This window comes from Lolium rigidum, chromosome 4 (genome assembly GCF_022539505.1).
Source record: "Lolium rigidum isolate FL_2022 chromosome 4, APGP_CSIRO_Lrig_0.1, whole genome shotgun sequence".
NCBI classification, from domain to species: Eukaryota; Viridiplantae; Streptophyta; class Magnoliopsida; order Poales; family Poaceae; genus Lolium; species Lolium rigidum.
This window is the reverse complement of record NC_061511.1, coordinates 167,219,594-167,291,682: the sequence shown is the minus strand read 5'-3', so window position 1 is coordinate 167,291,682 and position 72,089 is coordinate 167,219,594.

Genomic DNA, 72,089 nt, shown 5'->3' with positions numbered 1-72,089 from the left:
GTCGCACAGGACCAGGCATAAGTAGAATCTGTCCAACGCTTACAAAGCCCACACGGCAACTGTAACCCACGGGCCTTAGCCCACTCACGTAATGTCCAGGACATGACAGCTCCTAGCGCATGGTGTGCAAAGATGTACATCTTAAAAGCTTGAGGTAGAAGAACATAGCTAGCATAGCCTCAAACTGAGAGTTTGTTGCTTGATAGAGTTCGATATGTGCATATGAATATTGAATTATTGATGCTACCTTTGTGAGTGACACCTGGAAAGTCATTACCGTCGTGCTGGAAGGAATCCATCTCAGCTCTTTATTTTGAGTACGAGTTCTGATGTGCATATTAAATCTGTGAAAATTTTAGTGATCAATGCCACTGCCTATTTTTCATGGGTTGCAAATGCTACCCACCCTTTGTTGTGAACATACATTTCAGATTCATGACTCTTTTTGGACCACATTCCCAACATTTTTTGAAACCTAGTGCAACCATCAGAAGAAACTGAACATTCGTGTTTTTGTTTGGAGGAGTGCTGCAGACAAGAATGGAGGGATGAAGCCTGCTACCCGCATTGATATATGGAATTGCATTTTGAATAAATAGGAGATAGTTACACAATGACAAATTTCATAGGATCTGGATATATACAAATCTTACAAGATGAATATCAAAAACAAATGATGGTAGTAATATAACACTAGTTTTTTTTTTATCGCAAGGCAACATTGAGACAGAATAAGAACAAGATAAGGAAATTAAAGAGGTCAGATGGTACCTTCACTAATGACGTAGCTGAGATGGAGGATATGGCCTCCACGTTTTTCCAAGACCTGTACACTCGCGATGATGTGGTTGAGCCAGAGATCGGATAAACACTGGTGATCAGGTGGGTACGTGAGCACGCGCTAAACATCTGACATGTGTCTAACGGCGTTGGTAAAACGTTAAGGTCAGGTACGTGAGCATGCAGTCACAGATGCATAGCAAGGCCCCACCTATGTCTTTTAAATTGATTCTTTTCTCTGTTTGATTGAAGCCACGGGTACGCGAGCGTACAGCTTAATATTCATTTTGGAATAAAAACAGGCATGACCCACCATGCGTGATAACCTGAGGCAAGACATGAGCGTCCATGCATGTTGCTGCTGCAGGCATAAAAAGCTGCTTGTGCATGTAGCCAAGATTTTTTTAAGACGCTAGCGAACAATTCATAGCACAGCTCTAGTTGCATTGTACCTGTTCGTTGTTAGCGGTTGAGGGCTAGTTGCATGGGAGTTGATCGATGTTTTCTGTTTAGCGCTAGTTGCATGGTATTCGATGTTTTCTGTTTAGCGCTGGTTGCATGGTACTTGTTGGCAATGCTTCCGAGCTTCTCGTCACGAGCACACACAATATACTTGCAGTATAAATACTGGGTCGAAGGGTGGCATGACGTGGCTCGATATGTGGCATCTCCAGTATAAATACATCAATTTTTTTGGCAGGAATGGAACACATTTACTTGCAGTATCATTATTCAGCCGGAATCTACGCTCGAACAAATCTTGCATGTGCAAAACTGCTATGGCTAGCTTGGCCTGAAAAGTGAGGCAGTGCAAGTAAAAAAAGTACCCATCGAGGTCAATGCAAGGTAGTTCTTTGCTATTCACCCATGACCCACAGGCTTTGTCCAGAGCCCAGACAACGCCAGGTCGTCGCGTTAGGAGCATGTAGAAGAGAGAATCAGGTTGAAAAAGCAGGTATCACGGCCGTTTGGTCTCCGTTTGTGAGGTGTGAATCTTAAAGCGAATCCAACATTGTAGAGTGGGTGCACACCTATACACGTGGTTACCAAATCCACTCGCAGCCAGAGATTATCCTAGAAACTATGCAGCCGTGTGTGGATGAGCACATGAATGAAAAATTGATTGCTCCATTCACAGAAAAAGAGATAAGCGGCGCGCTTTTTCAGATTGGGCCACTGAAAGCGCCCGGACCTGATGGTTTTCCGGTGAGATTCTTACAGAGAAACTGGGGTATTCTAAAAGAAGATGTGATTGCCGCAAATTATGCCCGATGAGGTGAATGATACATCTATAGTACTTATTCCGAAGAAGAATGAACCTGAGGAGTTAAAAGATTTTCGGCCTATAAGCCTCTGTAATGTGGTCTACAAGGTGGTATCGAAGTGTCTTGTAAATCGGCTGAGGCCTTTGCTGTAGGACATCATAGCACCTTTTCAGAGTGCTTTTATTCCAGGTCGGTTAATCACTGATAATGCACTCATGGCGTTTGAGTGTATACATGCAATACAAACGGGCTCGGCAGCCCGAGGTTTCTGTGCGTATAAGTTGGACATGACCAAGGCTTATGACCGTGTGGACTGGATATTTTTAGAAGGGGTATTGGTGAAACTGAGCTTTCAAAGTCAATGTATACAGTGGATTATGGCGTGTGTAACCACTGTACGGTACTCGGTTCGCTTCAATGGACACTTATTGGACTCCTTTACTCCATCCCGTGGACTGCGCCAAGGTGATCCTTTGTCGCCATATCTTTTTATTTTTGTTGCTGATGGTCTATCTAATCTGATCAAACAGCAAGTGGAAAGTGGTGGTTTACATGAATTAAAAATCTGTCGCCGAGCTCCAGGAATCTCACATTTATTGTTTGCGGATGATTGCCTTATGTTTTTCGAGGGAACGACACAACAAGCTACTGTCGTGAAGTCAATTCTTGATCAGTATGAAAGAGGCACTGGGAAACTCGTGAGCTTAGGAAAATGCTCGATTTTGTATGGAAATAGATGCCAATATAATGTGCAAGAGGAGATACAGGACATCCTACGGTACGAAACTGTGGCTTTTCAGGAAAAATACCTAGGATTACCTGTACCGGAAGGGCGCATGAAGAAGGGAAAGTTTCAACCTTTAAAATCAAAGTTCATAAAAAGAGCTAGCGATTGGGTGGAGAAATATATGATAGGGGCAGCAAAAGAAATCCTGGTAAAAGCGGTGTTGCAATCCTTGCCAACATACGCTATGGGTATTTTTAGATTTCTCGCGGGGCTTGTTGATGATCTTAGTCAAGTGATTCGTAACTTCTTGTGGGGCGATGAACATGATCGTCGGAGAATGCATTGGATGTCATGGGATAAAATGAGACGACCCAAATTGCAAGGGGTATAGGCTTTCGTGTTCTGAGGGTGTTCAATCAAGCTTTGTTGGCCCGCCAAGCGTGGAGGCTTATTCAGGAACCGGATAGTCTTTGTGCGCGACCGTTGAGGGCTAAATACTATCCAAATGGCAACTTGTTGAACACGGCTTTTGTGCAGAATACATCACAGTCATGGCAAGGCGTGATGTATGGGTTAGAATTGCTGAAGAAAGGAGTTATCTGGAGGATTGGTTCGGGCTCGCAAGTTCGTATATGCAGGGATAGTTGGGTTCCACGTTCTGATTCTCTGAAGATATCAGGCATGCGTGAGCACTCACGCCTCAGATGGGTGTCTGATCTGATTAATCCAGCTACTCGTACATGGGATGAGGTGACTGTAAGGAAAATCTTATTTCATCATGATGCTGAAGCGGTATTGGCTTTAAAGCTTCCAGCTAGGGCCACTGATGATTTTGTCGCATGGAATTGTGAGGACAATGGCATGTTCACGGTCTGTTCGGCTTATCGACTCGGCCTAGCACCATCTGTTGAGAGGTTGAGTACGGGTCAGTCGAGTTCATCCCCGTCAGGTGACCGGACTATCTGGGACATGGTATGGAAGGCACCTGTTCCCCCAAAGATCCGTGTGTTTGTGTGGAAAGCAGCGGCAAATACTTTGGCAGTCATGGAAAATGTTCATCGGCGATTAATAACCGTTCCCGCGACATGCACCGTGTGTGGTGCAGCTTCTGAAGATGCACATCATGCGTTAGTTCTTTGTACTCTAGCAAGAGCCTTACGTAATCAATTAAGGCAAGTTTGGGCACCGCCACCAGAGCGGGATTTTATTCGTACAGGGGAAGAGTGGTTTTTGCAGTTGCTCACAAACGTACCAGCTGAAACGAAACCATTGCTATTGTTCCTTTTTTGGCGGGTTTGGCATCACAGAAATAACATAGTTCATGGTGACGGAAAAGCCCCTATTTCAGCATCTGTGCAGTTTTTGCAAAATTATGCCGCGACTTTCAAGTTTGTGGCCTCAAAGCAGACTGATTCAAAAGGAAAGGAAAAACTGGTTCGAATGGATCCCGTCGTTTCGGACCTCTCTTCCACTAAGTCGGACTGGCGACCAACTAATGCTGGTTGCACTAAGGTAAATGTTGATGGTGGTTGGGACTGGGCAAGTAAAAATGCAGGCTGGGAGATTGCACAGGCAATGTTAAACTCTGTGCTTGGCACCATCTCACAGGATGTGCTAGTGCGGAGCAATCGGAAGCTATTGCATGTCTAGAAGGCTTGAAAAAGATTATTCACATGCGATGTTGGCCGGCTATTATCAAAACTGATTTGTATTAGGGTGGTGATGGCTATTGCGGCGGAATCAGTTGATAGATCATCACTTTGGTGTATCTACCGGGAGATCCAAGAAATTCTAAGGTTTCACCCAGATATTAGAATCCAGAAAGTAGACCGTGAGTCTAATAAGGTAGCGCATGTATTAGCGCAATTAGGCAAGTCTGGTTTTAGTGGTTCTTTACATGATTCAGCCCCAACATGTGCGTTGGAGTTAATCACAAATGATTGTAAGGGCTAGGGTGTGCCTTAGTTTGTACGAACACTTTGTAATCACTGGAAAACAGGTTTCTTACGCACTCTTTTCCTTACCAGGGTACCTGAGGGGACTGGAAGGTTTTTAATGAGGCAGCCTGCTGCTATTTTAATATATGTGTTCTTACCTAAAAAAATGTCGTCGTGGTGAACAAAAAGATGCCATAGGATGGCTTAGGTTGGGGCCGAATGGACGCAAGAGGATTCGGGGGAGGGTTTGTGATTAGATGGGATGAACTTCCGGATGGTTTCCTCAAGAACTTAGCCAAGGCTAGAGGTTAAAGAAGAAAGACATAAGGAAGAACTCGCTCTAGATCATTTTCTCTATTGATCTCAACAGGTTACAAGTTTCTTAGTACAAGTTCTTCTGTGTTCATGTGCCTGCTCGTAAGAAGGGCTGCCCCCTCTCCTTATATAGGGGAGAGGGTGGCTTACAGGGCAAGAAACCCTAATGGCATCTTTGACTAGACAAACTACTTTACAAAGCTACTTTAATCATAGAAGACACCGGAGTCCTCTTTAATCAGGGATGCTGACGTCCTCCGGCTTCTTTGACCGTCATCCTTCTCTTTATCGTCAGCCCTTCGTCTAAAGTTACTTTGCTTAGCTCATCTTTGTCTTCTAGCTCTGGAGAGAATCTTTGACCAGTCCTGCCGACCTGCTCTTCTTTCCGGTAACCCGGTGTCTTCTTATCCGGTTCCGGCATACCCCTCTTGGGGATACCGGCTTGGCTTCACTTAGCTAAGTTTTTATCTCTAAGTTCCGGTACGAACATTAAACCGGTATCTTGATGGCTCAAACCATCCGGTTTGGCATGCCTTTGGCATACCGGGGGTCATCCCCCCAACATTAGTCCCCGAAGCTGGTATAGTCTGGCGGATCCTATCCAACAGACCATGCCAGGTTCTTTTATTTTTTAGGATACCGGTTTAATCTATCCGGCCTTAGGCTTGGATCCGGCATCTTTGCCCAGATCATCGCTATCTCTTCTTCTCAAGACGTTATCCGGTGTCTTATCCTCCGGCATCTTAGTCATTAAACACTTCCTCGGCGACGTCGAGAATATCTCGGGCCCCGCGCCTGTCAGTGACATGCGCACTGTGACTGACGCGCCAGTGTCAGGGGTCACTTCCCTTCGGCTTCTGCGCGCGCATTAACTGCTCCACAGCGAATCCCAACCGCTTCACTGGATCCGTGGGCACCTCCCTGTGGCTTATTACTTTTTCGCGTGTATTACTGTGCCACGTGGTGGCCCGTGGAGCGAACCGTCGCGGCCCACGACCCAAACCGCCGAGGCCCAGCGGTTTTCGGCCCACATCTCCCTCTTGCTTTATAAGGGGGAACCGCTTCTCCTTCTTCCTCTTCTCGCATTCTCCAGTTCCTCGCGCACAAGTGCTTCTCGCCCTCTGCGCCTCCGCCGCTCCGCTTCGCCGCTCGAGCTCCGTCGCCCAGCGCACCTTCGATACTGCTTCGCCGGACGTCGCCGGACTTCGTCGTGCGAAGAACTTCTGCGGCGCTTCCGCCTCCGCTCGCGGCATTGGCGCTTCTTCGAGCTTCTTCTCACCTCACCGCCGACGGACTACCTCGCCGGTCTTTGGCTCGTTGCTCCTTCGGCGAACCTCTTCCTCAACTTCTCCGCCGCCTCAGGTTAGGCTTAATCTGGATTTACTCCTCTTCTGCTTGCTTTCTAGATCTCGACTCGGTAGTGTATTTACTTCTTCTTTTTTCTTGCTTTTTCTCTCTTTCGTAGATCTTCACGCGGGGGTATCTTGTGGGATTCTTGTTTCTCCTTGTCAAATTCCATGTCTAGCACGGAATCCTCCGCTACTTCTTCTTCTGCTTCTTCCTCTGCTAGCCGGCGTAGCAGATCTTCCGACGGGCTTACCGCCGATCTTGCCCGGATGGACGCCGAGTCCGGTAGCGATCGTGCATCCGGTAGCAATCATGCATCCGGTAGTTCTAGCGAGGGTTCCGGTATGGATTCCTCCGGTATCACCCGTGGGGCCTGGATGGGCTCCAACGTTACTGAGTATGAGATTGACTGGCTATACCGGTCCAGGAGGATTCCGGAAGGAGTGACCTGCCGGCTTCCTCGCGACGAAATCAAACCGGTGCCCGAACCCGGTGAACGAGTTGTTTTTCTTGCTCACTTTGAGCGCGGCTTCGGCCTTCCTGCGTCCGATTTCTTCCGGCGCTTCCTTGATTTTTATCAACTTCAACCTCACCATCTTCCTGGCAACGCCATTTTTTACCTCTCTTGCTATGCCACCTTCATGGAGGCCTACATCGGCATTCGTCCCACTCGTGAGACGTTCGCCCGCTTCTTCGCTCTTCGGATCAATTCCGTTCAGGGCAAGAACATTCCTAAACCCAAACCCCCCGTTCAATGCGGGTCTTGCATCATCGGCTCCCGTCAGGGGAGCCCCTTTTTTAAGTTCTCCGGTCTCGAGTCCTGCCGGCTATGACAAGGGACCTTTTTCTATGTGAAGAACATGGGCGCCCCGGACCTTATCAACCTGCCGCCCTTCAATCTGGCGCCGCCCACGAGGGCCAACTGGAGTTACAATCCGAAGGACTCTCATATTGAGACCAACCGGATTATACGCTTTATGAGGCAACTTATGAAGGACACCAACATCTGCTCCGACGATATCATCCGCGCCTTTATTTCGCGCCGGGTGCTTCCGCTCAAGTGCCGCATGCACAAGATGAGCGAGATGTATGGTCCCGGTGATCCTACAAAGATCACCGGAATTCCCCTTAGCAAGAAGGACGTTGTCCTCAAGGCCGGCCAGATTTGCCAGACCGCCATGCCGGAGGACTGGGAATGGGGCCTTCGGCCTCTCAGTTCCACTAACCCCCCGACCCAAGATGTAAGAAACTACGCAACTCGGGTCGGCATACCGGTAACTTTTGCATTGTGACTAACATTTTTCTATCTCTCTTGTTCTTTCAGGCCAAGGACCGTTTCCCCGGCATCTTATCCGACCGACAAGGCCCTGCCCAGAAGCGAGGTTTGGACAAGTTCGACCCCGACCCCGTCATTTTCTGGAAGGATCTGAAGATGGGCAAGACCGCAGCCTCGCGCCTCGGCAGGTCTCCGCCGGAGCCCGCTGGTTCGTCTGACGACCTGACCATGCTGGAGGTAGCTTCTCTATTTGACTTCTCATATTTTACCGTCGTTGCTCTTCTGTAGATCTTTCCTCAACCAACATCAACCCGCAGATCCATGAGCACGCCACCCCGATACAGGCCGAGGTTGGCCGGGAGTTCCTGGACAACCTCGTTGTCGGGGGCAAGAAAAACAAGACCCCGGCGTCGGATGCCGGGCCAAGCCAAGAGCCTCCGGCCAAACGCTTCCGGACCGAGCCTTTATCCGGGAAGCAAGTAGGCACGAGGCGCTACAAGAACAAACAGATGCCCACTTCCTCCGGGTAAGACTTGTTCCTTTGCTTTTCTTGTTTTTGCCAAGTGTTTCCCAGCTGCTTTTTTCCAATTCTTTGTCTTTCTCTTTTTCAGCCCCGCGCTCAAGCTTGGGCCTAGGACTGAGGGCTCTGCCGGCTCCGCTGGAACCCCAACTCCTCCTCCTAGTTCAAGCCCGACACCCTCTGGTGCCGGCAACATCTGTGCCTCCCCTCCGGGGGGCACTACAAGTTCGGGGCGCGCGGCCCCCAAATCTCCTGATCACCGCGCGGAGGAGGACCTTACCTCCCCTCCAGAGACCCAAGATACCGGCGCCAGCAACATCGGCGCCGATGAAGAAGCTGCCGGGCGGTCGGAACCTTTGGTTCCTTCCGTCCAGAAAGAAAAGAAGAAGAAAAAGAAGAGTTCGCGCTCTTCGCCCTCCAAGGCCGTGCCGGAAACTTCCGCGCCGGCATCCTCCACCTCGGCGCCAGAAGCTCCAGCGCCTGACGCCACGCCAACTCCTCCGCCGGAAACTCCTGTCCCTGAGGAGACGCCAACACCTCCGCCGAGCCAGGTGCCCCTTGCAACTACGCCGATGCCGCCGCCGGCAGCCCCCAAGACCACTAAGCGCCTCAAGCCGGGGGAGTCGCGCGGAAAGGCCGTGGAGGCTCTTAGCGGCTCGCGGTCGTTGGTGCTTCACGTCGGGCCCGCCGCCGCCGCGGTCTCGGAGAAACCTTCCGGCCTCTTCAGCCGGATCGTTGAGCTCAAGCGCGAGGGCAAGGAGCTGGGGCACCTTCTCCCCTACGCCGAGAAATGGAACGCGGCGGACATCTCCGCCGCCACGAAGGGCTTGGGGAAGGACCGCCTTCCGGCGCCGGATCCGGCTGGGCCGCGGTCTACTGAAGAACACTTCATGCGACTCAAGCGAGCCGTGAAGGAGTTCGACAGTGCGTGGTATGACGCCACCAGCAATGTTGTGGTAAGTTTCTCCAATCTCCTTGTAATTTTTGCTGATGCCGGTTTGTTTCTTTCCGAATCTTGTCTATCCTCCCAGTCCCCGAGTTTCGTGTTGAGAGCGCAGCTCTTAGCGCGAAACTTAACTAGAAAAACGCAAAACCGGCATAGCCAGTCCCCGAGTTTCGGGTTAAGATCTTTGCTCTTAGCGCGAAACTTAACTAGAAAAACGCAAAACCGGCATAGCCAGTCCCCGAGTTTCGGGTTAAGATCTTTATTTTTCCTTTCTCATAATTATCTTCCTTTGAACAGAGCACCGCTGATGCCCGGAAGCTGCTCTTTGAGGAGCTTCTGTGGGAGCACCGGGATCTCGCTGAGGCCCACAGCCACTGCCAAAGTTTGTTTTCTTCTTCCGGCATCTTTTCACCGAGAACTTTTCTTCTTTCCTTTGTTATTTACTAACTTTTCGCATAACAGCTATCCCGGAAGCCTCCCTTGAGGCCCTCAAGGTCCAGGTTGCCGCACTCCAAGGTACCCTGTTTGTTTTCCGGTTAACTTGCTTTCTCCGCATCGTATGGGTGCAATTGTGCTAACACTTGCTTTCCGATTTCTAGCTGAGAAGGACAAACTTGTCCAGAAGCACCAGGAGGAGCTAAGCGCCCAGCAGTCCCTCTACGGGGAGCTCAAGCGTCAGCATGTCCAGCTTGGTCTCGACCATGCTAAGGCACTGAAGGCCGCTGAAGCTGCTGCGGAGGCTAGGCTTAAGGAGGTGCTGGAAGATGCCGGCAACGCCACTGTGGTGCTGCAGACTGAGCTGGAGGAGGCCGCCAACGCGCTGAAAGCAGCCGAAGGCAAGGCCGCCAAGGTGCACCAGGCCGCTGCTGAGGAGGCCGCCAAGGCGCAGAAAGCAGCTGAGGACAAGGTGGCGCGGCTGGAGGCGGAGCAGAAGGAGTACGACCTTCTGGTCGCGCGAACTGACGCGCTTGCCCTTCGTATGGTTTCCTTTTCTCTTTTCCGGTTCCTGCTTATAGGTTTACTTGTTCCGGTAACATGCACTTAACTTCTTTTCGTCGTCTTGCAGGGCTCTTTCCGGACTCCCAGGCGCACGCTGCAAAGAAGGTTGAAGAGTACCGGGGTGCCCAAGGACGTACGGACTTGGCCGCTCCCTGGGATCCTTACGAACATCTGATTGCACTCAGCTCGCGGGTCGCCCACATGCGCTGCGTGGACCGGAACGTCTCTGACATTCCGGAGGTGGCCGCCCAGCTCTTCAGGACTCTCTGGCCTGGAGAAGTGGTGCCGGATACCTTCTCCCTCATCAGCGACCGCCTGAAAGGTGCCGGCAGAAGGATCCGGGAGTGGCAGTGCTCTGCTGCCCGCGCCGGAGCAGACTCAGTGCTTCGCGTTGCCTGCTCCTGGTACCCGGAGCTGGATCTGGACGCCCTCGTCGGTGTGCGCGAAGGAGCTCCTTCTGAGGTGGATCCGGTCCTTGCCGCCAAACGGCAGGATCGCGCGTACCACATCGCGGAGTACGCCGAGATGCGCACCTTCACCCCCCCTCCGGAAGACGTCAAGGACTACCTCAGCGATGAGGAAGAAGAAGACGGAGGCGAAGATGAAGATGCCGAGGACGCGCCACCGGAAGCTCCTGAGGCCGGCGCTGCTCCCCCTGAAGCCCCTGCTATCTGATTTACCCTTGAATGATGCCTGTGCTATGCTTGTCCTGCTGTTCTCAAACAATATCTGTTAAATTCTACCCCCGGTATGCCGGGGTTTATGATGTAAGCTAAAACTTAAGCTCCATTTTGGTTGTGGTACAACTTATGCCGGTGTCTTGCACACCGGTAACCTATTAAGTTATGTTGGTTTGCGACGTAGCATTTTGCTTATCGGTTTGATTTTGGTCTTGCACTCGCAATGATTCCGAAATTGTTTCGCATCCAATTCGATGCACACTTGGCTCTTTTGCTTTGGCTCTGCCTACCTTCTCCGGGCGTTTTTGGCGTATGAGCACAAAGTTCTTTTACCAAGCAAGCATTTTCTTGAACTTAGAAATAATTCGAATTTTTTGCAAAAACCGGTATAACCGGGGTTAGTTAAACTTTTCCGGATTGTTCTTTCCCGCTCCTCCTCTTCGCAGTTCATGTGCTTATCCCCTACCGGTTTATCTTGCTTGCCATGAAGCCAGGTTGCGGACAGCAGCAGAGTCGAAGACTCCGGTAGGGTTTAGCACACTACTAAACCGGAAAGAAAAAACGTTCAATAAGCAACCGGTAAACTGAAAAAATAGACAAGTTTCATGCAATTTTAGTGGGGTAGTCCCCGAGATTCATCTGAGGTTCTGACATCTTTTATTCATAGCAAATAAGGTACAAAAAGGAACTTCTTACACCACAACTTCAAGAGTAGAAAGGACGCAACAAAGCTACATTCCATGGACGCTTGGTCTCCTCTCCGGACCTGTCCGCCTTTCCTTTCTTCCATTCCTGTGCATCAATCGGGTAGTAGGCATCATTGTGGAGAGCCTTGCTCACAATGAAAGGCCCTTCCCATGGCGGGGAAAGCTTGTGCCTGCCTTCAGTGCGCTGCACTAGGCGTAGCACCAGGTCTCCTTCCCGGAAAACTCTCGGGTTAACCTTCCGGCTGTGATAGCGTCTGAGGTTCTGCTGGTAAATGGCTGTTCTTGCCAAGGCCAGCTCTCTTGCTTCTTCTAGCAAGTCCACATCGTTCTCTCGAGCTTCCTTTACCTCTTCTTTGTTATAGAGCTGCACCCTTGGTGAGTCATGGAGAATGTCGGTTGGTATGACCGCTTCTGCTCCATAAACCATGAAAAATGGAGTGTATCCGGTAGACCGGTTTGGAGTAGTCCTTAGACTCCACAGCACTGATGGTAGCTCATCGAGCCAACATCCCGGCGATTTTCCCACCGCATCGATGAGTCTTGGTTTGATACCGGAGAGCACCAAAGCGTTTGTTCTTTCCACTTGGCCATTGCCTTGTGGGTGTGCAACTGAGCACAAATCCAACCGGATATTGTTGTCCTCACAAAATCTTTTGAACTCACCTTGAGAAAAGTTTGTGCCATTGTCAGTGATGATGCTATGTGGGTATCCATACCGCAAAATGACATCTTTTAAGAATTTAACTGCTGTGCGCCCATCACACTTTGCGATGGGTTTGACTTCTAGCCACTTGGTGAATTTGTCCACCATAACCAAGATGTGGGTCATGTTTCCCCTTGCTGTTTTGAATGGCCCTACCATGTCTAGGCACCAAACTGCAAACGGCCAAGTCAATGGTATTGTTTTTAAGCCGGAGGCTGGGGTATGATTTTGCTTGGCGTACCTCTGGCACCCGTTGCACTTTCTTACCATATCCTCCGCGTTTTCCAAAGCTGTTGGCCAATAGAACCCATGCCGGAACACCTTTGCCACCAGCGCCCTTGAGGAAGCGTGATGTCCACACTCTCCTCGGTGAATCTCCTCGAGCATTTCCTTTCCTTCCTCCGGTTCCACACATCTTTGGAGGACACCGGTAACACTTCTCTTGTACATTTCGCCATTGATGATGGTGTAAGCCTTGGACCTCCTTTGGATCCTTCTTGACTCATTTTCGTCAACCGGCAAGGTGCCGTTGACCAGGAATTCCTTAATAGGTTTAACCCATGATGGTGTCTCTCGAACCAGGAACACCGGTACATCTATGTCCATGTTGTCCACCAGCATTGTTTCTTCCGGTACCGGCGCAGCAGCGGTCGATCTTACCGGAACAGCCCCCGAGTTTACCGGAACAGTCCCCGGGTTTCCTTCGTCAATATCCATTGGTACAATGTGTGACTCCGGTACAAAAATTGATTCCGAATCCGGACTTGGCTTGATTGATGGTACTCTCAGGTGTGCCAAGGCTATTCCGGGAGGAATTTCTTGTCTGGATGAGCCCAGCTTGGACAAAGCATCCGCAGCTTCATTTTCTGCACGCGGTACATGGTGAAACTCACAGCCTTCGAAGAAGCCGGCAATCTTTTGCACGTGAAACCGGTACGAGGCCATGTTGGCATCTTTTGCATCCCAATCTCCGGAACACTGCTGCACCACAAGATCTGAATCTCCATAGCAAATGATCCGGTGTGCACCGATTTCTTTTGCGACCTTAAGCCCGTGGATCAAGGCCTCATATTCAGCGACATTGTTTGATGCCCTGAAATGTACTTGTAAAACATACCGGAGATGATCTCCCTTTGGTGAGGTTAGCACCACACCGGCACCTAGACCCTCCTTGAGCTTGGATCCATCAAAGTGCATCTTCCAGTATTCCACTCTTTGATCCGGGGGCTTGTATTGCATTTCCGCCCAATCAACCAAAAAATCAGCTAAAGCTTGCGATTTGATGGCGTCCCTTCTTTCGTACACCGGTACGTATGGTGATATCTGTATTGCCCATTTCGCAATCCTGCCGCTAGCGTCCTTGTTGCACATGATATCGGAGATGGGTGCTTCACTCACTACCTTCATAGGATGTTCCTCAAAGTAGTGCTTGAGCTTCGTGGCGGCCATGAACACGCCATAGGTCATTTTTTGGAAGTGCGGGTAGTTTTGCTTTGAGAGGGAGAGCACCTCGCTCAGGTAGTATACCGGCCTCTGGACGGTTTTCCCTTCCTCTTCTCTTTCTACTACCACAACAACACTCACGACCCGGTTGGTTGCTGCTATGTATAGCAACATCGGCTCTCTTTCCAACGGTGAAGCCAATATTGGCGCGGTAGCTAACATTGTTTTCAGCTCCTTGAACGCTGCGTCCGCCTGAGGGGTCCAGACGAATTTATCGGATTTTCTCATTAAAGCATATAGCGGCAAGGCCTTTTCTCCTAACCTGCTTATGAACCGGCTTAGCGATGCTAAGCTTCCGGTAAACTTTTGTATGTCCTTCAGACCCTGCGGTATCGTCATCCTCTCAATTGCCCGGATCTTTACCGGATTGACCTCAATGCCTCGGCTTGAGACGAGGAAACCCAGCAGCTTGCCGGCAGGGACACCGAAAGTACATTTTGCCGGATTGAGTTTCATCCGGAACCTTCTTAAGTTATCAAACGTTTGCCGGATATCATCAATTAGGGTATCTTTTACCTTAGTTTTTATCACGATGCCATCCACATACACCTGCACATTCTTTCCGATTTGATCAAACAAGCATTTTTGCATACAGCGCTGGTACGTTGCACCAGCGTTGCGCAAACCAAAAGGCATAGTGATATAGCAGTAAGCCCCGTGCGGGGTAATGAACGCGGTCTTTATTTGATCTTCCTTTTTCAAGGGGATTTGGTGGAAACCGGAATACGCATCCAGGAAAGACAACAACTCACACCCAGCAGTGGAATCAATCACTTGATCGATCCGCGGTAAAGGAAAAGGATCTCTTGGGCAAGCCTTGTTGAGGTTGGTGTAGTCGATGCACATGCGCCACACCTTCGGAGCTTTTTCCTCCAGGTTCTCATCTTTCTTCTTTTCGACCATCACCGGATTGGCCAGCCACTCAGTATGCGTGACTTCCACAATGAAACCGGCAACTAACATCTTTGTCACCGCTTCTCCAATAATCTTCCTCCTGTCTTCAGCGAACCGGCGCAGTGGTTGTCGCACCGGCTTGGCATCCTTCCGAACGTTTAGAGAGTGCTCAGCCAGCTCCCTCGGAACACCTACCAAGTCATCAGTAGACCAGGCGAAGATATTCCGATTCTCACGGAGGAAGCTGACGAGCGCGCTTTCCTATGCCTCACTGAGACCGGCACCGATACGAACGGTACGCTCAGGGAAATCCGGGTCCAGCACGATGTCCTTTGTTTCCTTTGTCGGTTTGAACGCCGGAGCGCTCCAGACTTGCACTCATTGCCGCTAATCTCAACTGTGAAGACTGAGCCAGCGCAACTGCGGTTTGCATCCTCCTTTTTTCCTCCGCGATCACCAGCGATTCCGCTAGGTTTGATCCGGCAGATGCTGTTTCCAGTGACATTTTATAGCTTCCCACCACAGTCAAGGGTCCACGAGGTGCCGGCATCTTCATCTTGAGATACGCCGTGTGGGTCGAGGCCATGAAGGCCGCCAGCGCCGGTCTCCCCAGCAATGCATGGTATGGACTATCTAAGTCCACCACCTCAAACTCAAGGTTTTCAACCCGGCAATTGTCACGTCCTCCAAACGACACATCCACCCGGACTTTTCCAACCGGTGCGCAGGACGAACCCGGAACGATTCCATGGAACGTCGTGTGCGTTGGCTGAAGCATGTTTTCTGTTATGCCCAGCGTATGCATGGTGTGCTTGTACATTATGTTTATGCTGCTCCCATTGTCTATCGGCACCTTGCTGAACTTGACGCGAGTCGTTGGCCCTTTCATGATTGGGTCCACCACGAGAGCGTAGCCACCCGGGTTCGGCATGATTTTAGGGTGATCCCGGTATGACCATGAGAGTTCCTGCTCTGACCACGGCATGTATTTTGGCACTGCCGGCATCACCGCGTTCACCTCCATGGAACGACGGCGCAGGCTTTGCTTGTCTGTCGGCTCGGTAACGAACACGACACAGCACACATCTGGGTCCTTATAAACGTTCCGGCCCAAGGGTGTCGGTGGAGGTGGTTGGCCGTAGCCTTCTCCCACCTGATTGACTTGTTGATACTGTTGCCTATTTTGCTGAGGGTGTACCGGCAAGGCATTTGCCCCGGTAAGCGGTGGTGGTGGTGGTAGCTGCTGCTGACGCGGCATGTCCGGTGGTGGCATTATTGCATTGCCCCCTTGTCCTTGGGTGTCTTTTACCGCCCCCTTTTGCATCAAGTACTTGGTCCAGGTACAATCTTTTGTCAAGTGGTTCGACGGGTGAGCCGGATTCGGCGTGTGCCACCGGCAAGGTTGGTCCATGGCAGCCTCCATGGTGTACTTTGCGGGTTCCTGCCAGTTCTTTTTCTGGCCCCAAGGTTTCTTTTCGACCCATTGTTTCTTAGGACCTGCCCATGGCTGCGATCCGGTTCTTTGCCTCTGGCTGCCGCTGGCATCAGAGTTTTCTTGCACAGCAGCAACTTGCTGCGAGCCATACCTTCGATCCGGGAAATCTTCCCTCCTTTTGTTGTTCCGGTTATCCCGGTATTGCTGCTGAGGCGGGTTTGATTGTTTCGGCTCAGCTTGTACCGCCGGTTGCATTGGGTCTCCCAACGCATAGTTATCCGCCACACGCATCATCTCCGCCAACGTTGTTGGCATGTTCCTCTGTAGCCTTTGCCACAAAGGCGAACCTCGCCGGCATCCCTGGCTAAACCAAGCGATGGCTTGTGCCTCTATCACTCCTTCACAAGAGTTTCTGGTGGAGTTCCACCGAGTCAGGTAATCCCGGTCCGTTTCTTGCGGGCGCTGCACGCACAAAGCGAGCTGCTCGAGGCCTGTTTGGCCTTACGTAGGTGCTGCTTGAAGTTGCTTACAAAAGCTTCCTCAAAGTCCAACCAGCCATTTATGCTTCCTTCCGGCAAGTTGTTCAGCCAGATTCTTGCCGGTCCTACCAAGAACGTCGGCACGATTCTCACGGCCCAACGCCGGTTTTCTCCTCCAGCTATGACTCCTCCGCCACCAGCAACGTATACCGCGGTCACGTAATCCGCGAGCCAGTCTTCCGGCTTAGTGGTGCCATCGTATATTTTGGTGTCACGGGGCAACTGAAAGTTGCGAACTGGTGGTGGCTCTTTCATGATCCTTGGGCCAAAGCACTTTGGACCCGGAGGACCCTCTGCCTCAATCATTTCTGACAGGTATACTCTGTCCAGACGGTGCCTCGCATCCCGTTCCGGCAAGTTTCTTTCTCCCAACCGCTCTCCCAAAGGTTTCCGGTAAGCGGTGAGTCTTGTTGAATCAGCTTCATCGTAATGTTCTGGTGCCGCGGCCCTTGCCTGCCGGTACCTTGGTGGAGGCATTTCCTCCTCATCATACGCTGCTCTTGCAGCCGGATAGTTTTGTCCGGTTTCGTGTTTACCGGCGTGATTGTTTCCGGCATAGCCTCCCTTGGCGTAGCCTCGCTCTGCCCCTTGGCTTTTTCTACCGGCATCGTGTTGCCCAGCTTGTTGTTTACCGGCAAGGACCGGATCGTACACAGTCATCTGCCGTGCGTTCACTTCTTTTTCTCTTCTTCTGTCCGGATGGGGGACGAGGCCTGCCCATGGGACTTGCTTCCGGCATTCTTTGTTGAACGCGCGGATTTCGAGGCTATAGCCTTGTTCAGCTTAGCCAGCTGCTCAGCGTTCTGCTGCTCTACAGTATCTAGCAGCTCTCTGACACGCTCTTGCTGTTTTGCCAAAGCCTCTCCGGTAAGCGAGTGTGGTGACCCAGCGTACCACTGCATGGTGTAGTACACAAGTCGTTGACATAACACAAGTGAAACACCGTTCCACTCATATTACATCTCTCAGAGTGGTACAACAGAAACATATGCGAGTCCAAGGTATGTCTATAGAAGTACACACGAACTGTTTACATAAGATCAACACAACCTCCTACTTTACGGTGAGGTAAAACTTCAAATAAAGCTCCAGAAGAACGACTCGTAGTATATCTTATTGCTAACTCAAGTTCAAGAGCTACTTGGCTTGCTATAGAAATCTAGCTACTTAGGTGCTAGGATTAGGGAAAGATTCCCTTCTATTACTAGTCTAGGTTTCCATTATAACCGATGCGAAGTTGACTCCATTGACTTCTTTGATTGGATTCTTCATCTTGTTGCGAGTTGACTCCTTTGTCTTCGAGTTCCACGGTAGTTTCTCCTTCGGTGCATTGCTCTAAGAAGGGGTTCAAATGAGATAGAATGAGTACGAGCGTACTCGGCAAGTTCATATTAGGAAATATGTGTATCATGCACTAGCTACAGCCATAGACCGAGAAAGTCATAGGCCAATGCAAGTTTTCATAAACATTTCTTCAAAAGGTTTATTTTATTCTGAAAACTATGCCCGTCGGTCTTCACGGGTTGACCAGAACTTCGTGGAGTTCCTTTCTGCCGCGTTCGCAGTTCCCTTCCGGAACGAGGAGTGACAGCCACAATTCGATATCCTCTGCAGAGGTGCGTTACTTTTCCCATAAGAGACCTTATCCTTGTTGCCAACCAGGCACTTAAGTATCCGTCCACACTTCCTTTGGTGTGAGGCCAGGTGTAAGATCCAAGCCCACACCGCCTTCTCCGCGACCTGCAAACCCACCCTTTTGTCCACCCGCACACCTCCGGTAGACTTCCCCGATAATACGGCTTTACTCATGGTGTACTTTGGACAATCCTTCATAGATCGTAGAGCCATCATCACTAATGGATGGGGATTTAAAAGGCCATCCCAACCTACGGCGAGTGCCTCCAACACCCCGCCGGCTCTACCAATCCGTTGGCGTGCGAAGGGAAAAGATACGGCTGGCTTCCCAGAGCCATTATAGATCTCATGGTCAACGCGGTTTGTACGGCGCTAGAATCATCTGGACGGCATTGGTAATTTAATCCTAGGGTGATATAACCCATTGCAATGGAACCTCCACCATATCAACACATACCATGGTTCCATTGCCCACCACATAGTCATATTCATAATTGTAAAATAATACTTTGCTTTTCAATGCATGAGTGATAAGTATAGTACTTTGCATATAGTTTGATACAAATAATCAAATGACATGAGCAAGCGATGAACTTGCCTTTCTTGACTGCAAGATTATGCGGGCAAAAGCTTCGATACGTGATAACTCCAAATTCTGAAATACCATCATCGTCCGGTAAGGACAATGTTTAAAGAACTGGCAAAGATGCTATAATGCATAGTATGAGATGCAATCGTCCCGAGCGTAACCTAACCTCGATGATTTAGGATGTATGATTTGTAATGATTTCTTTAGGGTTGGTTGCACTTTTTAGAATGGTTCTCAAACAAGGTTCTTATTAGGGTTTGGTTATATTAGCATCATAATCAAATGATATAAGACATTATAACAATCATACACATAAAGAATAGTGGTGGAATAATATGTGAAGAACAATTGTCAATTTTTAGTTCTACAGGACATGGTTGATGATTACTTATACTATACTTCAAAAGAATAACTTTTGAAGAACATGTTGTTTAAGAAACATTTAGTATTTCAAAGAAGGATTAAGGCTTCTAAGGTTTGATTAACATTTGTACTTCAAAAGAATAACTTTTGAAGAACAGGTTAAATAAGAATATGAACTATACATATATAGGAGCTATGGCTTCCTAGGGTTTACTATTGAATTCATTTAGTTCCACTAATAGGAACTAGTTGGTTCTTAACTTGGAATGGTTTTCTATATAGCAAGTATTGGTAGTTTTATTGCTATGGTTTCTTCTAAGCATCATATCAAAGGATGGTTGTTTAAGATGGTTCTATAAATTAGCTATTAGGGTTTATTATGGTTTCACAACTACCTACAAAGTAATCTCTAATGGTTGCCCAACTAAGTGGTTTATCATTTCCTAAGTAGGGTTGAGTGGAATAGGAGCATGGGTTGTGAATTACTACACAAGGTTGATACTAGGGTTCATCATTATAGTTCTACTAGGTTTTGATGGTTAAGGTTTATCCTAATGGTGTGGTATAATGGAGTGGTAATTAATGGTACTAATCCAATTAACAAGCTAGGGTTTATATTTAGGTGGCACTAGTGGATCATATAGGTTTTAAATTGGAATTAGAGACATGAAATGATGACTCATGTGACTTGGTTTATGCTAATGGATCATGAGTAAGCATTAATTGGCTACTTATCAAGGTTCTACAATTAAAGTTGAAGTTCACATGATCGAGATGTGATAAGCAACTAGGGTTTTAGAGTTACTACTAAAGTGTAGTGATCACATGGGTTAAATCCTTAGGGTTTTAGGTTTGCAACTACTATGGATGAACACATGAAATAATGAGATCAATGTCTTACTTAAATTGAAACTAAGGTTTCTAAATTATGGCACAACTCCTAAAATGATAATTGGTAATAGAGTTGTGGTTACTAATTACTTTGAATCACAATTAGTAATGGTTTAACATTTTATTAAATTTTGACAAGATTTAATAATTAGAGTAACTCTTATTTAGGTTTAATTGAGAATTAGGGTTTAACAATTGTTATTAGGTTTAGAGTATTTAACTTGTTAACTTAAGAATGTTTAAGTAAATAAGTTTTGATTTACCAAAATAATATTGGCTTATAATATTTTCTTGAGTTATTACTATTTAAAGAAAATAGAAAATAGTAAGTTGCAATTAGGGTTTATGAATTACCACTAATAATTAAGTTAATGCAAATATGGTAAATAAAATTAATCTTAACATTTTACTTAGTTACTGAATAGTTAAATTTTAATTTTTACACTTAACAATTTATTGAATTCAAATTGTATTTTAAATAATTGAAATGGCATAATTAATAAGGTTAAAAATAAGTGAAATTTTATTTTGACACACATTTTTGTTTTATATTTTATTTGAATAGAGTTTATTTTTGTGAGCATTTTGATATATTATTCATATTTTTCTGAGTTGAAATGAATTTAATCTATTTCTGTAAAGTTTCAGCTATTTTCTAGAATTTAAATTAAAGTGAAAATACTAAACGTACCGGTTCGGTTCTAACCCGCAGAGACTGACTCGTGGGGCCAATGGACACGTAGGCTGCCAGCTGGGCTTGGACCAGTCAAAATGGACGGAGGTCGTTGACCTCACCGACGTTTAAACGCCGGCGGCCAGAGCATGGTGGCGCCGCCGTTACGGGGCACCCCGGATGCTGCAATAGGTTGCTATCAAATGACTCGAGCAGAACGAAACAAAGCTACTGGTGGTGATGGCTTGTGCGGAGGACTCACCGGAACTACGCTCGGAAACCATGTCTACCGCGGCCGTGCACTCCGGCGAGGTGGCTAATCGGAGCTACGGACGTCGATAGGATGCGTGAGTATGCTCTAAAGACGCGGAATCTCACCGTGAAGCTCAAGGTGTGGTCGGCGACGACGTTGGTGGTCGGAGACGACGGCGATTGGAGCATTTCCCGGCGATGTGCTGCAGAAGGGATCGGTGAAATTGATCCGTGACACGGCTCCCCTGGATGCTCGGGCTCCTCCCGAAGCTCCTTGAGTCCGGGCGCTCCTCCCGGACCACGCGCCGGAGGCTGGGGTGGCCTCCTCCGTCGGCTTCGTCTTCGACTCCGGCGACGGAGAGTGGATGAGCATGAGGAATAGAAGGTGTACGAGGAGAAATGGAGTGGAGGAGATGAACAAGACGTGCACGGCGATGCTCTCCACCTATTTATAGGCCAAGGAAGCCACTGTGGCCTCGACACGGCGACGGCCATGGTCGAAGAGGTGGCGTCTCCGGAAGCTTCTAGGCTGGCAAGGATCTTCTCGTCCGCGGATAAGCTCGGACGCGAGAGAGGTTGGGCGTGGTTCCGAGATGTCCGGCGATGTCCGGGGCAAGCTTATCGTCGACGAGGATCGTGGCCTACGGCTTGCACGTCGCTGTCGTGCTCGGAGACGACGACGACGAGCTGTTTTTCCTCACGCACGATTTTTGACGCACGTCGAAACGGTATTTGGACGTGGGCTGGACTGCTCTGGGCTTGCGTGGATGTGGGTTGGTTGATGGGCTCGGCTGCTGGGCTGCACGGCCGCGTAAGGTAAACTTTCCCTCTCATTTCTCTTTTCAAACTTTCTATTTTACGTTTTATTTTATTTTCTGTTTTGATATTTGAATTCAAACTTGAATTCTGTTTTGTTTTGCAGGTTCTAAAACTATTTGAATATCAATATAACTTGATAACAATGCCCACTCGTATAATCTTGTTGTTTAAACAAATATTTAGTATTAGGATTTAATTGATATCTTGTGAGGCTTAAGTTAAAAATAGAAATAGGTATTAGTTTAGGGTTCATTTCAATGCCTTTTAAATTTAGGAATCAATTCTGTTTTTAAAAGATCTGAAATTGAGAACATGTGAATGGTGAACATATTTTATTTTGCAAGTGCTTAACCATATTGATTATTCACATATAATTTAGGTATGACTAGGGTTTAACAAATGGTAAAGGAAATGGAATGGTATTATGATTTTATGTGGATAGTTATTTCTAAGGGTTTAGAGTTTTGGTAATGCTTCACTATTTGAAATTTAAATAGGCATGAGGCATGGCGGGGTTCTTCTTATATTTCAAAGTGATACTTGGATTGAAACTCAAATTGGGTTTAGGGTTTTAGTAGTGATCACCAATGTGATACACCACTAGGTTTAGGGTGTGAGCAATAAGTTAGGTTATGTTTAATTGGACTAGGATTATTCTCTACACAAGGCATGAGGATTGGCCTGGGATGAACTACTAGTGATATATTTATTATTTTATGTGATAGATGAGATCTATTAATAACATGGGTTTAACTGATCATCTATATCTACAAGGTATAATCATGCATTAGACAATATCCACTTATTCCTCACTAATCACTCTTTATCATTCCTCTCATCACACTCACTTAGATTCTTAGGGTTTCTAATTAATACCAAATTGTGATGATTATAGAATTGGTTTGCTAAGGTATTGTTATTGAAATAGGGTTCTCACTTCCAAGATTAAATATTGACTTGAACAACTAGGATTAGTACTTCTCTAATATTTTTGTAGGAACATGGCTATGGTTAGTATTATAACTTATCTCACTTCTCAATGTCTTGGAATATCCTAAGGTCCTACTCCAGAGATGATGATATGATCCTCTACATATATGGTTTCCCTAGGAATTCTACCTTGCAATCTTACGTAGCTTGTTCTTCAGGAAATCGATAAACCTGCATCTTGTGGTATGCCTCCACCTCCTAGTTTCTTCATCTTGATCCTAGCTAATTCACATGGAGTGGCTCTATGTGTTTTCTTCCTTGTATCATGCTACAAGGTGATGAAATGGATGAAGGGTGTGGCTCTATTTATAGGCTTGGGCAAGCTCTAGTATCATGACACATAGGTGGTGACTCTTGTATTGGTTTGATGAGTAAGGTGCTTGGTTGTCATGCCCTCATCCATAGCAATCCTTTGAGCATGAGGTGGCAAAGCTTGGAAAGCAAGTCATGTAGGTATTTTCATCCCACATGGCATAGATCATTATCCTCTCATATGATTTATTTTTGGATAGCCAAGTGGCATTTGCTACTAAATATCATGTGGATGGTTTTATTATTGTGGATGAGTCATCATACCATCTTTGATTGGATTTACATTATAATATTGGTCAAAAGGTTAATGTTGAGGGTTATTTCTCAAGTTTGGATAGTTGGGTTTGATTTCACCAAGGTATGATCATATGAGTTTCAAAGTACTCATAGTTAATTTTATTCAAATAGTTTGAACTATAATTCGTAATGTAAATGGATTTAGTTTTATGATATTCCATATACTTAATAAGTTATGATTTAAATAAGAATGTGTGGCTTTTATGCACTTTAGACCACTGTGGTTAACCTTATTTGGTAATAAGTTTAGAAGTGAATTACATTACACACAAAGGCGAGTTGCTAACTTTTAAGTGTTAATAAGTTAGGGTTTGATTCTTAAAGAATGTGTTGTTGCAAAGCTAATTCCATTTGATCTAATCCATAGATCAAATCATCTCTACCCAAAATAAGGTTTTAGCAAAGATCACGAGTGAAGTTTATAGCGCTTGACTTGATGAGCTACTTCAATTCCGACAAGTCAAGTGAAACTTCAGTTACTGTGGTAAGTTTTATTTGAAGCGCGAAAATTCCCCGGATTTTCTATGCATGAATGCAATGCACACTTTGGTGTTCTCTCATTTTATTGCCTCTAAACCTGGGATATTACAGCCTCTCCCCCTTAAACTGAACTTCGTCCCGAAGTTCGAACGCTCTCATGTTTCGGAATGTTGAAATGTCTTGAACAGGTCACCATCCTTCAACTCCATGGTGATCATACTAGATATAATTGGATATATCCCTTATCCAGATCCTTCCCGTAGTCTTCTGATGTACGGCATCGATACTTTCTTCAATTCTATGATTTCTTCCAACACTCTAAACTTATAGGCTTACTCTCCAAAGATTCTTGGATTAGGACATCTTATTGTGTTAATGGCCTTTACTAATGGTTGTGGTGACATCTTCCTATTTGGGTACTCAAAACTTGGTTCTACCAGCTGCGATAATCCAGCTGCGATGTAATATGGCACCATGGTGTACCAGCTACGATGTCCAATCCTCAAGTCTAAAGATTCATTTAAGGTAGGGTATTGTTTTCCCTTACTACCATAACGAAAGTAATGGTACTTCGTAAGGTATTTACAATAGGCATGGTCCTGGTGGTTTATTCCGACGTTAGACTCATTTAGTCCATCCAAGCATGGCTTCTAGTTTATACTAGTTATCTTACTTTTGGTTTCTTTAGGTTCCATGAAAGGAATCTTTCTAATAATCATTAGTTTTGGTATGGCCAAACTTCTTCGTATAGTATCTTCTTAAGCTTTGATTGTTCTCCGATATCTTCTTCCTCCAACTTCATTATCGAAGACTTACTTAAGTTCTCTTGGTTTCGAGTAGTTACAATTACCCACTCAAGTTAAGGTCCAACCCTTACTTCCTCGAGATATGAACCTTGGCTTCTGGTCTGACATCCTCCTGAGAGTACTTTTATATGGGTACCTCCCAATAACCTTATGAAAATAAGATTGTACTTCCTCCCAGATCAGACCTTTTTCTTCGTCTATCATACTCCAAAACATATTTAAATACTTCTCCTTCAGCCTTCCTCTCCCCCTTGGAGTTTACTAATGATCTTCAACTTCCTTTCTTCTATTCATTAAACTCCAAGGTTAGGTAGTTGGTTTAAGTCTGGTTTATATTTTGTACCTTTCTAAATTCTCACGAAGAATTCTTTGCGGTGTATCCACACAATTGTGGATATCCATTATGAATCCTCTGACTAAATATTTACCAACCACGAGATACCAGCTGTGAAATACTAGCTGCGGAATCCCCCTTTCTTTTAGGGTAAAGAAAAATATGTTCAGGCTGTGGGCTATCTGGTACCAGCTGCAGACTACCCAGTACCAGATGTGGTTTATTGGATACCAGCTGCGGCTATGTTATGGTTCTAGTTAATATCTACTTACCAGCTGGGCTACTTACCTAGTTTTAGTTAAGATATACCTCACTTCACATACTTTCTCTTCATGATTATCCTATATCAGTTGCGGTCTTATTATGCCAGCTACGACTTCACTTGTCTATTTTGCTTCTTCCAGGGTTTGTTTTGCAAGAGAACCACTTGTTGACACTATGAAAATAGTATTTTAAGTGACTTCACTTGCATTCCCTTCTTCCATAAGGAATATGGCTCTACTTCTTCTGCTCCATATTCACTATGTTTCTCACTTCCATGATACTTCCATATTGAAGTACTCCTTAATTAAGGATAAAAGTAAGTTTTATTGGTCCTTCCTGTAGAGTATTGTGGTTGCTTCCCACAATTTTTTTTTACTTCCTTTTTCAAGTGAACCTTCATCTTGTCTTCAAATCTTCATAATTCGTCATTTCCTCACACGAATACCTTTACCCTCTAGACCTATAACATCAAGTAAGAGCTTGATATTGCAACATGCATTTGCATATCAAAGTCAAACTTCATGTATGGATCTAGTCAATCAATGAAAATCCAATAAAATCCAAGAAGATTCAGCTTTGTGCTTATAATACACATCCTTATATGCCTGAATAAAATAGTTGGGTAAGACATCCCTAAACATCAGGATCAGATGTGTAGTATATAACACCACATAAGATAGGTTTAGGTCGTGATACTTAGCACGAATACGTGAATTTCTACTATTTGTCTCAACATTTATCTTAATTGCACATTTGCAATGAGATAATTTGAAACAAAATGGCTTGGGATAGTTGAAGTTAACCTAGTTTTCTTTGGAAGTACTAACAAAATATGATACCATATATGTGCTATTGAGGACTACTTCCTATAATACAATTAGTTCTAACATGTCTACTCTAAACACATGATTGTTTAGAATATACCACCTATAACTCTAGGATTTCTCTATGTGATATGCTCTAAATAAGCCTTCTTTAAATTAAGGACTATGGTTCTAACATACTTGGTACAGTTATTAGGATTTTAAGGCCTAAGCTTTCGAACTATTCCTTAAATCCTACTCCTTATCCTACTTTTGCTATCATACTTATGATGGTCTACTCCATCACATCATGACTCTCAAGTGAATCATATATGATTACCAACTCTACATGAAAAGTAGACTTATATAACTTCTATCACTCTTCCTTACCTTCCATGATTGACTCATCATAGGTATATACTGCCTCATATTACTTATTTACCTTACTTAACATCAGTCATTTGACATTTTAAATGACTCTTACTTAACTATAACATGACCTGGTATACATCTTCCAATAGGATATCTTCCTTATGGTTGTATCCTCTCTTTGGACTACCATGTGTTGTATACCAACTGTGGTCTACTACCACCCATTATCTTAAGCTCCAATGGTTTTCTAGTTATTTGGAATGAAGCAAGATAACTAACTAAGTTTACTTAAGAATGATAGATAAGAACAATTGACTCAAGTGTGTTAGGATTATTCTCAAGTGAATACCCATCTCAAGTCAAAAGAATAGTTGATTTAACTAAGATACTTCCTATAGACACTACCAAACCTATAGGTCTCCTTTAAAGGGTTTTAATCCTAGGGTCAAAGCATTTGCTCTGATACCAATTTGTGGTGACCCGGCGTACCACTGCATGGTGTAGTACACAAGTCGTTGACATAACACAAGTGAAACACCGTTCCACTCATATTACATCTCTCAGAGTGGTACAACAGAAACATATGCGAGTCCAAGGTATGTCTATAGAAGTACACACGAACTGTTTACATAAGATCAACACAACCTCCTACTTTACGGTGAGGTAAAACTTCAAATAAAGCTCCGGAAGAACGACTCGTAGTATATCTTATTGCTAACTCAAGTTCAAGAGCTACTTGGCTTGCTATAGAAATCTAGCTACTTAGGTGCTAGGATTAGGGAAAGATTCCCTTCTATTACTAGTCTAGGTTTCCATTATAAGCGATGCGGAAGTTGACTCCATTGACTTCGTTGATTGGATTCTTCATCTTGTTGCAGTTGACTCCTTTATCTTCGAGTTCCACGGTAGTTTCTCCTTCGGTGCATTGCTCTAAGAAGGGGTTCAAATGAGATAGAATGAGTACGAGCGTACTCAGCAAGTTCATATTAGGAAATATGTGTATCATGCACTAGCTACAGCCATAGACCAGAAAGTCATAGGCCAATGCAAGTTTTCATAAACATTTCTTCAAAAGGTTTATTTTATTACGAAAACTATGCCCGTCGGTCTTCACGGAGTTGACCGGAACTTCGTGGAGTTCCTTTCCTGCCGCGTTCGCAGTTCCCTTCCGGAACAGGGAGTGACAGATCACAATTCGGTATCCTCTGCGGAGGTGCGTTACTTTTCCCATAAGAGACCTTATCCTTGTTGCCAACCGACCTTAAGTATCCGTCCACACTTCCTTGGTGTGAGGCCAGGTGTAAGATCCAAGCCCACACCGCCTTCTCCGCGACTGCAAACCCACCCTTTTGTCCACCCGCACACCTCCGGTAGACTTCCCCGATAATACGGCTTTACTCATGGTGTACTTTGGACAATCCTTCATAGATCGTAGAGCCATCATCACTAATGGATGGGGATTTAAAAGGCCATCCCAACCTACGGCGGTGCCTCCAACACCCCGCCGGCTCTACCAATCCGTTGGCGTGCGGAAGGGAAAAGATACGGCTGGCTTCCCGAGGCCATTATAGATCTCATGGTCAACGCGGTTTGTACGGCGCTAGAATCACTGGACGGCATTGGTAATTAATCCTAGGTGATATAACCCATTGCAATGGAACCTCCACCATATCAACACATACCATGGTTCCATTGCCCACCACATAGTCATATTCATAATTGTAAAATAATACTTTGCTTTTCAATGCATGAGTGATAAGTATAGTACTTTGCATATAGTTTGATACAAATAATCAAATGACATGAGCAAGCGATGAACTTGCCTTTCTTGACTGCAAGATTATGCGGGCAAAAGCTTCGATACGTGATAACTCCAAATTCTGAAATACCATCATCGTCCGGTAAGGACAATGTTTAAAGAACTGGCAAAGATGCTATAATGCATAGTATGAGATGCAATCGTCCCGAGCGTAACCTAACCTCGATGATTTAGGATGTATGATTTGTAATGATTTCTTTAGGGTTGGTTGCACTTTTTAGAATGGTTCTCAAACAAGGTTCTTATTAGGGTTTGGTTATATTAGCATCATAATCAAATGATATAAGACATTATAACAATCATACACATAAAGAATAGTGGTGGAATAATATGTGAAGAACAATTGTCAATTTTTAGTTCTACGAGGACATGGTTGATGATTACTTATACTATACTTCAAAAGAATAACTTTTGAAGAACATGTTGTTTAAGAAACATTTAGTATTTCAAAGAAGGATTAAGGCTTCTAAGGTTTGATTAACATTTGTACTTCAAAAGAATAACTTTTGAAGAACAGGTTAAATAAGAATATGAACTATACATATATAGGAGCTATGGCTTCCTAGGGTTTACTATTGAATTCATTTAGTTCCACTAATAGGAACTAGTTGGTTCTTAACTTGGAATGGTTTTCTATATAGCAAGTATTGGTAGTTTTATTGCTATGGTTTCTTCTAAGCATCATATCAAAGGATGGTTGTTTAAGATGGTTCTATAAATTAGCTATTAGGGTTTATTATGGTTTCACAACTACCTACAAAGTAATCTCTAATGGTTGCCCAACTAAGTGGTTTATCATTTCCTAAGTAGGGTTGAGTGGAATAGGAGCATGGGTTGTGAATTACTACACAAGGTTGATACTAGGGTTCATCATTATAGTTCTACTAGGTTTTGATGGTTAAGGTTTATCCTAATGGTGTGGTATAATGGAGTGGTAATTAATGGTACTAATCCAATTAACAAGCTAGGGTTTATATTTAGGTGGCACTAGTGGATCATATAGGTTTTAAATTGGAATTAGAGACATGAAATGATGACTTATGTGACTTGGTTTATGCTAATGGATCATGAGTAAGCATTAATTGGCTACTTATCAAGGTTCTACAATTAAAGTTGAAGTTCACATGATCAGATGTGATAAGCAACTAGGGTTTTAGAGTTACTACTAAAGTGTAGTGATCACATGGGTTAAATCCTTAGGGTTTTAGGTTTGCAACTACTATGGATGAACACATGAAATAATGAGATCAATGTCTTACTTAAATTGAAACTAAGGTTTCTAAATTATGGCACAACTCCTAAAATGATAATTGGTAATAGAGTTGTGGTTACTAATTACTTTGAATCACAATTAGTAATGGTTTAACATTTTATTAAATTTTGACAAGATTTAATAATTAGAGTAACTCTTATTTAGGTTTAATTGAGAATTAGGGTTTAACAATTGTTATTAGGTTTAGAGTATTTAACTTGTTAACTTAAGAATGTTTAAGTAAATAAGTTTTGATTTACCAAAATAATATTGGCTTATAATATTTTCTTGAGTTATTACTATTTAAAGAAAATAGAAAATAGTAAGTTGCAATTAGGGTTTATGAATTACCACTAATAATTAAGTTAATGCAAATATGGTAAATAAAATTAATCTTAACATTTTACTTAGTTACTGAATAGTTAAATTTTAATTTTTACACTTAACAATTTATTGAATTCAAATTGTATTTTAAATAATTGAAATGGCATAATTAATAAGGTTAAAAAATAAGTGAAATTTTATTTTGACACACATTTTTGTTTTATATTTTATTTGAATAGAGTTTATTTTTGTGAGCATTTTGATATATTATTCATAGTTTTCTGAGTTGAAATGAATTTAATCTATTTTTGTAAAGTTTCAGCTATTTTCTGGAATTTAAATTAAAGTGAAAATACTAAACGTACCGGTTCGGTTCTAACCCGCAGAGACTGACTCGTGGGGCCAATGGACACGTAGGCTGCCAGCTGGGCTTGGACCAGTCAAAATGGACGGAGGTCGTTGACCTCACCGACGTTTAAACGCCGGCGGCCGAGCATGGTGGCGCCGCCGTTACTGGGCACCCCCGGATGCGTGGTTGCTATCAAATGAACGAGAAGAACGAAACAAAGCTACTGGTGGTGATGGTTTGTGCGGGGACTCACCGGAACTTCGCTCGGAAACCATGTCCCGCGGCGGTGCACTCCGGCGAGGTGGCTAATCGGAGCTACGGACGTCGATAGGATGCGTGAGTATGCTCTACGGACGCGGAATCTCACCGTGAAGCTCAAGGTGTGGTCGGCGACGACGTTGGTGGTCGGAGACGACGGCGATTGGAGATTTCCCGGCGATGTGCTGCGAAGGGATCGGTGAAATTGATCCGTGACACGGCTCCCCTGGATGCTGGGCTCCTCCCGGAAGCTCCTTGAGTCCGGGCGCTCCTCCCGGACCACGCGCCGGAGGCTCGGGGTGGCCTCCTCCGTCGGCTTCGTCTTCGACTCCGGCGACGAGAGTGGATGAGCATGAGGAATAGAAGGTGTCCGAGGAGAAATGGAGTGGAGGAGATGAACAAGACGTGCACGGCGATGCTCTCCACCTATTTATAGGCCAAGGGAAGCCACGTGGCCTCGACACGGCGACGGCCATGGTCGAAGAGGTGGCGTCTCCGGAAGCTTCTAGGCTGGCAAGGATCTCCTCGTCCGCGGATAAGCTCGGACGCGAGAGAGGTTGGGCGTGGTTACGAGTGTCCGGCGACGTCCGGGGCAAGCTTATCGTCGATGAGATCGTGGCCTCTGCGGCTTGCGCGGCTTGTCGTGCTCGGAGACGACGACGACGAACCTGTTTTTCCTCACGCACGATTTTTGACGCACGCGAAACGGTATTTGGACGTGGGCTGGACTGCTCCTGGGCCGTGGTGTGGGTTGGTTGTGGGCTCGAGCTGCTTGGGCTGCACGGCCGGGTAAGGTAAACTTTCCCTCTCTTTCTCTTTTCAAACTTTCTATTTTACTCGTTTTTATTTTCTGTTTTGATATTTGAATTCAAACTTGAATTCTGTTTTGTTTTGCAGGTTCTAAAACATTTGAATATCAATATAACTTGATAACAATGCCCACTTGTATAATCTTGTTGTTTAAACAAATATTTAGTTTAGGATTTAATTGATATCTTGTGAGGCTTAAGTAAAAATAGAAATGGTTTAGTTAGTTATTTCAATTCCCTTTTTAATTTAGGAATCAATTCTGTTTTTAAAAGATCTGAAATTGAGAACATGTGAATGGTGAACATATTTTATTTTGCAAGTGCTTAACCATATTGATTATTCACATATAATTTAGGTATGACTAGGGTTTAACAAATGGTAAAGGAAATGGAATGGTATTATGATTTTATGTGGATAGTTATTTCTAAGGGTTTAGAGTTTTGGTAATGCTTCACTATTTGAAATTTAAATAGGCATGAGGCATGGCAGGGTTCTTCTTATATTTCAAAGTGATACTTGGATTGAAACTCAAATTGGGTTTAGGGTTTTAGTAGTGATCACCAATGTGATACACCACTAGGTTTAGGGTGTGAGCAATAGTTAGGTTATGTTTAATTGACTAGGATTATTCTCTACACAAGGCATGAGGATTGGCCTGGATGAACTACTAGTGATATATTTATTATTTTATGTGATAGATGAGATCTATTAATAACATGGGTTTAACTGATCATCTATATCTACAAGGTATAATCATGCATTAGACAATATCCACTTATTCCTCACTAATCACTCTTTATCATTCCTCTCATCACACTCACTTAGATTCTTAGGGTTTCTAATTAATACCAAATTGTGATGATTATAGAATTGGTTTGCTAAGGTATTGTTATTGAAATAGGGTTCTCACTTCCAAGATTAAATATTGACTTGAACAACTAGGATTAGTACTTCTCTAATATTTTTGTAGGAACATGGCTATGGTTAGTATTATAACTTATCTCACTTCTCAATGTCTTGGAATATCCTAAGGTCCTACTCCAGAGATGATGATATGATCCTCTACATATATGGTTTCCCTAGGAATTCTACCTTGCAATCTTACTGTAGCTTGTTCTTCGAGAAATCCGATAAACCTGCATCTTGTGGTATGCCTCCACCTCCTAGTTTCTTCATCTTGATCCTAGCTAATTCACATGGAGTGGCTCTATGTGTTTTCTTCCTTGTATCATGCTACAAGGTGATGAAATGGATGAAGGGTGTGGCTCTATTTATAGGCTTGGGCAAGCTCTAGTATCATGACACATAGGTGGTGACTCTTGTATTGGTTTGATGAGTAAGGTGCTTGGTTGTCATGCCCTCATCCATAGCAATCCTTTGAGCATGAGGTGGCAAAGCTTGGAAAGCAAGTCATGTAGGTATTTTCATCCCACATGGCATAGAGATTATCCTCTCATATGATTTATTTTTGGATAGCCAAGTGGCATTTGCTACTAAATATCATGTGGATGGTTTTATTATTGTGGATGAGTCATCATACCATCTTTGATTGGATTTACATTATAATATTGGTCAAAAGGTTAATGTTGAGGGTTATTTCTCAAGTTTGGATAGTTGGGTTTGATTTCACCAAGGTATGATCATATGAGTTTCAAAGTACTCATAGTTAATTTTATTCAAATAGTTTGAACTATAATTCGTAATGTAAATGGATTTAGTTTTATGATATTCCATATACTTAATAAGTTATGATTTAAATAAGAATGTGTGGCTTTTATGCACTTTAGACCTCGTGGTTAACCTTATTTGGTAATAAGTTTAGAAGTGAATTACATTACACACAAAGGCGAGTTGCTAACTTTTAAGTGTTAATAAGTTAGGGTTTGATTCTTAAAGAATGTGTTGTTGCAAAGCTAATTCCATTTGATCTAATCCATAGATCAAATCATCTCTACCCAAAATAAGGTTTTAGCAAAGATCACAGTGAAGTTTATAGCGCTTGACTTGATGAGCTACTTCAATTCCAGCAAGTCAAGTGAAACTTCGGTTCATTGTGGTAAGTTTTATTTGAAGCGCGAAAATTCCCCGGATTTTCTATGCATGAATGCAATGCACACTTTGGTGTTCTCTCATTTTATTGCCTCTAAACCTGGGATATTACAGCGAGTCACACAGATCTACAGCAGCCTTAGCAGCTTTTATGGTTTTATCCGGACTACTGTACGTAGGTTTCTCTACGATGCTACCAGATGCAGAGGTACTCTTGCCGGTAAGAACTTCCTTACGCAAATCCTGATCTAGATTGCGAGCCTTAAGCCGGTTTTCCGGTATCCTAGCAGCATGAGCGCTAACAGAAGCAAAGCCATGGGCAGCGTTATACTCACGTACGGTTAGGTTCAGCTCGCGCTGCGCCCTGACGACGTCCTTGCCGCTCTCGAGTATCTTCTGGCGCTGCGCCTCCAGCTCCGCCTGAGCAGTTGCCGGGTCGATGTTCTGCGCGATGGGCGTTGCCATCACGTTCATCGCCGCTTGGAGAGGTGTTGCCGGTGGTGCGGAAGACGCTCCCGGTGCGCCGGTGTCGCGCTCCAGCGGTGGCTTGGCCGCACGGGTCGCAGCCGCACGGCCAGCAACTTCGTCCGCAGCCTCCTTGCCCGCGCCGGCTGCGCCAGCCATCATCACCTCGACGCTGCCGGCGGCGCGGCCAGCACAGAGCCACCTTGGTGGGTCCGGTGCCACCAGCACCGGCGAGAGGCGCTGGCGCACGGGGACGGTGCCGAAGTAGACGCGGTGGCTGCCGAACTCGATGATGCGGCCGTTCTTGGGGAAGATGCCGCCGTTGGCGAAGCAGCCCGCGTTGTCGTTGATGAAGTCGATGGAGTAGAAGCTCTGGACGAGCGCAGACACTGTTCGCTCGCCGGCGAACTCGAGGATGCCCGCCCGAATATGTATTCCAGCATGCGCCACTTCATGCCCCACGGTGGGCGCCAACTGTCGTCGTGGTGAACAGACAGATGCCATAGGATGGCTTAGGTTGGGGCCGAATGGACGCAAGAGGATTCGGGGGAGGGTTTGTGATTAGATGGGATGAACTTCCGGATGGTTTCCTCAAGAACTTAGCCAAGGCTAGAGGTTAAAGAAGAAAGACATAAGGAAGAACTCGCTCTAGATCATTTTCTCTATTGATCTCAACAGGTTACAAGTTTCTTAGTACAAGTTCTTCTGTGTTCATGTGCCTGCTCGTAAGAAGGACTGCCCCCTCTCCTTATATAGGGGAGAGGGTGGCTTACAGGGCAAGAAACCCTAATGGCATCTTTGACTAGACAAACTACTTTACAAAGCTACTTTAATCATAGAAGACACCGGAGTCATCTTTAATCAGGGATGCTGACGTCCTCCGGCTTCTTTGACCGTCATCCTTCTCTTTATCGTCAGCCCTTCGTCTAAAATTACTTTGCTTAGCTCATCTTTGTCTTCTAGCTCTGGAGAGAATCTTTGACCAGTCCTGCCGACCTGCTCTTCTTTCCGGTAACCCGGTGTCTTCTTATCCGGTTCCGGCATACCCCTTTTGGGGATACCGGCTTGGCTTCACTTAGCTAAGTTTTTATCTCTAAGTTCCGGTACGAACATTAAACCGGTATCTTGATGGCTCAAACCATCCGGTTTGGCATGCCTTTGGCATACCGGGGGTCATCCCCCCAACAAAAAATGTACTAAATGAATAACCCAGAAGTAAGTGGCTTCATCAACCAAACAAACTTAATAATTTCAAACTTGGCATACCGGGGGTCATCCCCCCAACAAAAAATGTACTAAATGAATAACCCAGAAGCAAGTGGCTTCATCAACCAAACAAACTTAATAATTTCAAACTTGTGGAAAACAGGAGAAATTCGTTGGTATGTGGGATGGATGGCTTAGGTGCAGGTGTATCTGGGCCAGACGGCACAACCAAAGTCGTTGATGAGCAGCTTGAGCGCGAGCGACATGTAGAGGGAAAGGTCCAGCACCTTGGCCTTGATGGAAGTGCGGCGGTGAGGCCAGCGACGCCTTGCACGAGCGAGCAACACTTCATCTTGCTGTCGCCGATTTGCACCTCGTTTTCGAGAATGTGAGGTCACATGACAGAGATGAGGATGCTATATTGTTCATTCCCTTCGAACCCTGCAGATTCATTTGATTTCTCTGATCTCCATGAGGGAATTCTGAAAATAAGAAGCCGTATGCATCAGTCGATGCAGAGGCTGGAGCTTGCTCCCATTTCGAAAAAAACAGCACCACGGCAGGAGACCTCTTTATGACAGATACAACTTTCCCGGTAGGGCGTCAGTGACTGCATATCACAGAACATATCCTCTGTAATGCTCTTCCAGACTCGGTATTTCCTTAATCCAAGTCATCACAATTCTCTGGGACAATAGCATGGCAATTTTTACACATAACAGCTTGAATAAAACCACTGTTCTTGTGATTGTTATGCATCCTGTCCGGAACAGGTTGGCCATTACTGCACTTTTCAAACCCGCATCTGGCATCTGCCTGTCCTTTCTTCAAACTATGATTCCCATTTGTTTCACTAACTTCATGAGAAACAGAAACTCCTCCCATAGCAAGATTGGATATGCCATGTTCCTTGTCCTCTGATATTTCACCCTCTTTCATCTCTGGCTCCTTGTGGTGGTGGTGAAGAGTGGGTCTGCGGTGCCAGGGACGGAGTCCCGGCCGATGTTCTGGAACCATACCTTAGTTCCTGTCCATCAGGACAGGCATTCTTGCGGCTCTCAAAGCCTCTGATGGCGATGGCGTATGCAGTTGAGACGCGTGACGTCTTTTTTTCCTCTTCTTTACTGCAATGGAGTTTGGAGTGGAGGAGCATGGCGGAAGAGAGGCCGTGGTTGGAGACAACGCACTGTGGAAGATTAGCCCCAGATGGACTTCTTTGTATTGTCTTTATTTGCTGGGGTTGTTTGTGCAAATGTGTTAGGACAGCTGTGGTAGTAGTTTCTAGTGGTGTGTGTGCGTGTCATGTACTCTGTATGAGTTGATCTTTATATGCATGTACACTTTCGCAAAAAAAAAAGCTTCCCAATCCTGGCGTCGCTCCTCAAAAAAAAAAAAAAAAGAAGATATGCCATGTTTTGTCCTTTCATTCTAGTCCAGTAAACAACATGATCCACCGTGATGGTGACACTATCATTTTCTATCTGCAAAGTAGGTAACGAGAGGGCATATCACTGTAAGTAAAAAAGAAGTTGTGATGTGGTATAATACAACATATGATGTTATATATCATAGGGCATATCACTGGCTTATAAATCTTCCTATCCCGCACCCCTCCCGCACCCCTCCCAAACCCTAAACACAGCCCGCCGCTGCCGCCGCCGCCGGTAGCGCCTCCGGGCAAAGGCCGCGGGGCGTGGCGGCGGCGGCGGCCTCTCCTTGTTGCCGCGCTGGGACGGCGACCGGGATCCCTCGACGCTCGCTGCGGCCGGTCGGATTTGGTGATGGGCGGCGGCGGCGGCCAGACCTCTGCGCGACGGCCAGAAGCGGCAGCCCCTTGCCTTCCGCCGGATCTTCACCGCAGCACGCCGGAGGGGCTGGAGGCGGGCAGCGGCCAGGCCATGATCTGCGCCACTTTCCCCCCCGCCTCTCGGCCGTGTGTGGAGGCGATCTCGGGTTTCTCTTGCGCCACGAGGTCGCCCGGGGCAGCAGCCTTGGGTACGACGGTGGAGGTGGCCATATTCTTCGTCGGAGAGGGTCGGCCTGCGGTTGGTGGTGGTGGATCCATCGATCTATCACCGCTTTCCGGCGGCATGATGGAGGAGCTTGGAAGCCGGCGTCGGTGTCGCCGGTGGTGGGTTGGAGTGGCCAGCCCGGGATGGTCGCCGACGTGGGGGTCCGACCTGAATAAAGGCGGCGGTCCTAGGGCCTCTCTTGCGTGAAGAGGAGGACCTACCGGAGGCCTGGACTCGTGATCTGGCCGGATTGTTGAGTTCCGGAAGGCTCCGCCGATGAATGTAACCGTGCTTTTGCCTGGAGTTTGTTGGATCGGAGGTATTCGGTCGTGCGCACCCATGTTTTTATTCCGACCGATTGGTTCTGGAGGGAGCGGCGCGAAGCTCTTTTTCTTTGATTGACCTCAAGTGACTATGGATCCATGATGAAAGTCGGAAGAAGAGAATTCCATGAAGGCCAGAGGGGAGGACTAGCTAAGGGAGGTTCAAGTCTTTGCGATGTTGAGGGACTTGCTTGGTGTTTCGGGCTTCACAGCAGCGGTATGAAAGTGGGGGCGCCAACACAGGTGAAGTGCAGAGTCCTACCTTTCAGGGTGAAAATCCAAGGTCTGGCCTTAATTGGTTGTGCATGGCAATGTCCTTGGTGGAGGCATTTGTTTTGAGAGCGGGGACTAGTCTGTAATTCAGGTGTTGTCTTGGCGGTGGATGTATTGCTGTTGTTAGGCCCGAGATACTGTAGCGGGACTTTTATTTCTTAGTTTTGTTTTCTTGTTTTTGGCTGTGTGCATCCGTAGTGCCATTAGGGTGGTGCGTTGTTGCAGAGGCTAGGTGTAATTGGTATCTTCTTGATATTAATATATTCCCTTTATCAAAAAAAAATAGGAACATGTAACCAATAAGAACTTAACATGCATAATTCCATATCTAACTATGATAGCACATCAAGACAAGAGAGTGCTTTCGCAAAAAACATATTGCTAAAATAATTTCTATGCATGATTTTTTGTACTACTAAATAAGACAATCTGGGGAATGTTTTCTCAGGATTATAGCGGCAGAAACAAATAACGTACTTGCATAAAGGATGCACAACGCAAACATAACTTATCATGCAGCTTTTCTTGAATCATTTACAGGTGCAAGAGATCGTGAGGTGATCCATTGCCACATACTAAAGATTCAGGCTTCAAGCATGCTATTTAGTCTATGGGCATACCACTTTGGTTGCAGCTGTATGTTGGAACTTGAAACTGAGGACATACCCTATGGTTGCAGTACACATACGGGACCCTATATGAATTTGGGAATTGGAATCAAGAAAGGGGAAAGAACTAGAGGAGGACAACCTTTACCGGAGATGTGAAGTTGCGCTGCCGATGGCCGCTCCTTGCAAGCCTATCTCCGGCCAACGTCCGCCGCCGCGAGACCCATCAGCGAGAGAGTGAGAGGATGAATGGTGAGACCACGGTGAGAGATGCTCAAATTGTTGTTGCTTTAAGATGTGTGCACATATATGTTCAGTTGCTTGTTGTTTTAAGATTCGTGCAGTTTCATCGGACGCTTCGGCCACGCAAAAGGACGCTCGTTTTGTATAATGTTCATAAAATATATTAGAGATTCCGGTCCCACAAATTTTGGTTTCGGTTCCATATTTTTTGGTTTCGTTAGTTTAGTACCGTCTATTTACCACCATCAGGTCGAGATGAATGGACGGTTATTAAAAATACCAATCACTGTAAAACTTGTATCATCTTAAAGATAGAGGCTTAATCTGTTCTTAAAGATAGAGGCTTAATCTGCAGACATGACTTTATAGTGGGTCGTAGAAAAATAGCCACAAAAACACAAAATAAGTTACTAAACAAAAAATAGAAAACAAAAACTGGATAAAAAGCATAGATTATCTTATCATGAACCATGTGAATGTTTAAAAACAACCACATGTATGATGGCTGCTCAACTCAAATCTGCCAGACTTCAATCATAATGAAAGCTTGGAGTCCATCTCGGCCCCTGCTTTTTTTTCGAAATGGGGTATTCCCGGCTTCTGCATCATGACGATGCACACGGCCATTTATTTAAAAGAAGGTTCAAAATAGCATTGTTTACAACTCACGCATCCTCGAAGATTGATACAGAAATCAACCATCGACAAAAACACATAAACACATACGAAGACTACACATCAACATAGCCTTCTAGTATGTCGCCAACCAGCATGGCATAAGATATCCTGAACGACCATCAGGAGCCGTGTGCATCCAGAAACCATGGCATCCCGCTGCCCCTCCGGAGAGAGTAGAGCCCAGAGCTGGACCCAGTGAGAGACCATATGAATAACCTGAAAGAAATGAAACGAGGGTTTTTTATTAAAAATTATCATTCCAGACCCTCCAAATAGACCAACATAAAGCAGAAACTCCAATCCGGATAAAAGCCTTAAATTTTCTATCTCGGCCCTGCTTGTGGTCAGAAAACCTTGAGGCGGGCTAACTCTATCAATTCTACCATAAACTTTTCTTGAGTAAGTAAAATTCTTTAATTTTGTCTCCTTAAATATGACGCGTGTGGGTGCTCACGTTGGTACTAGTGCCGTGAACTTAACACAGTGAGGTGGTCAACACGTGATCACATCAAGCGCACGTATTAGTGTCTCTGACACGTTACAATAGAGCCTAGTCAGCTGGCTCTAAGAGATTAAATATTATATTCTAGCTGGATTGGAGGAGAGAAGAGGAGAGAATATAAATGAGATATCATGCAAGAGCTAGCTCTAGAACGTGCTTATAAGTACTTTGCGAGAGTGGATTATGGACCATGTACCACAAAAGTAGTACTTTTTTGTAACTCACTATTGTACATGTTGGCTATAAGATCACTTATAGATGACGGTGCAATGTACTAGAGCCAGCAGTAGACTCTACTATTGCTCTTGCTCTTATGTACCTCCGTCCTTTTCATCGGCATCAGGCAGTCCAGATCCTACCAGATTTGCATGAAGAGCAAGCTGAAGTTTGTGACTGCCTCCCCAGCCAATGTTTCAAGCATCAGCAAAGACTAGGAGTGGCCGTTGCCCTTCATTTCAGTGCCTCGATCTGTCCAAGGCAGTGCTCCTCTAAGGCTCTAACCATTGACATGTGAGAGACATCGATGTACGATATGTCCTCAAGCGGCCACCAACAACGACGTGAAGGACGGGGTTTAAGCCCTAAGACATGCCTTCTCCATTCCTTTGCAGGTCCTCCGCTTCGGGCTTTTAGAAGTTCGCTGGCTCGAATGGGAGGAGTGTAGGCAGACGGTTGCGCCGTTCTGGTCGCTTTTGCATGGAAGGAGGAGCACAGGCTTTCCGCGATCCGCAACATTCTCCTTTGGACATGCTAGAGGGCATTGTCCGATATGTAAATCCAAGACAGTGCATTCACAGCAGCATCTATTTCTTTCCTTGTACCTCCCATTCCTATAAGTTCTATAACGGTGGTGGCATGAAAGAGTGAGCTGATAAGCCGGCTACGGACCGAAAATGATCTAACCTATTTCGGGGATAGAGAGGCTATGTGGTAGATATTTTATACTGCAGGGAGCAAGAGGGTGAATCTGGTAGGTGGAGTAGGTGAGAGGCAACAATCTATCTATCTATTATATACTAAATGTAAAATAAGATTATTTTCAAGTTAATCCACATATGCTGAAATAATATAACCAATGATCTAAATCTAAACGTCTGAGATTAAAAGATAAATAGTGTTACGTAGAGCGATATATGTGTATAAAAGTAAACAATGACACGTCAAAATAACACTATCAGAAAAAATGAACCTTCAAAAGATGCACGTGTAAACGTATATGAGATAGAGACCAGATAGAATAAAAAAGGAAAGCAAAGAGTTTGCATGGATTGCGTCGCACGAACAGAAGGAAAGATATTCATTGGTTATGATACAAAGCCTAAATAATTGAGCTCCATGTAACATGGGTATCTTACCTATGGCGCCTCTTTTTCTTTCAAAAAAAAAACCAATCTCTTTGTTGTATCTAGAGAAAGCGATGCACCTTTCGAAGTAAATTTTGCTGTAGTTCGACACTGCACGAAAACTCATCTTTGCTCTTGACCACCAGCGAGAGCCCTTTTTGAAATTTAGAAAATCTCATTTTTCTGTCTCTGAAAAAACTGCGAAAAAAATACGTTGTTAGATATGTACATGGAGATTGTACGCAAGAAATTTGTTTAAAAATAGGTTACATTTTTGGAATTACAAAAAGGACACATGTCTGACAGAAATAATAGTATACAACGGCTATATATTGTCAGAAATTTATTCTTTTCCAGAGCCAAACAAACATTAGGAGTTTTCCACCAAAATTTTGCACTGATATACGGACCTTGTATATGTATTTTAGAAATAAATTATGGATTTCTAAAATCAAAATACAAATGTCAAATTTATAAAAACGAACTGGTGCTAGGTGCACCAAATTCGGATCCAAGATCGGAGCACTACTTAGACACACGATCAAGCAATCACGACGCTGGTAATGCTTCAACATAGCAGCAGACCTAGGCTGTGATTATTTTACAAGGTATTCTCCAGGTAATGGTGATCGGAGAATTATTACTCTGGTCCTGGTTACAACTGACTATTTTTCATACGGAGCTCGCCGATGACTTCAGAGTTTCAAGCAACAAGAAATATTATGTTATCAAGGTGTGGACAAGACATCGTATTAATATTGAGTGTATGGACCTTCTAAAAAGCAAGCAAATTTAGTTGTGATTGGAGATAAAATGTAGGTATGCTTATGAGAAACTAGCATTCAGAAATTAATTGACGTATCTTTCGTAGGAGGAACTAACAATCCATGACAAGTGAGAGTATAGGGCGTCAACATATAAGAGTGAGGGATTGGAGGGGTAGTGAGAGAACAAATAGCAAAATTATCGCAACTTTCAATCCCGAATACAATGTGCCGTCGAAAGCTTTATGTCCGAATTTTCTAGCTTTTCACAATGGCTAGGAGAAATGTAAATAATTGAATTCAAATTATTTTATATTTTATATTTCAATTTGTAATTTAGTTTTTATTTAAGTAAAATACTCAGATAAAATGCACTAATTTGGGGTTGAAGTACGTGTCCATATTTGAAATGAAATATATTATATAACAATGCCATATATTTTAAACCGACCGAGAAAATAAAAAGAAGAAATTGTAGATAAATTTATGCAAAACTTCTCACTGTTTAGTTGGTCCAACGTCAAGAAAGTAAAAAATTATATTTATGTCGTAAAAAACATTTGTCTTTTTTTTTTGAAAAAAATCATAACTTTTTTCTCAAAGAAATTATCCATGCTAAATATGGTGCTCTGAACTATTAGTATTGTTTTCATTCGAATTCTACATTTGGATGATGCCCTCGTATTTGCGAGGGCCACTATACTAGTTAGTAGTAAAACTATCATGTCAGACGCGGTTTTGCTTCTCCTATTCTAGCCTATTTAAGCAAGCTAATTAATCTCGAACAACTAGTCTAGCTCGTGATGATTGATATTTGCATACACAGTTAGGATCCCACACACACACCATGAACTATACAAGCTTTAGTCCATGATGACACAGCTCACCATGAACTATACAAGCTTTAGTCCATGATGACACGTAGACACATGGTGCATTACATGGAACAATAAATTCGAATTGTACTAACAGCCTGACGCTTGATCGGCTCTTAGAGAGGAATGGGACTTATATGATCCCTATCATCCCATGCGGTGTTCTACACTTGTTACTAATGCGTGATAACCATTTTTAAAAGATTGATCTTGTCGAGAATCGCCAACATGCATCTTACTCCAGGAAGATCCCACCAGCAGACTAATAGACTCTCTCATGCTAACATCCTACCTAGAGCTTCCAAATATGAACCCTATCTAATGCATCCCCTCCTCTTTTTTCCCCTTAGAGTCTTTGTGAATTAAAATCCTTTCTCACTGACTTGTGGGCTCCATGCCACCCTTGTGCTGAACAAACAAGATGTACATGTTCAATATGACTGACGATGGAACATGCGGTTCCAGTGTGGCGAGTGGTGACACAACAACCCGTTATTATCTGTTGGGGTTATTTTCAGGGTTTCCACCTTTAAAAATAGATTGAGCTAACAAGAGGTTAAATTTGATTGGTTGATTTACATTGAAAGTTGTAAACTTTTTCTGAGCTGTTTCTATCGTAGAAAAACTCGTCATGTTCTACAATTGCCACTGACAAGAATATTCTAGTTGACAGCAATAACAATCGCGATTTTTGCAGAATCACATTGCTGGAACTTTTTTGGCAAATCAGACCATGGAGCTTGCCGCCACAAGCAGAGACGTCATGCCATGCCGCCATGTCAGGCAGGTTAGGTGGCCTCGATCTGTGGCGGCACATGTTTGTTAGTGTCCATTTCTGCTTATTATTTATGCTAAATAGTATCCATTGGTTATAGAAGCACCGGTGTTTAGGGATTTGCTAAATCCATAATATCACAATCTGTCGAACAAAAATAGTCTCAATATGACTTGCAACACCTTTTTTTTTGTCAAACTTAAATTATAGCAATTTCTGGCCAGAAAAGCTAAATGATCATAACCACATTTGGGCTGCTCAAGTGCAATGTGCCTCATGGACATTGCGGCCTGGATCATCTATCGTTGCACGCTGCTATGCGAACGTGATTTTTTATCACCTGGATGCTTGTGTGACCTATTTTAAATAATATGTGTCATGCAAATATTTTATAAATCATGAGTGTATAGAATGTATGCAGGTGTCTGTGTGTGTCAAGTGGGTAGCATGGATCTTACTGGACCGGACAGCCAGATGAGACTGATCCCTAGGGATCTGGGCCGACCGTTGGAGGGGGCATCGAGGCCCGTGTCGGCGGCTTTGGAGGAGGAGGAGCAGGGGGATCTGGTTGAGCAATGTGAGGAGGTTGCACCGCTGGCTGAGACGGTTCAGGCTGAGAACCTTGAGCTGGCCCGTGTCAAAAAGTTTTGCGCATCGATTCTCAAAACCCTAGCGCCACCTCTCCTGAGCGAGTACGAGAGAACCACGGGGTTGAGGGCGGATGCGGAGCCCTTCACGCCTATGAGGGTGACGAGAAGGTCCGTGGCCGCGAAGGTTGGCACGCAAGCCAAGTTGGCATCGGCGGCAGAGAGCACGCTGCTCAAGGCGCTGGGCTTCTGTCCGGAGAACCTTGCAGTCAGTAAGGATGACCTTAGGAGGTTCAAGGAGTTCTTCGATTCTCCAGTTCGGGAGGCACACCTGAGGGTTCTGGCGGCCATCTTTGGCAAGGAGCTACCCGCGAGCTTCGAGAGGGAGGTGCACAGCGTGAGAGCACTGCCGGTGCAGTAGGTGTGAGTGTTGGAGGGGAGTAGTTAGTTGTTCATGGATTGTCTTTTCGAGATGCTGTGCTGGAACGTTCGAGGTCTGAACGATCCAGCAAAGAGAGATGCGGTACGAGAGTTTGTAGCTAGTATTAGAGTTAGTATGGTTTGCCTCCAGGAGACTAAGCTGAATGTAATCGATGAATTTTTAGTTATGCAATGTTTGGGGCCATCGTTTGATGGTTATGTGTATGTGCCTGCAGTTGAGACGAGAGGAGGGATCCTCCTGGCGTGGAATAAGTCTATGCTGGACATTGAGAATGTGAGCCTTGATACCTCTGCGATCACAGGGGAGGTAACCCCCAGAGACAATAATAGATGGTGGGTCACCACCGTCTACGGACCACAGACTCATTGCCATCCACTGGCGCGGCCAGGAGGGGGGCGGCGCTGCCCTATGGGGTGGGCCCCTCGGGCACCCCCTCGCGCCGCCCTTTCGCCTATATTAAGCTCCTGCCCTGAAAACCCTAAGGGGATCGACGATTTCTTCAGAAGAGTTCCGTAGCTCCGCCGCCACCAAAAACCCTAATTCGGGGGACGAAGTCTGCTGTTTCGGCACCCTGCCGGGACGGGAATTGCCTCCGGAGCCATCTCCATCGACTCCATCGCCATCTTCATCGCCGTTCTTGTCTCCCATGATGAGGAGGGAGTAGTTCTCCCCGAGGCTGAGGGCTCTACCGGTAGCTAGGTGGTTCATCTCTCTCTCCCATGGTGTGATCTTTATGTGATCATGAGCTTTGTAATCTAGTTGAATATGTAGATGTTACTCTTGTCTATTATGCACTCTAGAGGTTACTTTAATATGAACTCCGGAGTCACTCTCCACGGTGTGATGGTGACGAGTGTGCGCATCGTGTGTGATTCCTTTATGACGTTGTGGAGCTTGTTTACTCCGGCTTGAGGTGTGCTTTTGCAGCCCTACACAATGAATGGTGTTTGTTATCCAACAAGAGAGTGTTTGAGAGTAGCATTTATTTATTCAATTATGTGATCATTGTTGAGAGTGTCCACTAGTGAAAGTATGATCCCTAGGCCTTGTTTCTAAGCATTGAAACACCGTTTCCAACAAGTTACTGCTACATGTTCGCTTGCTGCCATTTTTATTTCAGATTGCAATTACTACTTATAATCATCCATATTACTTGTATTTCACTATCTCTTCGCCGAACTAGTGCACCTATACATCGACAAGTGTATTAGGTGTGTTGGGGACACTAAGAGACTTCTTGTATCTTAATTGCGGGGTTGCTTGAGAGGGATATCTTTGACCTCTACCTCCACGAGTTCGATAAACCTTGGGTGATTCACTTAAGGGAAACTTGCTGCTTGTTCTACGAACCTCTTGCTCTTGGAGGCCCAACAACTGTCTACGGGAATAGAAGCGTGCGTAGACATCAAGCTATTTTCACGGCGCCGTTGCTGGGGAGGTAAGGTAAAAGGTATTCACATCCTCCGAGCTACTAAGCTATTTCCTAGCACTGTTGCCGGTGTGTGAGTGCTCGAAGCTATTTCCTTTAGATTCTGCAATTATATCTTTTTGTTTCTTGTTTTTATTTCACTAGTTAGACTTAATGGAAAACAACAAAAAAATTTGAGATCTTTATGAAATTTATATTGAATTAGGACATGATACTTTTGAAGAGAAAATTTAAAAACCTATGGAAGTTTGTCTGCATAATAGTGGTAGTAATGTTATTAGTATAAATTTTTTGGACACCATTATTTTTAATGCTATGGAAAAACCCAAGCTTGGGGAAGCTAGTTTATATAAAAATAATCTTTTTTGCTCCTCGGCTTTGGATGAAGTATTTTGCCTTGATAAGGCTTTGTCTCCAATATGTGGTAATTCGAATGATGCTTGTGATATTCCAAATCCACCTGTTGAAAGTATTCCTTTTAAAATACCTATGAAAATTGTTGAAAGGGTTATGAATGATCAGTATGTAGGGGATGGATCAGTCCATCCAAGTGTTTACTTGTCTAAACTTACAGAACTTCGTGAGTTATTTGAGATTGCAGGTTTATCAAGAGAAAATGTTATGAGGAAACTATTTCCATTGTCACTTAAGGACAAAGCAAAGGAATGGTATAGGCTGCTGGATGAACAACCATCGAATTGGAAACAGACTTGAATCTCTCTTTTACTCTAAATTTTATCCTCTTCATGAAGTGCATCTAGATAGGAATCGCATTTATAATTTTTACCCTCATGATGGAGAGAGCATTGCTCAAGCTTGGGGAAGACTAAAAACATTAATACTCAAATGTCCTAACCATGAGCTTTATGAGGAAATAATTGCTACTAATTTTTATGTAAGGCTTTCAAGTCATTATAAGGATTATGTAGATGCATGTTCAAAGGGTTCTTTCACAAGTAAGAAGGTTGGAGCTAGATGGTATCTTCTTGAAAGAATTCAAAGCAATACTGAAGATTGGGAGAACGACAAAGGTAAAGAATCAGGTATAAACTATGAATATGAATGCATTAAGTCTTTCATTGAAACTGCTGGTTTTCAAAAGCTTAGTGATAATTATGGTCTTGATTCTCAAATTATTGTTGATTGTTGTAGAACCTTTGCTTCTCATATTAATGTTCCTAAAGAAAATTGGGACGTGTATCATGAACCTTTCAAAGACACTTGCATGAAAAATGAAATTGTTGTTAATGATTGCAATAAGCATGCCCAAACTTCTGAAAATACTATTTCTTATAAGCATGTTAATTTTTGTGGAATGCATAGACCTTGTGGAATTAATCAAATCGAAGATATATTGTATCCATCATAGGAATGAAAAAACTAGAATGTGGTACAAGGCTCTAAAAGATCTTGGTGAAAAAGTTTGTGACCTCCATCCTTTTATTTGTGAACTTTGCTATGAAGTGGGTCATTTTAATTTTCAATGTTCTGGTCATGATGATAGTATTTCGAATTTAATGAGTACTTCAAGTCTATATTGTGATAACATGATCACTTCTAATCAGCATGATGAACTTACTTTATTTTTGGGACGTGAAGAGTTATCAAGAAAAATTTCTTTGTTAGATATGAGTGATCTTGATATGAATAGTGTGTTGCATGGATGTTATCTCTATTGTGTTAATAATTGCCATGCCAACACCTACATACAAAGTGTTATAAAGGATGGGACTTTACCAAAATATGACAGGGACTAATATGTGTTTTGTTCTTATTAATGAAAGAGAGGTATCCTCCCAAGTTTCTTCTATTGTTTCTAATAATAAACCAGGTTATGTGGATAAGATTCCTTTCAAGCCTCTCCCTCCTAAAGGGGAAAAGAAGAAGAAGAAGAAGGGAACGAAGAAGAAGAAGAGTAAAAGGAGAGAGGAAACGGTATCTTCTCCCAAACTTGTTGCTCCTATTACAATTGATACTTATAATTCTGAATTCGATGATTCTGAACTTGATGATGAACCTATACCTGTTATTTATATTAGTGATCATGATTGGGAAAAGCACACTTCTTTTGATATTGAAGATCTCTGGGACACTAATTCTGAAAATGATGATGTTAATAATTGCCATAGTATTAGTACTATCCATGTTTCTTCCCATGATGATATAGAAAGCTCTAAGCTTGGGGATGAGGTGTTTGAAAATCCTTTTGCTACTGATGATTATATGTTTGATACATCTCCTTCTAGTAACAATGATGGTATGTTTACAGATGAACACACTTTGGAAGATAACTATTCTATTTCTTATGATGACACTATGCCTCCAATCTTTGACAATTATTATAAAGAATACTATGACATAGGTTATAATTACGAGTCATCCTCATGAAACTTGTCATAGTTATGGAGGGATTACCCAAAACCATCTCTCTAATATACAACTTGTCTATCATATTCAAGTTCGTTATGGTGATTGTGATATTTTCAGTCAATCTACTATTGAGGATAAAATTCATTATGATTATTCTATGCCTCCAATTTATGATGATTATAATGATGGATGTGATAGTTTTACTCCCACTATTACTAATAAAATTGATTATGCTTGTGTGGAGAGTAATGATACTTTTATGCATGTGGATCATGATAAGAATGCTTTATGCGATAGCTATATTGTTGAGTTTATCAATGATACCACTAAAAATTATTATGAGAGAGGGAGACATGGTTTTATATATCTCAATAATATTAAGTCACCTCTCTTTTTGTTGAAAATTTTGAAGTTGCACTTGCTTTGTCTTTCTATAATAGTAGCTTCATGCTTCAATAATTTGTTTTCTTACAAGATCCGTTTGCATAGAAAGTGGGTTAGACTTAAATGTGTTTGGTATTTGCTTTTTGATGGTCTCTTATATTCAACTCTCATCTTTATAAGAGCATCATGAAAATTATCATGCCTACCTAAAAGGCTTTAAAGAAAAGCGCTCTTGGGAGACAACCCATTGTTTTATTTCTGCAATTTTTGTTTTATTTTTGAGTCAAGGTACTGCCTACTACTGTAGCAATATCTTTGTATCTTTATTTTATTGCATTGTTGTGCCAAGTAAAGTCTTTGATAGAAAGTTGATACTAGATTTGGATTTCTGCGCAGAAACAGATTTTTAGCTGTCACGGTTTTGAGCTTTTCTCTCTGCAGAAAAATCGTAAAATCCTGAAATAATTCATGAGTTATCCTCAGATATGTACGCAACTTTCATTCAACTGGAGCTTTTCCATCTGAGCATGTTAAGTGCCTCGAAAAAATTCGTCTTTACGGACTGTTCTGTTTTTGACAGATTCTGCCTTTTATTTCGCATTGCCTCTTTTACTTGTGTTTGAGTGGATTTCTTTGCTCCATTAAATTTCAGTAGCCTTGGGTAATGTCCAGAAGTGTTGGGAATGATTGTGTCCTTGCTGAGCATGTGAATTTTTGATTATGCACTAACCCTCTAATGAGATTGCTTTGAGTTTGGTGTGAAGGAAGTTTTCAAGGATCAAGAGAGGAGGATGATATAATATGATCAAGAAGAGTGAAAAGTCTAAGCTTGGGGATGCCCCCGTCGGTCATCCCCATATATTGCAAGAAGACTCAAGCGTCTAAGCTTGGGATGCCCAAGGCATCCCCTTCTTCATCGATAATTTATTAGGTCATCTCTAGTGAAACTATATTTTAATTCCGTCACATCTTATGCACTTTACTTGGAGCGTCTGTGTGCTTTTATTTTCGTTTTGTTATTTTCATTCTCCGAATAAATCGGATCCTAGCATGCTTGTGTGGGAGAGAGACACGCTCCGCTTTTTCATTTGAACACTTGTGTTCTTCGTTTTACTTTAATATTCATGGCGAAAGCTGAAGGCCTCAGCATTTATTGTTTATGTTTATGGAGAAAGCTGAAAGCCTCAGCATTGATTGTTATTTGGTTGGAAACAGAAAATGCTTCATGTGGTAGTTGGTATATTGTCTTGAATAATTTGATATTTGGCAATTGTTTTGAGCTCTCAAGTAGATCATGTTTAAGCTCTTGCATCATGTAGTTTAAGCCTATTAGTGGAGAACTACCGTAGAGCTGGCTGAAATTTGGTTTGCATGATTGATCTCTCTAAGGTCTATATATTTTCTGGTAAAAGTGTTTGAGTAACAAGGAAGACAGTGTAGAGTCTTATAATGCTTGCAATATGTTTTTATGTAAGTCTTGCTGTACCGGTTTATACTTGTGTTTGCTTCAAACAACCTTGCTAGCCAAAGCCTTGTACTGAGAGGGAATGCTTCTCGTGCATCCAAATCCTTGAGCCAAAAGCTGTGCCATTTGTGTCCACCGTAACTACCTACTATGTGGTATTTTTCTGCCATTTCAAGTAAATACTTCATGTGCTACCTTTAAACAATTCAAAACTTTATTACTCCTTATTTGTGTCAATGTTTTATAGCTCATGAGGAAGTATGTGGTGTTTTATCTTTCAATCTTGTTGGGAAGACTTTCACCAATGGACTAGTGTCATATACATCCGCTTATCCAATAATTTTGCAAAAAGAGCTGGCAACGGGGTGCCCAGCCCCAATTAATTATCTTTCAATAATAATTATCTTCACATGTTTTGCCCTGATTTATCAGTAAACAACTTAATTTTGCAATAGACACTCCTCCATGGTATGTGAAATGTTGGAAGGCACCCGAGGATTCGGTTAGCCATGGCTTGTGAAAGCAAAAGGTTGGGAGGAGTGTCATCTATAAATAAAACTAAAATACATGTGTAAACAAAAGAGAAGAGGGATGATCTACCTTGTTGGTAGAGATAACGTCCTTCATGGGAGCCGCTCTTTCAAAGTCTGTTTGACAAGGGGGTTAGAGTGCCCACTACCATTCGTTGACAACAACAAACACCTCTCAAAACTTTTTTTTATGCTCTCTTTATGATTTCAAAAACTTAAAAAGCTCTAGCACATGATTTAATCCTGCTTCCCTTTGCGAAGGGCCTATCTTTTACTTTATGTTGAGTCAGTTTACCTACTTCTTTCTATCTTAGAAGCAAACACTTGTGTCAACTTTGTGTGCATCATTTCTTATGTGCTTGCTTATTGCACTCATCATATTACTTTGTGTTGACCATTATCCATGAGATATACATGTTAAAAGTTGAAAGCAATTGCTGAAACTTAAATCTTCCTTTGTGTTGCTTCAAAACCTTTTATTAAGAATCTATTGCTTTATGAGTTAACTATTATGCAAGACTTTTTGATGCTTGTCTTGAAAGTACTATTCATGAAAAGTTTTTGCTATATGATTCAGTTGTTTAGTCATTACCTATTTGTTAGCAAACTATAGACCATTGCTTTGAGTCACTTCATTCATCTCATATGCTTTACAATAGTATTGATCAAGATTATGTTGGTAGCATGTCACTTCAGAAATTATTCTTGTTATCGTTTACCTACTCGAGGACGAGTAGAACTAAGCTTGGGGATGCTTGATACGTCTCCAACGTATCTATAATTTATTATGTTCCATGCTAGTTTTATGCCAATAGCTACATGTTTTATATGCACTTTATAACATATTATGGCATTTATTGGACTAACCTATTAACAAGATGTCACAGTGTCAGTTTCTTTTTATTATGTCTGTTTATTGTAGAAAAGGCCCAAAAACCAAAGTGCTCGGAAAAATCCAGAAAAATTACAGAAATTCTATTTCGCCAGAAGACCCACGGAGCCAGAAGGGCCAGGCCGGAGGAGGCCCACGGCCTCCTCCCCATCCACTGGCGCGGCCAGGAGGGGGGCGGCGCCGCCCTATGGGGTGGGCCCCTCGGGCACCCCCTCGCGCCGCCCATTCGCCTATATTAAGTCCCTTCCCTGAAAACCCTAAGGGGATCGACGATTTCTCCATAAGAGTTCCGTAGCTCCGCCGCCACCAAAAACCCTAATTCGGGGGACGAAGTCTCCGTTTCGGCACCTCGCCGGGACGGGAATTGCCCCGGAGCCATCTCCATCGACTCCATCGCCATCTTCATCGGCCGTTGCTCGTCTCCCATGATGAGGAGGGAGTAGTTCTCCCCGAGGCCGAGGGATCTACCGGTAGCTATGTGGTTCATCTCTCTCTCCCATGGTGTGATCTTTATGTGATCATGAGCTTTGTAATCTAGTTGAATATGTAGATGTTACTCTTGTCTATTATGCACACTAGAGGTTACTTTAATATGAACTCCGGAGGCACTCTCCACGGTGTGATGGTGACAGTGTGCGCATCGTGTGTGATTCCTTTATGACGTTGTGGAGCTTGTTTACTCCGGCTTGAGGTGTGCTTTTGCAGCCCTACATAATTAATGGTGTTTGTTATCCAACAAGAGAGTGTTTGAGAGTAGCATTTATTTATTCAATTATGTGATCATTGTTGAGAGTGTCCACTAGTGAAAGTATGATCCCTAGGCCTTGTTTCTAAGCATTGAAACACTGTTTCCAACAAGTTCTGCTACATGTTCGCTTGCTGCCATTTCTATTTCAGATTGCAATTCCTACTTATAATCATCCATATTACTTGTATTTCACCATCTCTTCGCCGAACTAGTGCACCTATACATCTGACAAGTGTATTAGGTGTGTTGGGGACACAAGAGACTTCTTGTATCTTAATTGCAGGGTTGCTTGAGAAGGATATCTTTGACCTCTACCTCCCAGAGTTCGATAAACCTTGGGTGATTCACTTAAGGGAAACTTGCTGCTGTTCTACGAACCTCTGCTCTAGGAGGCCCAACACTGTCTACAGGAATAGAAGCGTGCGTAGACATCACGCGTCGTCGCCTACCCTCCCCTGCTACGCGCCTGGAGGGAGAGCTCGACGGCGCGGCGAATATGCGCCTCTTCGCGGGCACGGGAGTCGTCCTGGAGCTTCTTCTCCAACTCGAAGGACTCGACGAGCGCTCGTCGCTGGTCCGCCGCCTCGTCCGGGTGCGGCCCATCATCGTCGGACCACTTGAAGTCGTCATCGCTGTCCTCCTGCTCCACCTCGTCCTCCTCCTCCTTCTCCTCCATTTGTGCCTCCAGTTCCGCCACCAACGCGTCGGCCTCCGCCGCCAACGCATCTGCCCGCGCCCCCTGATACGTCCCAAACATATCTATAATTTTTGATGCTCCATGCTTGTTTTGTTACAATTCTTATGTGTTTTATGTGCACTTTTCCATACTTTTTAGTATTTTCTGGGCCTAACCTATTAACATTTTTTGGGACTAACCTATTAACGCAGTGCCGCAGTGCCAGATCCCGTTTTCTGCTGTTTTTGTGTTTCAGAAAAGTTGTACATGAAAGTTTCTCGGAATCGGACGAAACAAAAGCCCAGAGTCTTATTTTTCCGGGACGAAGACGGAGCCAGAAGGACATGCGCAGGAGAGCTGCCACGTGGTAGTATATAGGGCAGGCGCGACCCCACCCTTGGACGCGCCTGGCCCATGTACTGGCGCTTCGTCGCCTCGTTTGCTCTGCCCTTCCGCCTATTTATTCCTCGTATCGGAAAACCCCAGGGACCGGAGCCTCCATCCATGAAAACTTCCGACGCCGCCGTCAACCGAAACCCTAGTTCAGGAGGATTCTGCAGTCCATCCCGGCACCCTGCCGGAGAGGGAAATCACCGCCAGAGGCCGCTACATCGCCATGTCTTCATCCGAGGTGATGCGTGAGTAGTCCTCCATGGGACCATGGGTCCATAGCAGTAGCTAGATGGCTGTCCTCTCTTTGTTGTGCTTCATGTATAGATCTTGTGAGCTGCCTAACATGATCAAGATCATCTATTTGTAATTGCTACATGTTGGTTTGATGTGGATCCGATTTATAGTGAGATTGCTTTGGTTGAGATTATGTATTATGTTATTATGATCTTGCATGCTCTCCGTTTCTAGTAGATGCTCTGGCCAAGTAGATGCTAGCGACTCCAAGAGGGAGTATTTATGCTCGATAGTAGGTTCATGCCTCTATTTAACCATGGGAAGTGACCTTGTTCTCTACGGTTGTAGATGTACTGTCGCTACTAGGGAGAAAACAGCGGTGTTCTATTCAAGGGTAGTTTCATCGTTTACTTTACACACATTGCTTAAAGAGATAGTCCGTTGCTTGCAACTTAATACTGGAGGGTGTCGTGATGCAATCCTGAAGGTGGATTATCAGTCATAGATGCGGTTGGATTACGGTCTATGTATATTGTTGTAATGCCCGCATACTTTCATAGCATGTATTCTGCACCAACCATTAGCGTAGAATCTCTGTTTGTAAATTGCCCATCTGTAATTTGTTTACCCAACATATTTATTTTATTGGGAAGGCGCCTCTAGTGAACTGTGGACCCCGGTCCTTCTTCTTTTAATTGCAATCTTCTACAGCATTTTCCTGTTCTGTTCTCTGCAAACAATTCTATTTCCACACGGTTTGTTTAATCCTTTGTTTTCAGCAAAACCAGTGAGCTTGAAAACCTCGCTGAAAGTTGGAGACAAAGTACTTAGTTGTTTGTGTGCAGGTCTCCATGTTGCTGCTGACGCCGGCAGTAAGCCCTGCCACGAGTTGGTTCGTAACACCTCGGGAGAGAATGTTTTTCTCCTACTGGTCGATAAACCTTGGTTTCTTACTAAGGGAAAACTTCCTGTTGTGCACATCATACCTTCCTCTTGGGGTTCCACTCAATGTTGCGCATAAATTCTCCTTCATCAACTCCGCGCTCAGCAAAGACTTTTTCTAGCGCCGTTGCCGGGGAGAAAAGCATCTCTTCTCGCGAGGGAGTCTCTCACTCTCAACTCTTTTACTTTGTTATTGTTTTGCTTGCGTATTTTATTTTTATCTTGTTTGCATTTTATATCGAAAATCCAAAAAAATTAGTATAGCTTTTATTTCTATTGCTTGCATTATTTTTGTTCAATGGATAGTCTCATTACTATGTCGCCCGCGGGCATGATTTTCACTTTTAAGCAAGGGAGTGAGGAAAGTTTTAAGGAAGCTTGGGGTAGAATTAATAACTATTATGATAATACTGAGCCCCCTCTTGATAATACTTGATTTGAACCCTTTCTGCGCCTATCTCAGAGTTAAAGAAAAGCGCTTATGGGAGACAACCCATGTTTTATTTCTGTTATTTTTTCTTTGTTGAGTCTTGGAAGTTATTGCTACTGTAATAACCTCTCCTTATTGTTTTTGTGCCAAGGGTAGCCTCTAATAGAAAGAAAACAGTGTTTGGGGTATTTGCAATTCTGAAACAGATTCTGTGCTGGTCATGAAAAAAATTCTTAAAAATCGCCAGAACGTTATTTTGAGCTGAAAAGTTTCGTGCTTATGCCTTAGTATGTTAGATAACTTTCGTTAGTTTAGCATTTTTCGATTTGAGCAACAGAACTATTTCTTTAATTTCGATCTCTGGCTGCTGGTCTGTTTTGATAGATTTCTGCCATGTTTTGCATTTGCGTCTTATGCTTCGTCTTTTTGAGTTCTTTTGTGAAAAAGAGCTTTGGGAAGAAGTATCTACAGTGGAATATGTTAAAATGAGTGTTTGATATGTGCCATTACTGAATACTTGTTGGTTTGATATATTTTTTTTTCCACTAATGTTGCTAATCAATTGTGCTGAGTTTTGTGTGATGGAAGTTTTCAAGTGTAGGGAGAGAAGAATGATGCAATAAGATGAAGCATGGACAAGATCTCAAGCTTGGGGATGTTCCCTGGACCCCCCAAGAAATATCCAAGAAGTACAAGCGTCAAAGCTTGGGGATGCCCAAGGCATCCCCTCTTCAGCAACAAAAAGCACCAGGTCATTTTTCAACACGCTATATTTTTATTCCTTCATGTGATATGTGTTATCCTTGGAGCGTCTTTACTTTTTGTTGTGTGTTTAGTTTCAATAAATTTGGATCCCATCATTCATTTTTACTTTGGAGTGAGACACGCTCCACCGCTTTGCATATTTACTTTGGAGTGAGACACGCTCCGTTGTTTTGCATGTTTATTTTGGAGTGAGACACGCTCCACTGTTATGCATTTTGTGTTGGAGAGAGACACGCTCCACTTTTACATTCATTTGAGTTTCAATAGCTCTCTGGACATTTACTTGTTTTTCATATATGAGAGTTGTTTGGTTTCATTTGGTTGGCGTTGGAAGCATGAAAAAAGTTTTATATGTATGTGATGCAAATAGAAGCATTTTTAGACCGTGACATAGTTATTATTGCATATCTTGCTAGATGTTATTCTCATAATGAGATTGTTAATTATGTTTTCATTATGATTATTCTCAAATACTGAGAGTTTTTAGTGTGTCATTGAAGGTTTCATGTATTGTTTTTAGCATACAATAGAAACGCATAATATTGTGGTATATATTCTCCAGCGAATGTTTTTATTTGGATCGACTTGGCACATGTTTTGCAACATGTTATGACTACATTCCAGTCAATTCTTCCCTCTATGATCATTTAGTTTTCAACTTGTGTATCACTTTATGCTTTGATTAATATATTTTATCGCTGTGCATGATTATAGGCATTATGCTCTCTTAGTTGGTCGCACCCGGTCTTTTTCTAGCCTCCATTTGTATGAGTATTTTATTCATGCATTCAACCACCAAAAACTAAATATGCCAAAGTGTCCACCATATCTACCTATATGTGGTATTTCATTTCCATTCCATAGTAGGTTGCTCGTGTTCTACCTTTAAAACATTCAAACAGTTCCTCGTTTTGTGACATTGTTTTTAGCTCATGAGGAAGTAAATTAAAATTTTGGTTGTCGTCTTCCATACTAGTTAAGCAACTCAAAGACTCGCGAGTTTCATCTTGCTTGTCACATAAAAAATTATATAAAAAAAGAAGAGCTAGTTTGACCACAACTTCCAATAGGGGAAGAAAATAGGAAAATTATATGAAAAGGGCACTCCTCCATGGTTTGTGATTGCTTGGTCGGCGCCCTAGGATTCGGTTAGCCATGGTATGTGTAAGCAAAGGTTGGGAGGAGTGTCACAATTCTATAAGTAGTATAAATGAAAAGAGGCTTCGCCCAAATATTTCGGAACCGCTCTCAAACTTGCTTAGTATGGAAGATGACAATAGCTCTTTTTACTACTCGTTGACATGAACAACCACTTCTCAAAAGTGAATTTTATACTCTTGTTGTTTCAATAAAAAGCTCTAGCACATGAGTGATCTTACTTGTGTCTCAAAGAGAGACCTTCTTTTTCTTTTATGTTGAGTCTCCACCTTCTAGTTTATGCACCACTTATGAGAGCATAGTTGTCATTCTTAGTTTTATGTGCATGGTCCCAAGATTTTATTGATTGATTCATAATTATGTATTGCTTGTTCAGAATTTTTGTTTCTAGTCATCCTTATAATCTTTTAAAGGTGCCCAAGCATTTATGTTTTTCTTCCACTCATGGGACAAGCTGAGTACCACTTTATTATGTATCTATGCTATGCTCTTGACAATCACTTTGCTTTCCATGCACGTTATACATTTTGTTTTGTTTAATTACTATTCATGTTTTAGCATGGTTATTAAGTTTCATTGTTTTATTATATCTATCATGCTTATGTTAGGATTCTATGATTCTAGCTATATTTGCTTTTACACTTAGATTGATCAAAGTAGTGTGACAGCATGTCACCTCAAAAATTATTTGCTTGTTATCACTTACCTACTCGAGGACGAGCAGGAGTTAAGCTTGGGGATGTTGATACGTCCCAAACGTATCTATAATTTTTGATGCTCCATGCTTGTTTTGTTACAATTCTTATATGTTTTATGTGCACTTTTCCACACTTTTTTTTAGCATTTTCTAGGACTAACCTATTAACGCAGGACGCAGTGCCAGTTCCTGTTTTCTGCTGTTTTTGTGTTTCAGAAAAGTTGTACATGAAAGTTTCTCGGAATTGGACGAAACAAAAGCCCAGAGTCTTATTTTTCCGGGACGAAGACGGAGCCAGAAGGACATGCGCAGGAGAGCTGCCACGTGGCAGTGCATAGGGCAGGCGCGGCCCCACCCTCGCCGCCTCGTTTGCTCCACCCTTCCGCCTATTTATTCCTCGTATCGGGAAAACCCCAGGGATCGGAGCCTCCATCCACAAAAAGTTCCGACGCTGCCGTCAACCGAAACCCTAGTTCGGGAGGGTTCTGCAGTCCATCCCGGCACCCTGCCGGAGAGGGAAATCACCGAGGCCTCTACATCGCCATGTCTTCATCCGAGGTGATGCGTGAGTAGTCCTCCACAGGACCATGGGTCCATAGCAGTAGCTAGATGGTTGTCTTCTCTTTGTTGTGCTTCATGTATAGATCTTGTGAGCTGCCTAACATGATCAAGATCATCTATTTGTAATTGCTACATGTTGGTTTGATGTGGATCCGATTTATAGATAGATTGCTTTGGTTGAGATTATGTATTATGTTATTATGATCTTGCACGCTCTCCGTTTCTAGTAGATGCTCTGGCCAAGTAGATGCTAGCGACTCCAAGAGGGAGTATTTATGCTCGATAGTAGGTTCATGCCTCTATTTAACCATGGGAAGTGACCTTGTTCTCTACGGTTGTAGATGTGCTGTTGCTACTAGGGCGAAAACAGCGGTGTTTTATTCAAGGGTATTTTCATCGTTTACTTTACACACATTGCTTGAAGCGATAGTTCGTTGCTTGCAACTTAATACTGGAGGGTGTCGCGGATGCAATCCTGAAGGTGGATTATTAGTCATAGATGCAGTTGGATTACGGTCTATGTATATTGTTGTAATGCCCGCATACTTTCATAGCATGTATTATGCACCAACCATTAGCGTAGAATCTCTGTTTGTCAATTACCCATCTGTAATTTGTGTACCCAACATATTTATTTTATTGGGGAAGCGCCTCTAGTGAACTGTGGACCCTGGTTGTTGTGGGTATACTTTATGTGTATATCAACGACATGACCTAGATCTGGCAAACCCGGGTGGCCCATAGATGGTGATGTGGCATGTGGCCCATCGGGCGGCCCAGTTGCTGTAGATCATGATGGATGAAGTCCAACAAAGGAGCAAGGAGCCGGATCCCAACCGACCTACGAAGGAGGCCGGATCTGTGAAGGCCCATGAAGTATCCGGATCCAGTACTGCCTTGATGGAAGACGTATCCTTGACGTACACGGCAAGATATTGTACCGTAGTTAGGTAACTTGTATTCCGGCTAGGACTCTCCAATGTAAACCCTAGATCTGTGCGCCTTTATAAGCCGGATCCTGGGAGCCCTAGCGGCACAACCACAACTCATTGTAACAACGCGAAAGCGCCCATATAATTCCAGACAAGCAGAAGTAGGCCATGTCTTCAAGCAGGTGTTCCGAAGCTGGGTAAATCGCGTACCACCGTCCCGAGGACTCTCTGCCCTATGGCCCCTACTTATTCTCCCCCTCGTGAGGATCCCTCCTCTGTGGTACCGTCGAATAGGCAACGACAGTTGGCGCCCACCATGGGGCCAGCGGCGTCAGGAGGCCGGAACCGGGAGGGTTCCGCCATGGGAAGCTACGACGAATCCATCGTTGTGGGGGCGTGTTCTTTACGCCGGGAACTTTCCGATCGTCCCGCAGGACGAGTGCTGGATTCCGGCCAGCACCAACCCCATCAAGCTCTCCATCGTTCCAATTGGCGCATTCACGTCTTCATCGGCGAAACCGTCGATTCCGACGGGAATGCCCTGGTAATTAACGCTGACGCGACCGCCACTCAGCCGGACGCTGTCGCGAAGATCCAATATGAGATGCAGGAGCTTCCCAAGGAAGATTCCGCCTTAGATCGGGAAATTTCAAAGCCCACCCAATCCGCCCCTAAGCAGGAAACTATGGTGGAAGACCAATGCAGATCCGCCTTTGTCTCCCAGGTGTTAGAAAATCAAAGGTGTCACTTCGTGCAATTCCTCGCACATACCGCAGGGACCGCCTCTCCTCCGGAGGGAGCTGGACCCATGCAGGTTGAAGCTATCGGAGACAGTGACGCCCCGGATCAGCAAGAGGTTGCCGGAGAAAGCGAAGCCCCGGAACAGCAAGAGGATGTCGGAGATGTAGAAGAATCAATCCTGGGCAATCTAAGTCCAACTTCCGACGATGTTTCAACCATGAACACGGAGGAATTCAACAAAGCTCTGAAGGAGCTAGAGGGTGAAGAGGAAGCCAAAGTGGAATCCGCTCCGCCTAAACAGGTCTTAGCGACCATAACTGGGCTAGGGAAGGATGCTGACGCAGTAGAGACTCCTACCGGCGTAGCGCTCCTGGGACCATCTACTTCAGAGACTCCGCCCGAGCGACCTCGTCGCAGCGCTGCGCCGGATTCCGGAGTAAAAAACGATTCCGGGAGCCAGCACTACCTAACTCCGGAAGAGCTCATCGAACAGGCAGGCCAAGGTGCTATCGCACACTCGAAAATCCTCAACTAGCCAATCACTCCGGACGATGCCGCAGATCCTGAGGCTCTAGAAGCAACAAGAAAGGAGATGCTGAGCACTACCAAAGTAATTGCCAACACTGCAGCAGCAATGCTGGAGGAACGGCAAGAAGCAAGCGAGCTAATGGAAAAATTCCTCAAGAGAGAACGCGAAGCCACTAAATAATTGGAAGAGGCTAAGAAACTCAGAGCACAATGGGAAACCATGAAGGCAGACGCTGACAAAGAGGCAGATAGAATCCGACGAGAGGCTATTCCCCCTCGAAAGATCAACTTCGCAACTCCCTCAAACCAGCAGCCGCTCGGCACTCCCAAGGACAACATGAAGAAGGTTGCGGGACTCTTGGCGAAAAATGACGAAGAAGTCAATATCGCACACCTCCGTACTCTGGTAGCATCAGCAATGAAGCAACAGAGCAAGGCAGACACTTCGTGCCGGTTGGAATCGAACACAGAACACTATGTATCCAAAGCGCAAAAGGACGCCTCCGGAAGGACTCACCGTGACGACGAATCGCGCACCGGATCTTCGGAGCGCAGAAGGAAAACCAGAGAACATCCAAATCCAATCCCGGTTCCCTTGAAGACACCTCCGACGGACCCAAGGAAGGGAAAGGATCCGATGTACACTGGGAGGCACAAGTACCAGAACCCGTCGCCTCCGCGGCGGCCCCAGCCGCCTCCTCCGCCCCTCGCCGTCGTAGTCCAGTCGGAAACACTAGGCCCCATGGTCCTGGTGGAATCAACATCCGCGATGACGTGCCACCTCAGAGGAACAGGAATGCAGAGCGCGCGCCGGAGCCCCGCCGGGGTCGGAACGAAGAGCGCAAGCCAGAACCCCGCAGGAGCTGGAACGACGGCGGCGACCGCCACCATGGCGCAGGCAGCCATCGAAGCCGGAGCCAGCACCGGGAAGGTCGTGGAGAATCCGAAGGCGGAAGCAAGAGGTCTCACAGGCCCCTTCGCAGATCTCCCTCCCCACCACCTAGTGGAGGAGGTGGAGGCGGAGGCCGGAGATCCCGCTCCCGCTCGAAATCCCCTCGCAATGGGTCACAAGATGCAAGGGAACGTCTCAACGAGTATAGATCTGAATACATTGGCCCAAAATGCTTTGGCAGGATGATCCGGGAGGAGCCTTACCCAAAGGGCTTGAACCTTAAGCTACCTAGAAATCTGAAGCACTATGATGGCAGTGAAAGACCCGATACCTGGATCGAGGATTACTTCAATGCAGTAAATTTCGCTGAAGGGAATCAAAGGATAGCCTGTCGCATGCTTCAGCTGTACCTTATTGGTCCTGCTCGTACCTGGCTTGGTGACCTCCCGAAGAACACCATCTTTTGCTGGTTCGACTTGAAGATTGCCTTCGAGAAGCACTTCAGGGGTACCTACAAAAGGCCTGCCACAACAAGCGACCTGCAAGCATGTATTCAGAAAAAGGCGAACCATGGCGAAACTTCCTTACACGATGGTTGGCAACCAGGAACGAGTGCGAAAACGTGGATAATCGCACAGCTATGCACGCCTTCATCGGTGGACTGCAGAGAGGAGGATTGCTCCGGCACAAGCTCACCTGCCTGATCAATGAAAACAATCTTACGTTGGATGACATGATCGGCATCGCAAGAAATCACACCGCCGCTGATGACGACGCAGGTGGAGAACTTGCCGCTACAGCCTTACCCCTTCATCAGCAGAAGAAAAACCGCGACAATGGCGGCACCAGCAACAGCAACAAGCGGAAGAATCCCCCGATGACCAGAGGAGCGACGAATCCGACATGGTCGCCGTGGCGATCCAACGCGGAGGTCAAGGAGGCGGAAGAGGCTGCAGACGTGGGGGCGGAGCCGGCAGGGGCCAGCAGCGCACTGACGAGGTCACAGCTGCTAGGTTCCGCGCTCCCCAAACCTACGAAAAATACAGGGACATGCCGTGCGGCCCATATGGATCCGGCTACCGGCAAATCCTCACACACCAACCGCAACTGCAAGTGGGTCAATGACCTGAAGGTCGACCCGGAAGCAGACTACAAGCGAGCCCAGAAGCACCGCCCACGCGACAAAGGAGGCAAGGGCAAGAACAAGGAAAAGGACGAGGACAGTTCCGAGGCGATGGACGAGGATGACGCTTCGCCGAATCCCAAGGAGGGTCCCGTTTCTAACAAATCCAATCCCTTCGTCAAAAAGAGTGCCGGTGCATACGACACCTTTCTCGGAACGCCAACAGTCCGCGCCAGCAAGTCAGCGATCCGGATCCTGAACGCCACAGTTCCGGCTGTGCCGCAGTATGTCAGGTGGTCGGAAACTCCGTGTACGTTTGATAGGTCGGATCACCCCACCATCATTCCGAAAGAGTGTTATGCCTTGGTTGTAAGTCCCCGCATCGACGGGTATGATTTCTCCATGTGCCTCATGGATGGCGGAGCCAGCTTGAACATCATGTACCTGGAGACTCTGGAGAGAATGCAGCAACCTAGGAACGGCTCAAGCACAGCAACATCGAGTTTCACGGCGTGGTTCTGGGTAAGAAATCCAACTCCCTGGGTAGCATCAGACTTCCCGTGGCCTTCGGCGATGTCAATAATTTCCGCGAAGAGATGATCACGTTTGAGGCCGTGCCCTTCAAGAGCTCCTACCACGTTATCTTCGGCAGGCCCACCTACCACAAGTTTCACACAAGAGCGTACTACATCTACAACAAGCTCAAGATTTCGGGTCCCAATGGTATGATCACCATATCCGGAGACTACAAGAAAGCTCACGAGTGCGAGTTAGGCCAAGCCGCCTTCGCAGAATCTGTGATATCTGGAGAGGAGCTGCAAGGCTACAGAGCTGCGGTGGATCCAAAAGAGATGCATACCACCAAGAAGTAGATCTACGAACAGAAAACTTCGTTCAAGACCGCGATAGACACCAAGAAATTTGACCTCAAGGTAGGAGATAGCTCTAAGCAGGTGTTGGTCGGAGCCAGTATGGACCCCAAATAGGAAGACGCGCTCATCAAGTTCCTCCGCGCTAACATGGACATCTTCGCATTGCAACCTTCTGACATGTCTGGAGTACCAAGGGAACTCGCCGAGCACTACCTCAACATCAACCCGGGGGCTAAACCGGTAAAGCAAGCTATGCGACACTTTGGAGATAAGAAGCGCCGCGCCATAGGGATGGAATTAGCAAAGTTACTAGAGGCAAGTTTTGTAGTAGAAGTTATCCATACTGATTGGGTCGCAAACCCGTCCTTGTACCCAAAAAGAATTCTGAAATACTAAGAATGTGCATCGATTACTCCGGCTTGAATAAGCATTGTCCGAAGGATCCGTTCCCTTTGCCGCGCATTGACCAAGTCATTGATTCGACGGCAGGGGCGGAACTTCTGTGTTTTCTTGACGCATATTCCGGGTATCACCAGATCCGGATGAAGAATTCCAACCAAAAGGCGACCTCGTTCATCACTCTGTTCGGCACTTACTGCTATGTCACCATGCCTTTTGGTTTGAAAAATGCAGGTGCCACCTACCAGCGTACGATGCAGCGGTGCTTGAAGGACCAGATTGGCCGGAACGTGCATGTTTACGTCAACGATATCGCGGTTATGACCAGGAAAGGATCCGACTTGATCAACGACCTCACAGAAACCTTTGAGAACCTCTGACGGTACAAGATGATGTTAAATCCGCTGAAGTGCGTCTTTGGAGTACCATCTGGAAAACTCCTTGGCTTCATCGTCTCTCATAGGGGCATCGAAGTTAACCCAGAAATAATCAAGGCAATCTTGTGCATCAAAAGGCCAACTTGTCTGAAAGATGTGCAACGACTAACTGGTTGTGTTGCTGCAATCAATAGGTTTTTTAGCCGTCTTGGTGAGAAGACACTACCTTTATACAAACTGCTGAAGAAAACAGACAAATTTGTCTGGGATGACGCAGCAGACGCATCACTTCAGGGATTGAAGGAAATACTCGTCTCCCCACCTATTCTTGCAGCTCCGGAAGAGTCATAGCCTATGCTCCTCTACCTGGCAGCTTCCAACAAAGTTATCAGTCTCGTTATCGTGGTGGAGCGAAAGGAAGAAGGTCATGAATACGGAGTCCAGAGGCCAGTCTATTATATTAGCGAGGTCCTGGCGGAATCCAAACAAAGATACCCTCACTTTCAGAAGCTAGCCTACGGCGTATTCCTAGGCAGCAGGAAGCTGAGACACTACTTTCAAGAGCACCCCATGACAGTCGTGAGCAAGGCTCCACTGTCAACGATTCTTAACAACGCTGACGCAACAGGACGCACAGCAAAGTGGGGCATAGAATTATCTGCCTTTGACATCAATTACAAAGCCACGACTGCGATCAAGTCCCAGATTCTGGCGGATTTCATCGAGGATTGGACAGAAGCTGCGGATGCCGATCTGGAGCCGGAACCTGAAACTTGGGTTATGCACTTTGACGGATCCAAGCAGCATCAAGGCTCAGGAGCCGGAGTCACCCTGAAGTCCCCAACCGGAGAAGAACTGCAGTATGTTCTGCAGATTCACTTCGAAGCTACACACAACATGGCAGAATACGAGGCTCTACTACACGGTATGCGCATCGCTAAGGAAATTGGGATCAAGCATATTATATGCTGTGGAGATTCCGACCTGGTGGCACAACAAGTAGCCGGAACCTGGAACTCCAGAAACTCCGTTATGGTGGCTTATAGAGATGAAGTTGACGATATCGCCAAGTGCTTTCTCGGATATGAAGTCAAGTACGTCCGGAGAGATGATAACACAGAGGCTGATATGCTATCCAAGCTCGGATCCGACAGGAAACCCATTCCTCCCGGAATCTTCCTTGAGCACTTACGGATACCCTCGGTAAAGGGCGCTAACCCGGAAAACCCAGATGTGGCAGTATGTCCGGCTAAGGAGGTGATGGTAATCACCCCGGCTTGGACTAAGCCTTTCCTGGATTACCTTTTGGACCGCAATAAGTTGCCAGAGGACGAGGTCCTCGCATGACAGGTCGTCAGACGAGCAAGATCCTACACAATAGTTGACGGACAGCTCTACAAACGAAGTGCAAACGGGGTGTTTATGAAATGTGTCTCAAATCAAGATGGCATTGAAATCCTCAGAGAGATTCATGCTGGAGATTGCGGGCATCATGGCGCTCCCAGATCCCTCGTTGCAAAAGCTTTTCAGCAAGGATTTTACTGGCTCACAGCTAAAGAAGATGCTGAGAAACTAGTGAAAACCTGTCGAGGCTGTGAGTACTACGCTACTCAACCAAATGCTCCAGCTCAGGAGCTCAAGACCATCCCTATCACATGGACGTTCGCGGTATGGGGGCTTGATATGGTTGGGAAGCTGAAAAAATCATCTCCTGGCGGTTTTGAGTACCTTTTGGTCGCTATTGATAAGTTCAGTAAGTGGATCGAGGCAAAGCCAGCGAGAAAAGCCGATGGTGCTACGGCACTAAAATTCGTCTGCAGCCTCGTAGTGAGACACGACATCCCACATAGCATAATCACAGACAATGGCACGAACTTTTCTCAAGGAGAATTGAAGGATTATTGTCATGACGTAGGGATCCGGCTTGACCTAGCATCTGTGGCGCATCCGCAGTCCAACGGGAAGGTCGAGCGAGCCAATGGCCTCATACTAGCCGGAGTCAAGCCTCGCCTTGAAGAACCGCTGCGTCGCGCAGCCAGAGCTTGGGCAGAAGAGCTAGATGTTTTTATGTGGAGTTTACGAACTACCCCTAACAGATCAACAGGGTTTACCCCTTTCTTCCTAGTATACAGATCTGAAGCAGTGCTTCCCTCTGACATCATCCATGACTCACCACGAGTTTCCGCCTACAGCGAAGATACAACTGACGAGGCCAGACAGCTATCTGTGGACCTGATCGAAGAAGCTCGGAATTTAGCTGACGAACGCTCCACCCGTTACCAGCAGAAACTCCGACGCTACCATAGCCGTCGAGTCCGGAATCGCTCGTTTAGAGTAGGTGACCTGGTTCTCCGACTTCGACAGGTGAAAGAGCATAAGTGGAAATCTCCATGGGAAGGACCCTTTGTCATCAGCAAAGCGCTACACAACGGATCATACTACCTCGTTGATTTCCGCGAGAAAAAGGATAGACCTGCAAATTGGTACCGGAAACGAAAACGAGAGGATCCGGATGACATCTATGATGAGACAGATCGTCCCTGGAAAATAGCACAGCTACGTCCTTTCCACACTTAGCAATTTTTTTCAAATTACATACTTTGTAATAGTTATACATTATCAATGAAATAAAGCATATGGTTCACTCTTTGAGTCTTTTACCTCCTTTAGTTGTTCATTTTTAGATCGTGTATGTTTTCCGACTAAAACCGCAGAGCTGGATATTTCCGCCTAGGCGTGTATGAAAGTTGTGATTTTCAAAATCGTCCTTTAGGACGTAAGATTAAGTTTTCTGGTGGATAAATATTTCGTTGCGAACTCATGTATTCCTGGTAGCGACTTCCGGCACCTTGGCTGGGGGCTTGTTTCCGCGGTTATTGACGGATTGCCATTGGGCTTCGTCGCCGCAGGCGAGCCTTTCCGGCTAAAGGTTTTCCGGCTCGTGGAAGGTCAAGTGAGTAAGCCGGAAAACTTAGAAACTAGCACTTGCTTTTTCAACGAACGAAACATGCATTCATATAAATAAAAAGGATCGCATGATAAGTTTTCCGCCCACATGCAGTTGTTTCGTCCCTAGCTACTTAAGAATTTAAGTTATATCTTACAAACCCTCGATGGGGCCAAAATGATGCATTGTTTCTCTTCCCGCGGGAATAAGTATTTCACTGGCCCTTGGCCGGAGGAGAATCGCCCTGAACATCAGGTTCGGTTTCATTCTTTTCTTCAGTTTGCGGCTGAGAAGATGCGTCATCATCATCACTCTCTTCGTCCTCTTCATTCGGAGACGCCGCGCTGTCCTTTGACTTGCCCTTCCTGGCCTCCTTGGAGCTAGTCCAGGTGTACTCGCTTCCATCGCCGGATCCGGCAGGGCGCATCTCCGCTTCACGTTCCTTATGAAGCTCGCTTCAAGAGGCTCGTCAGCAGGAAGTATCACCTTGTCATAAAATTCTTCATGACGGATCCTACGGGTAATACGGGTGTCATAGCCGCTTACTGCATTCAGCAGCGCGTTGACATCTGAAGCTGGAGGTACACCGGAGGTAACCCTGTCAATATCAAGCTCCGGGTGGTGAGCCAGGCACATGGCCAGGGACATTGCGGCAGCGCCCCGAGATGATGAAGCTTGAAGATCTACAACCAGCTCCGGAAGAAGATCCATCCTTTCAATAAGCTTGCAGACGTCGCAAGTACGGCTCTTCTTGATAGCCAGATTATAGCAAATCATCCGGCGGGTGGAGATGAGATCTTTGCAGTCATCTCCGGTGAGTTGGAGAAGATCATCGCGAGGAAACTGGCTCCGACGCTCTTCGTCATATCCGAGAGGTTCTGCATGAGATAAGTGGAGATAAGCATAAGATTGAGTTCAACGGATAAGTTCTATTTGGTAAGATCCGGATACATACCCATGACATCTGCATTGAGTAAGTCCCAGTGCTTCTCCGCAGTGTCCATGTACTTCTGGAGCCCGTTTTTTCTTTCCGCTGCTTCTGCATAGTGTCGCTGTCAATTTTCCTCTTCATGGCGAATTCGCCCTCTTTCTTAATTAGTTCGGAGTTCTTCTCCGCCAGCTGCTTTTCCGCCTGCTCCCTTTTATGTTCCGCCTCCGCGAGCTTCGTCTCTAGAGCTTGATAAGAGGAGCACATGTTCTCGAGTTCAGACGAAGCTGTGGCGAGGGAAGAAGATGCACCTATTCAAAGTTTAGTTAAAATCAATATGGCAGTCGGAATTTGAATTAATGGTAAGTGTGGCCGGAAACCAACCTTGAGCTTCCGCCAGCTGTTTCTTCAGTTCCTCGTTCTCTTCCTTAGCAGCTTGGATTTTCTCCGCCTGGCTCAGAGTGGCGCGGCATTGCAGGGCGATATTCTTGTGTAGCTCGTAGTGCAGCCCCTGTTGTTCCTGTAAACAGAAATAGAGCAGGAGCAAATTCCGGTTACGCTATGCAACAGTGGATCCTTTCGCAGCATTATTGCCGGAAAAGTGTCCGCCATAACGCTTGGGGTCTACTATGACACTTTCAAATCTTCTTCAGTTTGAGTTTTTCTAAGTATTTAGGTGCTAACTATTGACTAGTTTCCGCCTACATACTTGGGGGCTACTGGGAAGTACCTTTTGCTTGCAGAGGAGATGGTCGCAGAATTGGTCGACCTCCTTTTTGAAGTTCTGAATATCCGACGATTCAGCATCAGGCTTCCCCCAGGCATTGCTCAGCATGGCGTTGAGTAGATCTTGTTCCAGATCCCACTTTTCCGCTTCTGTAAGCTTGTTGAAAAACTTAGTTGCGTAAGCCTTGGGGGTGGAGGTAAGGTCAGTCGGATCACCAAAGTTCTTCGGAAAAAAGACGGCATCACTAGCCGCAGCTTCAGCCTTTTCGAAAGAGTTAACTTCCGCCTCTTCCTGACCCTGCACCTGAGTTTCTTCAGCAGCAGGTCGCTTTGTTCCGGAGCTCTCTCCGCCCACCTTTTCGCTACTCACCGGAATTATCTCCACTTGATTTTCGGTAGCAGGAGGGGGGAAAGGCTAAGCTCGGGGCCGAGACGGTTGGGGAGTAGCGTGTGAAGTGCTTGGCGGAGCTGGCGGACCAACAGCTGGAGATTTTTGCATGTACTTGGTGATAGATTTCTGAACGTTGGTCCGCGTGGTGGTGGTAGTCGGGTTCCTATAAGCAAGTGAAGGAAATAAGTAACAAATTGTACAAGTTCAAAAGGAAGCATCAAGCTCGAAAACTTACGTAGCGCCGGGAATGTTTGGACGCGACCTTTTCCCTGCTGTCGTCAGCAGTTTAAGGCGCTCGCGCTCCACCTTCCTGGAGTCGAGTGGAGGGGGCTTAGTCTTGGCGTTTTTGGCGGAGGGCTCGCCGCTAGCTCCGGCTTCGGATCCGGAAAGTTTGGCGCGGGGACGCTTGGTGGGTCGAGGGGCAGCCTTTCTGGGTGCTTGCTCCTCTTCCTCATCATCGTCCTCCGGATCCTCCTCCGCCGCTTCGCCGCTGACGGGGAATCGGAGTGGTGCGAAGTCTTCCTCCGCCAAAGTATCGAGCTGGAGAAGAAACCAAGAATAAGTTAGAACACTTCACAAAATGAGAAGTTAAGAATAGCAATAGTACAAACGCTTACCGGAGGGCACTGGTCGTTGGTCTTGATATCCTTTATTAACTCCGGGACCGGTTGGCCCCGACCAATCTTCACAAGTGTCTTGATTCTCGTCTTGAGAGAATCCGCAGGCAGGTCGTGGCGGGTAACTCGGAGAAGGTCATCCGCCCCGGTATACGCGCAGATTAAGCGCGCATTGTACCGTAGCAGGTGGATCCGCCGAGAAAACCAGCTCAATGTGAGCTCAGTTCCGGTTAGCCCATCGTGGACTAACCATGAAATCCCTCGCGCAGCTTTCTCCAAGATTGGGAACTGGGCGAGGGTGGGGACGAAGCTCCAACTGTCACGTTCTTCCGGAGGCTTGTTGATGAATTTGGGCAGCCCTTCGTGGACACCCGGAACTGTGATATTCTTCACATAGAACCATCCGGCGTTCCAGTACCGAACGGATTCGTGGGAGGAGTGAGGCGGATACATCCGGCCAGGGCGGAGCATGAAGGTCCTGCTCCCGCAGTTCACCATGGTTTTGTCTTTTGTTTCCTTCTTCACTCGGAAGAAAAACTGCCACAGGCGGACGCCGGGTCGAATTCCGAGATACCCTTCGCAGAGCGTCACGAAGTTCGAAAGGATCAAGTACGAGTTTGGACAGATGTTACGAGGCTGGAGTCCGTAGGTGGAAAGGATGGAGAGGAAAAATTCTGAGCAGGGGAGCGATAGACCACGCTCTACCCAGGCTTTCGTCAGGACTCGTTCATCCGCCTCTGGTTTGGGAGTGATAGAGTCTCGCATTAAACTCTAATGCGGAGATACCATACCCTCGCTTTGGAGGTCCCTGAGTTCTGAGTCCTTGGTTTCGCAAGGCCACCATTGTCCTTTCTCGCCTTCCCGGATCCGGGCCTTGGAAGCCTTCTTCGCTTCCGCCTCTTGCACCTTAGCTGCCATCATTGCTTGTCCCTCGAGCTCTTCTTGGATCTCTTTGAGGGTGGGGATCCGGCCTAATGCGTTGCTGGAAGATGCGGAGAATGGTTGAGCTCACTTGGCGTCGGAAATATATGGTGGCAGGAATGCTAAAGGCTCTGGATAGCTTGGTTCTAATGAACTGGGTTCAGGGCTGTTCGGAGAACTATCCGTACACTTTGGTGAGCTAGGTGACATGCTTCCGACTGCACCCATGTGATAAGCTAAGCTGAGTAAGCCGGAACTAGCCTAAGTCTAAACTACCTCTACTTCTACAAGTCCGGCGGACATACCGTTAAATGATGCGGCGGTTCTTCGGCGCGCCGGTGAAGATAAGGTCGCCGGAGTTGGTGCGATGTCCTCCGCTTGACCACAAATCGACGGCGGATTGGATTTCCCGATCAACCGTGATGATCTCGGGTTGAGGTTGGCTTTGGAGTGGTGGCGGACGAAGCTTCCCGTGAGCAAGCTCGTCGGAGATGAGATCCGGTCGGCGGCACGGCTGGAGGAAGAAGACGAAGTGGCTAGAGCGGTGAAACGAATGAAGAACTTACCGTTGCCGCGGGTATTTATGGGCCACGCGCGGAGATTCATGAGCCGGATCCAACGGCGGAAACGGAACGGTCACACCGTTGGATGGCCGCCACGTGTCTTAGGTTAAATTGGTGAAATCGAGGTAGCGTTAACTAGAACTGGGCAAGCTCCGAAAATTCCGGCTGAAGATTTGCATCTACGGAAATTTAGCGTGGGAAAGAAGGAAGTTCAGTTCAACGCACACGAAAAATCCGCTGGAGATATCGTTATCGAAGGACCATGATTTCCGGATGAATGAAGTCTGAAACAAGAAAGTTATGGAAGCTCTTCAAGATTCTCTTTGGATCCGGGTTGAATGAAGTCGGAAGAATGATGAATCTCGGAGAACTTCGGGGGCTACTGTTGTGGGTATACTTTATGGGTATATCAACGGCATGGCCTAGATCCGGCAAGCCCGGGTGGACCACAGATGGTGATGTGACATGTGACCCATCGGGCGGCCCAGTTACTGTAGATCATGATGGATGAAGTCCAGCCAGGAGCAAGGAGCCGGATCCCAACCGACCTACGAAGGAGGCCGGATCCGTGAAGGCCCATGAAGTATCCGGATCCAGTACTGCCTTGATGGAAGGCGGATCCTTGACGTACACGGAAAGATATTGTACCATAGTTAGGTAACTTGTATTCCGGCCAGGACTCTCCAATGTAAACCCTAGATCTGTGCGCCTTTATAAGCCGGATCCTGGGAGCCCTAGCGGCACAACCACAACTCATTGTAACAACGCGAAAGCGCCCATATAATTCCAGACAAGCAACAGTAGGCCCTGTCTTCGAACAAGTGTTCCGAAGCTGGGTAAATCGCGTTCCACCGTCCCGAGGACTCTCCGCCCTATGGCCCCTACTTCTTCTCCCCCTCGTGAGGATCCGTCCTCCAGGGTACCGTCGAATAGGCAACGACACCGGTCCTTCTTCTTTTAATTGCAATATTCTACATCATTTTCCTGTTATGTTCTCTACAAACAATTCTTTTTCCACACGGTTCATTTAATCCTTTGTTTTCAGCAA